General features: G+C 39.4%; 1 protein-coding gene and 1 non-coding gene across 4 annotated transcripts; one reads left to right on the top strand and one right to left on the bottom strand.

The window, feature by feature from the left end:
• Positions 1-19,474: 19,474 nt before the first annotated feature.
• Positions 19,475-22,217, bottom strand: LOC110872578. Of its 3 annotated transcripts, none has more exons than XM_035984811.1 (6): positions 21,986-22,217; positions 20,741-21,036; positions 20,560-20,666; positions 20,318-20,450; positions 20,030-20,224; positions 19,475-19,929 (listed from the first exon to the last, which is right to left on the bottom strand). In XM_035984811.1, the coding sequence occupies exons 2-6, from the start codon at positions 21,017-21,019 to the stop codon at positions 19,639-19,641; spliced, it is 1,005 nt and encodes a 334-aa protein (XP_035840704.1). In that variant the 5' UTR covers positions 21,020-21,036; positions 21,986-22,217; the 3' UTR covers positions 19,475-19,638. The 3 variants fall into 3 exon arrangements, with proteins under 3 accessions (XP_035840704.1, XP_021977086.1, XP_021977087.1); XM_022121394.2 differs by having other exon boundaries at positions 20,741-21,026; XM_022121395.2 differs by lacking the exon at positions 21,986-22,217 and adding an exon at positions 21,365-21,407 and having other exon boundaries at positions 20,741-21,026.
• Positions 22,218-38,850: 16,633 nt separating this feature from the next.
• On the top strand, positions 38,851-38,957 carry LOC118487929. The gene has a single exon (XR_004882862.1). It is a non-coding gene; the product is annotated as a small nucleolar RNA R71 (small nucleolar RNA).
• The last annotated feature ends 32,864 nt before the right edge of the window (positions 38,958-71,821 follow it).

The following is a 71,821-nucleotide window of genomic DNA, read 5'->3' as shown; positions in this document are numbered from 1 at the left end:
CTGGAGGCTCTTGTGATCTGTAAAGATTGTGCACTTTGTACCGTAAAGGTAGTGTCTCCAGATCTTTAAGGCAAAAACCACTGCGCCTAGCTCCAAATCATGCGTGGTATAGTTCTTTTCATGCACCTTCAGTTGGCGTGATGCGTAGGCGATAACCTTCTGACGTTGCATCAACACACAACCCAATCCTTGACGCGATGCGTCGCAGTATACCACGAAATCATCAGTGCCTTCCGGTAGAGCTAAGATCGGCGCGTTGCAAAGCTTATCCTTCAATGTCTGAAATGCCTCATCCTGTTTGATTCCCCAATCAAACTTCTTATCTTTCTGCGTGAGGAGTGTCAACGGTTGAGCGATCTTTGAAAAGTTCTCGATGAACCTTCGATAATAGCCAGCCAAACCCAAGAATTGCCGAATCTCGGTTGGCGTCTTTGGCGTTTCCCAGTCTTTGATCGCCTCGATTTTGGTGGGATCCACATGGATTCCATCTCCATTCACCACGTGCCCAAGGAATTGCACCTCACGTAGCCAAAACTCACACTTAGAGAACTTGGCGTACAATTGTTCCTTCTTTAGCAGCTCCAGAATGGCTCTAAGATGCTGCTCGTGCTCAGCCTTCGTCTTTGAATAAATCAAGATGTCGTCGATGAATACAATCACGAACTTATCCAAGTACGGCTTACAAACTCGGTTCATCAAATCCATGAACACTGCAGGTGCGTTTGTCAAACCAAACGGCATAACCAGAAACTCGTAGTGCCCATATCGAGTTCTGAAAGCTGTCTTCGGGATACTCTCCTCCTGTATCCGTAGCTGATGGTATCCAGATCGAAGATCGATCTTTGAATAGAAGCTTGAACCTTGAAGCTGGTCGAACAGATCATCGATTCTTGGCAGGGGATACCTATTCTTGATCGTCAGCTTGTTCAACTCTCTGTAGTCAATGCACATCCGAAAACTACCGTCCTTCTTCTTCACAAACAAAACTGGAGCTCCCCAAGGCGAGAAGCTTGGTCGGATAAAACCCTTGTCTAACAACTCTTGAAGTTGTGTCGACAGTTCTTGCATCTCAGACGGAGCAAGTCTGTAAGGTGCCTTAGCCACAGGCGCGGTGCCTGGAACTAAGTCGATGCGAAACTCCACTTGCCTTTGAGGTGGCAAGCCAGGCAAGTCTTTTGGAAAGACTTCTGGGTATTCCCTCACGACAGGGATGTCTTCGATCTTTGGCTCAGCAGCCTTCTTATCTACAATGTGTGCCAGAAAAGCAACACATCCTTTCTTCAAACACTTCCTTGCTTTCAGGCAGCTAATCATCCTTAACGGCGTCTCACGCTTCTCCCCATGAACAACAATGGTCTCACCATCATCGACCGGGACACGAATAATCTTCTCGTGACAAACTATCTCTGCCTTGTTACTCGATAACCAATCCATCCCTACTACCACGTCGAAGCTTCCCAACTGGACCGGTAGTAGATAGAGAGCAAACTCACGCTCTCCCAGCTCGATTACGCAACCTCGAATCACCTCGTTAGCTTCTACTAACTTCCCATTCGCTAATTCGATCGAGTATGGAATATCTAACTTACTAGCGGCTAAACCAAGCATGTTTCTAAATTCTAACGATACGAAGCTATAATCGGCACCAGTATCAAACAAAACGGATGCATAGCGTTGGTTTACAGGGAACGTACCAGTGACAACGTTGGGATCCTGGCGCGCTTCCCTGGCTTCCATGTTAAACACTCTTCCGCGTGCCTGGTTTAACTCTGGGCAATTCCTCTTGAAATGCCCTTGATCTCCACAATTAAAACATCCGGGCCTCTGCCCGTTCCCACCATTGTTTCCAGCTTGATGGTTTCCCTGGTTCCGATTCATGGCGCCCGCTTGGTTAGCATTGTTGGCACGATTTCCATCACCTCCCAGGTTTCCTTGTGGGCGGTTCCCATTACCACCACGGTTACTCCTATTCCCATTTCCTCCTTGGCCTCGCCGGCCAGCATTAGCCCAACAGAAATCCTTCGTATGACCAGTCTTCCCACATGATTCACAAACTCTCAGGCTGCAACGACCAGAGTGATGTTTTTGGCATGAGTTGCACTTGGGGTGTGCACCCATGTATCCCTTCCCTTTCTTTCTACCACCAGCTGAATCCTGAGCTGGCGCACTCGATTCTCCCTTTTTAACCACCATCCCGGTGCTCTGCTTGAAACTCGAAAACTTTCGCTTATTACCACCAGATGACTCCACATGAGTCTCTTTCTTCTTGGGCTCAACCCCATCAAACTTGTTCAACCGAATCGCCTCTTCGGTGAGAGCCACACTCAGATCAATGGCTTCTGTGATGGTTGCAGGTTTGGAAGAAGTCACCATGCTGATTATCTGAGGAGCCAATCCCCAGATGAAGCGTTCAATCCTTTTGAACTCAGGCGTAACCATGTAGGGTACCACGTGCGACAAATCGTGGAATCTCTGAACATATTCAGCTATCTTCGAACCTTCCATCTTTAGGTGCCAGAATTCGGTCTCTAACCTCTGAATTTCAGCACGAGAACAGTACTTCTTGCGCATGAGCTCTTTCAACTCTGTCCAGGTCAGTGCGTAAGCTGCGGCTTCGCCAAGGGTCTGGACCTGTAGATTCCACCAGGATAGGGCTCCATCCACAAATAGCCCTGAGATGTAAGTGACTTGCTGATCCACAGCGCACTTGCTCATGCGAAGTACGGACTCGGTCTTCTCTGCCCAGCGGACGAAAGCAACAGCACCACCTGTGCCGTCAAAGTTTATGGGCTTACAGTCCAAGAATTGTTTGTAGGTGCACCCATGAGGAGGATTTTGGTTGCCGTTGATGTTCGAGCTACTTCCGCTTGGTCCTCCTTGCGAGGCAGCATATTGAGCAATGGCGGCAGCAATGACTTGCTGTAATTCGTCCTGAGTAGTAGGCATCGGCTGAGGTTGTCGTCTAGGGGCCATCTTCTAAAGATGTGTACGTCGATTAGGCCATAATAAACATACGTATATAGTAATAGTAATAGTAATAGCATATAACATCTCATGTTATCAATATATCACACACAACATCCCATGTCCCAACATCCCATGTCACAAATATCATACACACAACATCCCATGTCCCAACATCCCATGTTGCAAATATCATACATACAACATCCCATGTCCCAACATCCCATGTTGCAAATATCATACATACAACATCCCATGTCCCAACATCCCATGTTGCAAATATCATACATACAACATCCCATGTCCCAACATCCCATGTTGCAAATATCATACAACATCCCATGTCCCAACATCCCATGTCACAAAACATAAATAAGCAATCAAGTGAATCAGATATGGTGAGAATACGGCGATTGTTATATATATCGAGACCATAATGTGGTACGGGTATCAGTACGTCACTGTATCATACAATCACAAATCAAATAGGGGCTACATCACCCCTGTCAAAAAACAATATCACATCAGTGTCACATACATCCAGTACATCAACAAATATCAACAAAAATCAGTATCGTCAGATGGTCTCCAAAAGGCTGTGCAGTCACAATCGCGGTCGTCTCACCATCGCCTACCACTATGGCACCAATGAGCCCTATGCGGATGGGGGTGGAGGAGGGGGAAAGTGAGTGTAGAGTAAGCGGCGTAAATGAAGCCAATCCTCCTCCATCGCCTGCTGAGTGCGAATAACAGAAGCGATCTGCTGCTCCATAGTCGTAAGTCGGGCAGCAAAGTCCGGGGGTAGTGATCGAAAAGGCTGAAAAGATGAAGATGTCTGACCAATATATGGACCTAGTGATAACTGAGCTCTCTCGAGCTCCTGGAGTCGCTGTGTATGGGAATCGTGCTGATGGACAAAGGACATCAAGACGTCCTCTATGGTATGTCCCATATGGAATGGATGATATGGATCAGTGGGTGGCATCGGTGAGGAAGATGACCAAAGCAGTGGCGTGCTGGTGGGATCGAATGGTGCTACAAGAACAGAAGATGGAACAGGTGTCATCTGAGGTATGAAGGGCATAGGCATCGGAATGTGCCCAAAGGGGTGGGCTGAAGAGCCCTCTCCAGGCCCTGCTGGAGGTACAAACGGTGGGATCTGAAATGAGAAATCAGTATGATGTGCCTCAGTGTGATGTGGTGGAAGCGGTGGAACATCCTCGTCAGCCGGTATCCAACCGTGCTGAGCCTCCTCATCAGGTGGATCCATATGCTCTGCAAAAAGAGCGTGCTCAGGCTCAATGGGTACAGGATCAAAAGGAGCAATGACAGGACCAACATGATCAATATGATGGTCAACAGGGACGTCAGCAATCAAAGGTGGGTCAACAAAAGGATCAACAGCATGATCAGCAGCTAACAAAGGGACATCATCAACAGGAAGATCACCAACAGGCGGGTCAGCCAAAGCGGGCTCAACAGGAACGTCAGCATGTACCAAGTCATGCTCATGCACAGGATCGAAAGCAGCTGCCTGCTCTGGGGCTACGGCAGGCTCCGGGTCGTCAAAAGCCATGTCAAAATCAAACTCTGGATCAAAGGGATCGATAGGATCGACGGGATCAACAGGGTCCTCCATATGATGGTCCATAGGAATATACTCAATGTCGCGGTCAGGATCAAATCCTGGAGGAAAAACGGGATCGGAATCCTCAATATCGTCGTGCTCAAATACAAGGCTCGGAATGGGGGCGGCAGAAGATGCCTGATCAGGGTCCAAGTCATGAACAAAATGTTGATCGCTCACCTCGTGAGACGGAGCAGAAGCCACAGACTCAAAGGAGTCTGGGACTGGTGAGTGGACGGGCGAGTCTCCAGCTGGGGCATCAGCAATCATCAAGAGACCGCCAGCGGGTAAAGGGGCTGCATCAGGATCCTCGTCCTCAAAAGGCTCGTCCTCGTAGAGATCAATGTCGCCGTCAGCCTCGGCGTCTAGTAATAGCTCGTGTGCTGGGTAAGAAGCAAGAGGAATCGGAGCTGGAATCACAACAAGGGGAAGATACTCAGCAGGATCGCCATCAATAGGCTCATAGGCACCCTCGGGTAAAGCGAAGGGCAAGGAGTCATCAGTATGCTCATCAGCGAAAGGTATGGGTGCCGGAATCTCTGCCAGACGGCGCTGAAAGTCATCATCGTCCGTGCTCGTGTAGTCTGAGGCATGCACCTCATGCTCCGATGACACAATGTCATCCAACACTATGGGTAGAGGTCCAGTGGTATCTGAGTCTCCGGTGCCTGATGTATCCATGTGTCTGTAACACAATCACAAGTATGCACAAATAATCAGTAAATCAGGTAATCACATAAGTTACCAAATAATAGTCACATAATTCTCCTAGTCCCACTAGCCTTCCAGCCTCCCAGACTGTCCTTCCTAGTCCCACTAGCCAACTTTCCCAGCCTCCCAGACTGACTCCCTAGTCCCACTAGCAAACCTTCCCAGCCTCCCAGACTGACTCCCTAGTCCCACTAGCAAACTCTCCCAGCCTCCCAGACTGACTCCCTAGTCCCACTAGCCAACTACCTCGATCCATTAGATCGAGCCTCGGCCTCCCAGACCGAGCCTCAGTCTCCCAGACCGAGCCTCAGCCTCCCAGACTGAGCCTAAAAATAATAAAATACGCTCAACATTTGTTTATAAAAACGTTTTGGATCTGGACTTAAGTGGTATGCAGTAAAAATATTTTCGTGAGAGCCCTAGTGATCATAGTCTAGACTCGAGAAGGAATCCTAGTTCGCTATGATCAGAGCTCTGATACCAAGCTGTCACACCCTGGCTTTGCGGAAGCATGGTTATTTTGGTGTGACTTCTTAATACCATAGCTTAATCATAACAAGCTATATGAATTAAAAATATGCACGATCATCCATTGATAATAAAAATATTAAACATTGTCTTAATGGGTTAAACACCCAACAACCACAACTTGTCTAAACATTACAAATGCAAACTTAACATAAACATGATTCAAGGACTGTGACTTGTCCAGGAAAGAGTCACAAGCCTCGAACCCTGGATGACCTCGGGCCTAATGCAGCGGAAAACAAGCCATACCACGCCAGATCGTTAATTTCCTGAAATACATGTAAGTTGAAAAATCAACAATAATGTTGAGCGAGTTCATGCGAAAGTACGTAAACAAACCTTTATCTTTAACAAAAACCTGGTATGTAGCAAATAAGGAAAAAGAGATCACCAATGGTTTGCAAGGCCATTGATATGTGTGAAGTGCAAGTAGGGATGACTCAAACCTAGCGGATTTATGCGTCGGGCACTAAGTCACCCCGAGGTCCGTTATGCTGGACCTGGGGCTGGGCTCGCTACACCCAGATAGATCTACCGCTCCTGTCCCTCGGTCCTACTACGAGGATTAATGGCCTCAAGTTGTGCCTACCCACTCACATGATCTGAGTAACAAACCTCCTTATGCTAACCATGCCATGTATCAAGTATTCATAATCATAGTAACATGTATTTCACCCCCGCAGTTTATAAAACTGAAAACAGTTAAGAGAAAAGGGGGACATGAACTCACAGTGAGTGCGTCACAATACCAAGTAATCCAAATATCCAACTGCTGCGCAACGACCTACATGTGCTAATTCTATTAGACGGATGGTCGTGCCTTAGCTTTATAGTTTACATTTTGGGAAACAGTTAGACAACCGTTTCTTGTATATACTTGGTAGATAATTTCCTTCCCAAGGATGGGGGATTTAATACATGCGTGTTTATAATATTAAGTCTCACTTAATATATTTTATTTCTCGTTCCAAAATATATTTATTTTTCTCAAAAATAATATATTTTCTCTTTACATAATACTTTCCAAAATAATACGTTGACAAGATACGCATTCGTGAATATTTCCGTATAAAGCGTAAGTTACGTTTTGGCGATTAAGTGGTAATAGTAATTACCATTGTAACTTATATGTTTGTCGTATAAGCGTTTGTATTATTTTGGGTTTGACAAAGTTAGTAAATATTATTTTTACTCTAAAAATAATATTTATACATTTTCACAAAATAATCATAAACAGTGTTGTGAAAAATGTATTTATCGAATAAATATTTATCACGTTTATTTTTGTGAAAACCCCACCTCCGAATATTTGTAAATAAAGTCATGGCGAAATATATTTGAAAATATTTCAAAATAGTTTAACACTTGTAAATAATTCTAAGTGTTAGATTTTTAGAAAATTTCGCCAGAGTTTCCCCTGTAACTGGAGGTGGCCACGCTTTTAAGCGTATCATTTTCTTTTACAAAATCATTCCAATATTTCTTTAAATCAACCAATCAATTTCCAACACATTAAACAAGTTTCAACACTTCAAACTTGTAGACTAGTATGTAAAATCACAATATTACATGAACTTGTAGTTTTTCTAAAACTATTGTGTAGATCTCGTTATATTTAGTGGATCTATATATATAATAGTTTAGTCTTGTAAAAACCCCGTTTTTAGAACAAATCATCCTTTACAACTTCCCGACAATTTTTATAAAAACTGTTATTTTGTCGGATCTTTCGTTTCACAAGTGTTCATACACTTGTAGTTTATAAAAATCACCTTTGTAAACATGTTATCCAACTTATATAAAAACATGATTTTCTCGACACTTGGTTCTACGAATGTACCACTTGTACATACGTAGATCGGCTCGTTTTAAATACTATTTTTCATGTCAAAACACTTTTACACAAGTTCATGTTTCCCGTGTGGTGGAGTTTCACCTTTTAACCCTTGTACAAAAGAAACAAGTGTATGTCAAGATTCGGGATCTTAACAAAGTCGGGTTAAACGATGATAAGAGCCACCACAATGTAGATCGGGCCTCAACAATCAACATATTCGAATACTACAACTTTTACACGCGTTATATGCTTTTAACCAACAATATTCGAGTTTTAGTAGACTTTTTAGATTCAAAAGATGGGTTACCGACTTTTAACCGTTAAAAATCCTTTTAACCACTTTAGATACGATCAAGAACAAGTTTTAAATGTTATACCTCTAGCTCGGGGCTAGGGAAGATCTTTGGCGAAAACGGCGTGGATAAAAGCAAATGAACGTGGTCCTTTAGCTTCCGCTTGCTTCAAGCTTCCTCGTACGTGATCCCCGACACTTGTGTGCACTTGGAATGGCTAGATCAAAAACCGACAATGAAGGTGTGGTGGGGGTGGGTTACGGCCGAGAAGAGGGGAGCAAGAGGGAGAGAGAGTTGGTTGGTGAAAAGTGTGAAGTCTTGTGTGGAGTGTGTGTGTGTTTATATAGAGAAATTTAGCTCCATCGTCCAACGGTTTCAAGTCGTCTAGATATCCACGAAAACCAGATAAAATAATAAAAAGTGTACCCTCTAGTTACAAAGGGACCAAACCGGCCCAAAGGGGGGTGGGGTCACCCGGTTGGATCTTGATCGTTCAGTTAGAGTTTAGTTTGGTTAAGTCGGTTAACTTTAGGGATTAACCCCGTTAGTTGTTTAATGCGTTATAAAGCGGGTGTTAGGGTAATCAGGGACCCTAACTGGCTCAGAAAAAGGCTAATAATATTTCTTGCAATATTTTTATGTTCCGGGTATAGTCCGGTTGTTCGGTTGGATAGTAATCCGTTAAAGTGCTTAAATAATCCTTTAAGCGTTGTAATTAATATTTTTAGCGACACAATTTATTCTGCAAAGTGTCAGGAATAATTCCTCATGTTTTGGCACTTTATTAGTTAGCTAGAAGCTAGTATGTTGATAAAAATGTCGTGTTTTGTGTTTAGAGTACGTTTTAGGCACATCCAATCTCTATATCTTATTCCTAGAGACGCAATTATACAACCCTTGTATCCTTACACACACTATGGGTGCAGTAAAATATTTCTGGCTCATACAGGCCTTTAGAGGCAGTGTCTGCCTGATGCTGGCTATATCAGCATGTCAAATAGGTTATCCGTCCAAATGCTACTGTGCTTTTGTGCATCATGTTTGTCACTAGAGTTCGGTAAGTAAATAATGTAGTGACGAAAAAAATCAAAGTATGATGCAGACATGTACATGTATCAACAATCAAGTAGCAGTTTATCAGAAATCTCAGTTAAGCACAGTAATTAGGCAACAATTAATAGTTAATTAAGTCGTACGGATACCTGGTTTGGTGAGGGTTGTCACAAACCGGTCTCACTAACTAGACTTATTAGTCCAGTTACTTTTTACCCTTATTATTTGCTATGGTTTACCTTATAAGGTAACCATTTAAAAACTCGTTATCTTTTAGTTAAAATTTTTCATGTATACTGACGCGTACGTCTTTCATATGTAAGGCCTCGCGGACCGTTACTTACTTCTTATAACCCTTAATCTTTATTGACTGAGTTGTAACTTGACCACTCAGTCTCGTTAGTCTTTTAACAGGTTTATCACGCGCTTGTCTTATATTAACAAGCGTTTTGTATTCGTCATGACATTTTCTTAACTTTGAATAGTTTTGCGGCTAGCCTAATTTGACACCGTCACTTCATACCCCGTCACACGGGTATACTAATTTGCCATCTCCGGCCTTATGTGTGTCTAAGATTTTCTAAACCATCTCATACTACTTATGTTTGTTAAAACATTGCTTTTGACTAAAAACTAAATTTTTTTAGTTTACATTTTCTCCTTGTCTTATATCTTTTTCTCATGTCTAGGAATTTCCGTTTTAAGTTTTATTCCTGACCGTTATTATTTTACACGAAGAATTGTAACCAGTTTCCCTTGCTTTACAATATTGACCCGTAGGTTTCTTCACTTAGCCTCATGGGCTATTTCTTTATAAGTTTCACCTTTTAAGGTGAGACCCAACAGTTCGTCTCTTCCTATTTATGACCCAACGGTCTCCTTGGTCTCGTAGACCTTATCACTACATTTTATCCCGTAGGTTATGATGATCCCATAGATCGTCTTTTATTCACGTCTACATTCATATGTCTATTTATACATATATATCTTTAAAGCATCCTTTGTTATGTTTGGAATCATTTAATTTTGCTTTTGAACTTTGGTTGACCTTGACCGTAGTCTAAGGTTTCATTTGTTTACTTTCGGGCTATCTTTCCGACTTTACGACTTCTAACGTCATTTACACGTCGGTTTGTCTTGCGTTTACCGTTACCCGGTTTATACTTATACTCCTTTACAACCCATTACCCGGGTCCTTCTATCTTATTGTTTTCAGCCTTCCGATTTCACCGGTTTGCGTTTTCCTATTATATTAAGCGTTATTCCTCAATTGACTCGTTTGACTCATTTTGGGTGAATTTTCATCACTTATGAATGTCAAACTTCATTTTCTATTTGACCCGTCCAACTTTGAAATGGTTGAACATAATTACCAAAATTTATGTTTGCGAAAATTCCTATCATCCTTTAGTCATGACTCGTATTCCGAGTCTTTTGACTTTCTATTTCGCGCTCCCGTCTCTCGGTTTGCGCATTCACCCACAATCCTACCCGTTCATCGGGTATTTTTACCGTAATCATTATCAAGTAACCATTCTCATATGGTTTTAGACATCATTTCAATTTATTTGGTCGTCTTAGCGAAATCCATCGCTTTTATTTAATTAGGTCCTTCATTCATTATTCAATTCGTTTGACTTGTCCACGTGAATTTCATCACTTATGTCGATAAAAAATTTTTTTATCCCCATGCCTTAGCATTCTCATTAGTTAGTTTGTATTTTCATTTTCTCCGATCTTTGTCCCTTCTCTCGGGCTCGTCATTTTAACGTAATACGCTTCCGTCGTCCGACTTGCGTTTACGTTTACTATCAAACATCTTATTTATCTAATTCATTTGGGTACTATTTAAGTTAGTCCCATTCACCCCGCCCTTACTACGTCAGACGTAAATGTGTCCGCTACAAGATGTTCATGGTACCATATGCCACTACTTACTTGGCCAGAGTAAGCGATTAACACATGACACGCATGACCTTTTTATAGTTTTCATATCACGTCCTATGTAAGTAACGCCTCTATTTAGTTTTCTTGGAAGTAATATCCTGGATAGGTATTCTATTCAGGTTTTCCAAGTTTCTAGCTTACATATGCAACAATCAGTTTCTACATGTTTGTTGCATATTGTTATTTGTGCGATTATATTTAAAAGCACGCACCTGGTAATGCTTGCCCCGACGGGCGTTTCTTACCTTTAAATTTGTTCGCGGTCGTTACGCGATTTAGTCCTTGGTGAGCATGATCCTCTTGTCATACTTCGGACCGTTCTTCTATCATATCCGTAATTTGTTAAGCTCTCGCTATCCTCATATGCGAGTGTCCTTCAACTAAAACATATACAACAGTTAATAATTTCAACATTAAAGGATGCTCGTATTATAATACAAGGCTTTTCTACTATACGCATCAACGCGTGTAATTTCGCTGACTATATCTACTCTATATCGATTTTATTGGTGTAACGTGTATTACACGATAACCATATGTGTTGTTCTCAACACTTTAATCATATTAAACCATTGGTATACATGTACTTACCGGATTTGCGATCAAGCCTCGAACCGAACACCAATCTTTATCAAGAGCGTAAGGTTTAAGTCCAAGCATAGCTTTCCCACCGTACTTGAATCTCTTAAACCAAGGCTCTGATACCAACTTGTAACACCCGTTCTTATAAATTAAGGTTTTACATATCATTTACGAAAACAATCATGTAATTAAGATTATATATGCATTGGAAATTACGGGTTTGTTAAAAACTTTTTACAATTTAAATGTATACAACATATCACGTGTACGTTAGTCGTTTAACATAATAACGATACATAGCGCGGAAGTTTATTTCGTATTCGTGTTCGGTTCTTGCTCGACGCTTGATCTCCATCCGTGCACTCTCGACATTCACCTATGATCAAAACCAACTTAGAAGTCAGTTTTGATAGTTAAATAACAAGTACAGCAAGTTAATCGGGTCAAATATTCGAAATAAACAAAAAAAATCAATATTTTCAGAAATTAGGTCGTCGCCACGCGCGACCATGGCCGTGGCGCTACGCCACGGTCTCTTTTGACAGATTGTTGCAGCTGGTTGCTGCATATTCTCAGCACGACCGGATTTTACGGAAACGGCCATAACTTCTTCGTTATAGATCCGTTTTACGCGATTCTTTTTCCTACGCGTCCGTAATTTAATTCTCCATTTAATGGAGTTAAAATTCAACATCCGACATAATAAAATTTTCAGACTTTTAAATCTTCGGTTTATTACCCCTTTTTGCCAATTTTGACCCGTTTGTGATTTCACCATCAAACGTGTTTATTTGACCCTTATATCACATATACTTCTTCAACTTAATGTTACCTATCATATTAGATTCTAATCGCCGGTTTATTACTCAAATTAAACCCATTTTTACTTGGATGCTTATTTTGGCCCGTTAAGGGTAATTAAGTACTTTCGAGCCTAAAAACGCTTTCGATTGCTTCTAACATTCCATCACCACATTTCTTATCCTAAAATCTCCCACCACAACTGTATTTAAGGTGATTTTAATGTGGTGATCAATATATACCAAATTTTTACCTCTTGGTTCATTAATTTACGGCAAAAACTAAAATAGTGCCTTTTGACTAACATATTACATCTTTCAACTTCTATACTTATTCTAAGTATTTATCTAATCATGAAATTCGCTTCCAAACAACCTTTAAGGGTTGTTTGTTCAACTTAGCCTACAAGGGCGTTTTGGTCGATTTTGGTCCTTTTACGACGAAGGACTCTCTCTCAAATTATTCGACCAAAATAGCATTCTTAACTACAACATAATTATGCGTACCTGGCCCGGATTAATAAGTAGACCTGATTTATACCTCGTTTTCATTATCACACCATCAATGGTTGTAATGTGTATTACACGATAACCATATGTGTTGTTCTCAACACTTTAATCATATTAAACCATTGGTATACATGTACTTACCGGATTTGCGATCAAGCCTCGAACCGAACACCAATCTTTATCAAGAGCGTAAGGTTTAAGTCCAAGCATAGCTTTCCCACCGTACTTGAATCTCTTAAACCAAGGCTCTGATACCAACTTGTAACACCCTTTCTTATAAATTAAGGTTTTACGTATCATTTACGAAAACAATCATGTAATTAAGATTATATATGCATTGGAAATTACGGGTTTGTTAAAAACTTTTTACAATTTAAATGGATACAACATATCACGTGTACGTTAGTCGTTTAACATAATAACGATACATAGCGCGAAAGCTTATTTCGTATTCGTGTTCAGTTCTTGCTCGACGCTTGATCTCCATCCGTGCACTCTCGACATTCACCTATGATCAAAACCAACTTTGAAGTCAGTTTTGATAGTTAAATAACAAGTACAGCAAGTTAATCGGGTCAAATATTCGAAATAAACAAGAAAAATCAATATTTTCAGAAATTAGGTCGTCGCCACGCGCGACCATGGTCGTGGCGCTACGCCACGGTCTCTTTTGACAGATTGTTGCAGCTGGTTGTTGCATATTCTCAGCACGACCGGATTTTACGGAAACGGCCATAACTTCTTCGTTATAGATCCGTTTTACGCGATTCTTTTTCCTACGCGTCCGTAATTTAATTCTCCATCTAATGGAGTTAAAATTCAACATCCGACATAATAAAATTTTCAGACTTTTAACTCTTCGGTTTATTACCCCTTTTTGCCAATTTTGACCCGTTTGTGATTTCACCATCAAACGTGTTTATTTGACCCTTATATCACATATACTTCTTTAACTTAATGTTACCTATCATATTAGATTCTAATCGCTGGTTTATTACTCAAATTAAACCCATTTTTACTTGGATGCTTATTTTGACCCGTTAAGGGTGATTAAGTACTTTCGAGCCTAAAAACGCTTTCGATTGCTTCTAACATTCCATCACCACATTTCTTATCCTAAAATCTCACACCACAACTGTATTTAAGGTGAGTTTAATGTGGTGATCAATATAAACCAAATTTTTACCTCTTGGTTTATTAATTTACGGCAAAAACTAAAATAGTGCCTTTTGACTAACATATTACATCTTTCAACTTCTATACTTATTCTAAGTATTTATCTAATCATGAAATTCGCTTCCAAACAACCTTTAAGGGTTGTTTGTTCAACTTAGCCTACAAGGGCGTTTTGGTCGATTTTGGTCCTATTACGACGAAGGACTCTCTCTCAAATTATTCGACCAAAATAGCATTCTTAACTACAACATAATTATGCGTACCTGGCCCGGATCAATAAGTAGACCCGATTTATACCTCGTTTTCATTATCACACCATCAATGGTGACGTAATTATCCAATTTGCTAATTGGTCCTGTTAACATAAGACTTGACAACCACATTAGTCGATATTGTCAAATGGTGTTATCACCACCATTCGACCCGTTTGGAGTATATGCCCACATTATCTATTTAATCAAAAACATCGCTTTTGATCTCCAATTCATACATCCAAACCATCCCGGATTTTATTACCATACCCCTTTTTTTCTTTTACACTCTTTTCTTACAAATTCAACCCATTTCGGCTTACGCCATGGGTATCCTTTTAACCTTGATTTACATTAGTCGAAATTTGACAAATTTCCATATTTCCAATATTATTGTTATCACGTTTACATTGTATCGAATGAACGGGTATTCTACATAAGTGTGTAAATTACACTTACCTTGCATCCGAGCTATGCTTTTCTTCTATGCTTGACTCGTTTAACCCGCTTTCACTCCAAGCTTCACCTAGCTTGTTTAAGCGCCAACTATTATCCATCATTTACAAGGAGGTTAAATTAGTCAATAACAATCACGACTATTCCACCTCACTTATTTTCTATGTCTAATTATCATTTATCACATCGTAGGTCAGTTTGACTTTTTCTAAAAGTCAAATGCCCGTTTGTATACTAATTGCATAATCGAGTTCATCAACTAGTTTTAGCGTTCTTTAATTACCCGGTAGGCGTTATCTTTAGACCACCGTTTTAACCAAAGTTCTAACCACGTTTATCACATTTAGAACTCTTTTTAATCACATTTTGCATAATAGCCAAAACATCACAATTAGGTGTTTTAACTACAAAAATTCTAGTTTCGAGCCTTCTTTGAGGCATTTCAACAAACACTTTAAGGGCAGAATTTCACATGTTTATTTATCAAGTCTCTAGCTTATCTCTTAGCCCTAATTTCACATAAACCAACCATCTTACAAAGTTGTTAACTTCTATAATTCTGAAGTCACTTCACAATTGTCAAATTACACTAGAATATCACCCAATTTCCTAGTGTTTATTAAAATCTACATAACCCACTAATCACCTACAATGGTGATCATGGATTTTACTAAAATCTCACATGATTTCAACTTGTATTTGTCTAGGGTTTGTCCCTAGACACTATAGTTGTTCCTAAATCATCATAAGACACACATGCAATTATAGTTTCAGATTTTCCCAATTACATGAGAAATTCAAGTTGAAGGTTTTCATGAAATTTTACATACCTTGTAATCCTCTTGTGATGAGGATCAATAATCTACACTTTAATTTCGATTTTGACTTGGATTGAGCCTTCAATTTGCAAGTTTAGTGAGTTTTTAGGGTTTGTGAGTGGGGAGTCGCCCCTGCTCTTCTTCTGTACGACCAACACCTTCAAAATGGTGCTTTGGTTTTAATTTTTATTAAAATTAATATTATAGTTTCAATTCTTACAACTTAGGCCCTTCCATTTTGTACAACTTATAATCTAGTTGCATTTTAACCCTATTCATGCTTTAACACAAGACAACCAACTAACTAGGTAATTTATTTCCTAGTCAGTTTAGTGGGTTCGGGAAATCATAACCCGTTCTACTTTAAGTCCCGTTAAATTGGGCCTTTTATCTATCCTATTGTTCTTGAAAACTCTGATTCACTTTAAATAAATATTAGGATTATTTAAATAAATTCCTAATACTTACCAGTTTACTTTTACCACTAACGGTACTTTCCCCGTCTTTAGTATTAACGGGATTTAATCACCAAACCCGTTTTCGGGGTGTTACACTAACAATAAGCAATATTTTGAATAATGTATTATGTGATCTTAAGTGGTTTCAAAATCGTAGAACGAATATATTGTATTCTTGTTTTAAATTTTTAGACCATTCTCCTTTATTCCGAGACTTACAAGGATTTGGAAAATGATAACCAAACAACATCTTAAAAATTATGAAAGTGGTAATGAACAATATAATAGCGAAGCGAGGGGCGTATAAAAAGCGCACATAGAATCAAAAAGTTTTTGTGCACAAGAGCGTTGTACACATATTATTTATATATTCAATCATATACAGTGCTTATTTATGTCTATATTTCAGCTAGCTAATCGGTTTTAAGCCTCATCACCCACTGCGCCTACTCGCCTAGCACTTTTTAAAACCTAGACCTCAATAATGTAATAAAAAACTTAGCACATACACTTTACAAAATTAACATAACTCAAGCCAAATCAAAACCTAAAATTAAAAACTAATACATATGATAATATCTTCAAACCGTCATAAATTCCAAACTAATTATACCTTCCGATTAAGTAGAAGAATCAAAGCCTGTGTAACAGTAACACGAAGCGAAGACGGAAGCAAACGAGTAGACGAGCTCTATCGTATGAAAACCGTATCCTATAGAGACTCATCCCATTCAAGAGGTTACACACTTCCAAAATGCACACAAACTCAAGTAAATTTCATACACCAAAGTTCAATTAACTCACTAAAACCTGCAATTTGTGACAATTTCAACCGCAGCCAGTTAAACAAACAGTAGGAAGAAGCAAATAATTGTTTTTGGATCAGTTATCATACCATACAAATTTAGTGCAGGGGAAGTTTGTAACCTGTAGCCAATCGATTATCTACAATTACTATGTAACACAGGCTATAACTTGCTACAATCAAACGAATCTCCTCTACAATTCTCCCTAATTTCACCAGCCCTACAAACCCTAACAATGGCGATTTCAAAATATGAAAGAGAACATAGTAAATTGACTTGGATTAAGAACATATGGAATCGACCTGGCTTCAGAGCACTTGGAATTGCACAAATTGTAATTGAATCAAGAGCAGATTGAGGTTGACGTCGCATGGAGCTTTCAAAATTGCAGAAGGTGTCGTGAATGAGTTGGATGATTGTACAATTACCAGGTTACCCTTTTCATTTAAATAAAAGAAAACAAAATTGATTGGCTGAGATTGATCTCAGTGTTCTCACAAAAGATAGGTGTTCTCATTTAAACTCTCCCCATAGCATATATTATGTTATGGGTGAGAGTTGACTATAAAGTCCATTTTTCCTACAAAGTGTACAAAGTCTTAAAACACCACAATTTCAGCCATTGAACACACTCAAAACCCACAAATAACAAGGTGAAGATTACTAAAACGTCATACGTGTGTGTTTTGTGTTGTGTTTTGAATGATAAGGCTTGATTATCGAATGACTAACATTAGTGTGTTTTATGTTGATTATCATGTTGTGTTTTATATTCATAGTTCTATGATGGTGTGTTTCAAGTTTCTATGGACTGTTAGGGTTTGGATATTGTGTTTTAATGATATTCACTCTATTATTTGTGGGTTTTGAGTGTGTTTTATGACTGAAATTGTGGTGTTTTATGACTTTGTACACTTTGTAGGAAAAATGGACTTTGTAGCCGAACCCTATATATATAAAAAATATATTGATAAATATATAGAAGAGATACATGTATACTATTAATTATTAAATTATAAATAACTCGAGCTCTTAGAAAACTACCCACAAACAAAGCTTAAGCTTTAGAAATAAAGTTTAAAATGGAACAAAGCTGGAGTTCTTGCAAGTTAGAACTTGAATGAGTTTGAGTTTGGCACGTTTACATCCTTAAATGGAGATACCAAATTTTCTAGAACTAATATACTTTTTTTTTTTTTGTATATTTTACGAAAGATGAAGTAAGGAAATTAATTAATTTTTAGTTTCAGTCCTATATTTATTTTTACCTTGTATGACTTTTTTTCATCAATAATAATTTAAATTAATGTAATACACGGCTAAATGTTACGTATAGATTAAGGTATGTATAATTATTCAAGTAGGCAAAAGATTAAATACAAATACTTTTATCATACAAAACGTACAAATATGGTGAAAAGGTAAAAAAAAAACGCGATGACATTTTCGTAATTATTTACTCGTAGAGGAATTATCGAAATTACCCTACAAATGAGCATGTAGGGTAATTTTGATCTTGTAGGGTAATTTTGATCTTGTATGGTAATTTTGTAAAATGTTCTTGTAGGGTAATTTTGATCTTGTAAAGTAATTTTGTAGAGTATCATAATTACTCTACAAATGATCTTGTATGGTAATTTTGATCTTGTAAGATAATTTTGATCTTGTAGAGTGTAATTTTGTAAAGTATCATAATTACTCTACAAGTGTATCTGCAAGTTTCAAAAATACCCTATAAGAACACTTTACAAAATTACCTTATAAGATCAAAATTACCCTACAAGATCATTTGTAGAGTAATTTTGATAATTACCCTACGAGCAAATAATTATGAAAATGGCACCGCGTTTTTTTTTCATGCCTTTTGTACGATAAGGCTATTTGTACTCTATTCAAGTATAGGTTTGTGTATGTATTATTTTTTGTATGTATTATTATTCACATATAGAAAGTAAATGTGTAAGTACAAACAAGTAAAAGTACATACGTAACCAAAATTCACGTATCTCGTGAGTATTTGTATAAAATTGTTCTCAAATTAGTATAAAGGTATAATACAATCAGAAAAAAATAGTCTTTCTATTTAAATATTAAAGTGTTTGGAATGATTAAAAGTATAAAGTTACACTTGAAGTTAAGAATAACAACGATCCCTTGCATTTGGGTTATATAAAGTTACATGGACTACTATCTTTAATAACACACTTTTCAATAGTATTATTTTTAATTTATACCAATATAAAAATAAAGTTTTCCACCAAAATTTTCTTCTATTTCATAGATAGTTGAAGTGGACGTCACATGCGATCTACATATGTTAATGTGCATTTGCATACATGTTTTATTTGGTGTGTGTGGATGTTCTTTTTAATTCTTATAATGTGACATTCATGTCTCTATTTGATTAAGGATCCAGATGTAGAATCCATACATCCTGCAGCTTGTGCAAATATACTCCACCATGTCACCACCACCGCCGCGGCCTATGTGTTTAGTTCTGTAACCGATGCCACAACCATTGTCAGGTCAGCTGTGTTGGGACCAAAAACTGTAAAGGAGCGGTCCTACTACAGGTGTCGTAGAAGTTAAATGTTAAAACAACTATACATAAGGCAACTACAAAACAAGAAGCAAAACTCGAGTAATTTACATAAATATGCACTTTGAAAATGAACAATGGCTGTGAGAATAATCAGGACTCATATCTCAACTACATACTTCAATCACCTTTTTCCAAATTTAATGCAAAAGCATTTACAAGTAAAAAAGATTCAAAGATACCGAAAAAATCATACTGTAACAGATGGTGTATACTACGGTGTTACAAGCCTGAAACAAGACTTTCTCGTGTAATGCTAGTGACACGAATGACGGCTTGAGCACTTAGCTTGGAAAGGTTCAATTCACAGAATTGCTCCCAAGAATGTACATGAGGTGGGTCAGAAGACGTGTCTTGTTCGGGTGCCAAAACAGAAGACTTCTCATACGCAGATTGTAGCTCCAACAGAAGAGCACGAGAAGCCTCTCGTGACTCGGGAAGCTGGTCATTCAGTTGAGATGAAGCTATTTGGATCAACTTGTCAATTCCGTAATCTTTGATTCCCTCAGCACCCTTTATGAAAAACAAAACAAAACAAACATAAACAGAAATGATATAACAGTTCAAGAAATCAACATGATACGAAACTCGAGCACTAACTTCAAGCACTTACCAGCCGTGGTACACTACGAGAAACACACATCGAAGCCTTTGCACGAATACGAGGATTGCGGTTCTTAAGATAAGGTTGCAACTTTGGTAACAGCAAAACAGGAGAGACCCAAATTGTCAAATCTATTAAAGCCTTTTCAGCAGCCTCACATACAAAGCGTTTATCTTGAGAGGACTTTAGAAGAAGTTGTACAAGCTAAAAGGCAAAGATAATTGGATAAATTGTAGCAAGAATATACCTTGATTTAACTACAACAAATGGCATAGTGCAAAGGAAGAAAGAAGTTACCAGAGGATCCAAGGAATCAATTACGTTATCCCGAAATGCTTTGAAAATGTCGGCACAAGTCATGATGGCGGTTTTACATACGGCACTTCGTGGATTCTTCAGGGCTTTAACAACAAGGGAGATCACATTGTCCCTGCTCAACGACATATTATGACTTATGACAACAAATACTGGTTACAAGAGTACAAATACGTACTTTCGTAGGACTATTACGCATCTAATATAAAAAGACTGAGGCTTACAGTATGTCTTGCAATGCTTCTTTGTGATATATTGAGAAACGCCGGACATTGTTAAGAGTCTCGCAAAGCAAAACCCAATCTTTAGACCCTAACCCATCTAGAAGCATCTGTAAGATATTGAAAAATATGGTAAATAATAATAGTTCCATGATGTAATAGAAAAAAAAAGAAACAAGTCTACCTTAAGGCTCATATCAACATCTTCTAGATCATTCAGTTTATCAGAATCAATGTATTCCACTTCAGTAACTACCGCCTCTGGGCCAGAATGGTCAACCTCTTTTCCGTTCATAGGTGGTGGTTCAACCACAGAAACAATGTTTTTCCTTTGTTTTCCTCTGACATTTTCACCGGTCTGTTCAATATATGGCTTTGTTAAGATGTCTTTACTTGAGGTCTCAGTTGTCCTCTCAGATTTAGGCAGTAGATTAAGATCTCTAAGAGCAGTTTCAGACATCATTGTAGTGCTGCAATTAATTGAAAAACTTAAAATTTGAACACTTAAAGCAGAATAACGTCTATTAATAACAAAGCATGTCCAATTACTCATTGCTGTTGAACCAACTACCTTATCCAATTACTCATTGCTGTTAAAATCCAATACATGTTCTTTCTCTGTTCTGATAATAGTTTGTGCAAAAGGAAATTGCACCGAGTCAACTAACTAACATCATCAATGAATGCAGTACAATATACAAACACATGAAAGATTAATAACTAGACAACAGGCGTGCAATTAAGCAGTCATGTAGGGGAAACAATGATCATTTTCGCCTATGTTTTCAAAAGCCCTTCGGGCACGCACCTTGTCTCTCAGCCGAGGTGGGCCGCAAGGAAAGCGCCTTTCTTCCACCCAGCGATCCGGTGAAATCAACAGATTAATTATGTAGCATATGAACATGCATTTCCAGAAACAAATTATCATAATAGCTTATAAGACAGACTCATGGATAACATTGACCACAACACGACAGAATCTACACGTTACCGAACTAAAGTAAACAGTAACTAAATAAAACAGTAAATAAACTCAATAATCCAGCACTTAATCAAAGAGCATCTCATCGCAAACCGAAAACTTAAGCATAGTAAACCTAACACACAGATCTGCACTAAAACCAACATAACACTCCTACTACACTCTACAAACTAAAATCTCCTACATAATGCTCAACTAAATTTGTCAACGGCATCTTCGTAATCACGATCATTTACATCACATTCACCAGAAACAGGAGATTCAAACCATCAGATCCAACGCTAAAACCCTAACTACATTCAGCAACTAATTCAGATCACTACAAGTACAGATTTACAAATCAAACTCAGTTATTACACAAAATCAGACATAAACAGTATACACAAATACACACACTAAAACACCGATAACTGAATCAACAAACTGTATCAACAAGTAACAGATTACCTTAATAGAAGAAAAACGGAAACGAAATGACGAGATTGAAGCAATGAGTGCAGTTAGAACAGTGAGTTTTGGAGTTTTAAAGGCGGCGTTATCACCGGCGACGGAGATAAGAGGGCGTACGGTGGTTGTTTTCCGACGTACGACGGCGATCACGGGAAAGTTATGAAGTCACTGCAAGAGGACTGTTAAAAGATGGCGATTAAATGAAAAGGGGGGAAGTTTCAAAATGGCCCTTGAGTTATTGATTGATGTGACGTTTCAACCCTAAAGTTAAAAGCGACGTGACATCATTAGTTGGTGATTGTTGGGATTTTGGGGGAAGGGGGTTTTAATGTAGAAAGTGGGGGAGATTTTGAGTTTGAAAATGGGTGATGGTATCTACACATCCCTTAAAATTTTTGTACATCCCCTCAATAGAAACCATATAGGCCAATACGCTTCCCATAGGGTTTGAAGCATTAAATGCGACACCAATAGGAAGCGTATTGGGCAATACGGTTCCTATTGGTACAATATTCTCTGACACGCACGCAGTTCAAAACTGTAAAGGTTTGAAAAGTGACCCAATAGGAAGCGTATTGCCCAATACGATTCCCATAAGTTTAATAGGAAGCGTATAGGGCAATACACTTCCCATAGGGCTTGGGTTGGTGAACGCATTAAATCAATAGGAAGCGTATTGCCCAATACGATTCCCATAAGTTTAATAGGAAGCGTATAGGGCAATACACTTCCCATAGGGCTTGAACTATGAATGGTGCAATACGATCCCCATGTCATGAACACCATAAATTGAACTATGAATGGTGTTATATATATATATTTTTTTTTTGTAAAAACACCATGAATTGAACTATGAATTTATTTAAAACACCATGTCATGAACATGCTCTGATTTTGTGAATGATGCAAAAAAAATTTAAAATGAAGTAGGAAATGGACGGTTATCAAGTCATTAAGTCAAGGATTTTCTCTCTCCAAATCCTTAAATCAAGGATTACCAAATTTGGATTGTTAATGCATTCACAATTATACCCTTAAGTCTTAATTTTAATTAGTGCCACATGTTCTCACCATATTCCTTCTTACACTTCTCACAAAAACCACCTTTTTTACAATAACCTCACCCTATATATATATATATATATATATATATATATATATATATATATATATATATATATAGGGGGCTGCTAGAATGAAAACCACCCCGAGTTGTAAGAACCGCGAGAACTACACCCCACGGAGCGCCGTTCGCCGCGATTTTTTTTACAAGTAGATGTGTGCATTATAAACACGGCCGTAAAAAATCACGGCGAACGGCGCTCCGTGGGGTGTAGTTTTTTACACCTCAAGTTTGGTGTTTTTTAATTTTTTTCTTTTTTATTTTTTTTCACCAAACTTGAGGTGTAAAAAACTACACCCCACGGAGCGCCGTTCGCCGTGATTTTTTTACGGCCGTGTTTATAATGCACACATCTACTTGTAAAAAAAAATCGCGGCGAACGGCGCTCCGTGGGGTGTAGTTCTCGCGGTTCTTACAACTCGAGATGGTTTTCATTCTAGCGGCTCCCTATATATATATATATATATATATATGGTTTTCTTGGACCCAAAGTATAGGAAGCGTATGGGGCAATATGGTTCCCCTAGACCCAAAGTATAGGAAGCGTATGGGGCAATATGGTTCCCCTAGAGCCAATGCATGGGAAGCGTATGGGGCAATATGGTTCCCCTGGTCCCCTAATCTGAATCCTTTTTATAAAAATGTGTCAAAAAAAGTTTATACATTATTGTAATACCCAAAACATATTTATGATAACCATGTGGGGTGGCGGACACTGTTCGACCGGTTATCGGACAGGATAGCCCGTAGGATCGTTTATTTCGAATAGGAGCCCCACCATCTTATCAGCCGTTGATGGTGGAGTTTCTCTCCACATTCCGCTATAGACCTCGACCGGATGACCGGCCGAACTCGGATTTTGATGATCCGATCTTGTCGGCCCCATCTTATGCGTCGTGGTAGTATATATGGAGGATCGTTTATCGGCCGGATAGCCTAGAGTGTTAGTCGGTACTTTGGTTGGTGATGAAACAATGGTTAACCGGGCAGGGTTAACACACTGGTCTCGTCAAGAAGGGTTAATCCCTTCCTCTCGAGGATCGCTGGCTGGATCACCGGTGGTTGATCTCCTGCACAAGGAAACAAGCCGTGACTCGTAACAAGGAGGATGGGGTGGGGGGTGCTCCTTGTTACCACTCTCCGGCGTGAGAATCAGTAGTTTGCTTGAGAAGCAAAGTAAGATAGTAGTAGTAGTGAGAGAGTTGTGAAGAGATACCTCAAACCTGGTTTGGGGTTGGTATTTATAGCCGAGGAGTGAAGGAGGAGGATGATGGACGGACTGACGACGTACTGCACCTTTGCAGGTGTGTCAGGCTTGTCGGTTGTGGATGTTACGCCACGTCAGTCCGTTGCTTACGTAGCTCTTACATGTAACTGCCATTGGTGCCACTTGCACTGTGGTGTCAGTCCCACTTGTTGAGTGCATAGGATGCGGTGCAAGCCGCATCGCTGCATGCGGTAACATCTGATGTTACCGCGTCTCCTGCTTGTGATCAAGAAATACGCGAGATGCGGTGCTAGCCGCATCGTCGTCCGTGGAGACCGTTTACCTGCATCCCTTGTCGTGACGAAAATGCCCATATGATGAGGTGCCAGCCGCATCGTTATGTTCATCTTCTTCTACGCCTAAGGTAAGGCTTCTCATACTCAGTTGGGTCGAGGATAGGTATCCGCATGGGTGCGGTTCATTACTGGCGGGGGTTTGTTTGATACGGGTGATGGTCGATTTGGATTGCTTAATTTGTTTGGATTGCTTAATTTTAAGTATTTGTAATATTTGTTTAATTTAGATATGTTTAATTTGTTTGGATTGCTTAATTTCACTACGTCTTTAAAATTTATAACAAAAAAACTAACATCATTTTATAACAAAAAAAACAACTTAATTAATGTTTTAAAAAATAAAGTTCAAAAAGATACTAATAACAATATGTTGTTCTTGCAAAAAAAAAAAAAAAAAAATTCCTCCAGGGAACGTATAGCCCTATGTGAATCCTCTTGTCTTTTGAAAAAAAAAATCATTAAGGGAGCGTATGGCCCTATACACCTCCTTTTAGTTGACCATCTTTTGAAAAATTTGGTACACATATAGGAAGTGTATTGCTTAATACGTTTGGACCCAGTGGAACCGTATTGCCCTATACGCTTCCTCTGGTACCCTAATCATTAGCTGGCATCTTCTGAGAAAGTTTGTACTTCAAGTACACATATAGGAAGTGTATTGCTCAATACGCTTGGACTCAGAGGAACCGTATTGCCCTATACACTTCCTATAGGGTTTAAGGGATGTGTAAATAACCAAGGGGGATGTGTGAATAACCAAAGCCTTGAAAATTTGGGTTTAGGGAAGGTGTTTATTTTATTTTGATGGATAATTTATTTTATCTTTTTGGGTTAAGGGAAAGTGTTTATTTTATTTGATGGATAATTTATTTTATTTTTATAATTTTTTTTATAATGTGATTTGGGTTTTGGGAAGGTGTTTATTTTATTTATATAACTAGGTTAGAACCCCGTGTATTACACGGGTTAAATAAATGTAATTTTATATACTAAATTAAAACAATTATTCTTTAAAAATCTCGTTTATTACACTGGTTGAACAAATGTAAATTTATATATTAAATAATAAAAAATTATATCTCTAAGAACCCCATGTATTGTACTGAATAAATGTAATTTTATATACCAAATAATAAAAACTCGTGTATTACGTGGTTTTTTTATAGATATACCAATTTATTATTTACTATACAATTCTTTTATTAGACCATGCGTAACGGGGCGATATTCACCCTTGGGCGTTTTGCGTCATGTGGCAGCCCAGTCAGCAATGAGGCATTATTGGGCGTTTTCTAAAATGGGTGTAGTGGGGATGGAGCATCATTGGGCAATATGTTTTGTAGTAAAATAAAATTACATTTCTTCCACCCGTGGAACAGGGTTTTTTTTTTTTAACTTATTTTGGTCAAGGGTATTTTTGTTTCTATTTGGCATATTTATCAGGTTTCAATTTATTTTTAAAGGTTTTTAGTATAGTTTGATGAAGTTTTAAAAACAATATAACTTGACGGTGTTTGATCTGCAATAGAATCGATAGTTTCTGTCAAACAGTTTTCTTTTAACTATGCCTCGTATTTATTTTATTGAAATGAAAAGGTTAAAAAACCACATGCCATAAAACACAACCGACACACACGTTAAATAAACAAATAAAATATATTAACAAATATTATCTATATCTATTTATTTAGGCGGGAGGTAAAAGATAAAAAGATAAAATTTAGGGACTAAAATAATATATTTTTTATTTAAATCTTATTAACAAATATTATCTATATCTATTTATTTAGGCGGGAAAAAATTATTGAGATCACCTTATAGAGTGCCATGTGTCCCCCATATGATTTACTTTATTATATGTATAGATTTTTTTTGAGATAGTGTGAGTTTTTATAATAATTTATATTTAAATATATAGAATATTAATTTATTGTCATTAAATCTTTATATAATTAAACATGAGCCTCAATTTTATCCTTAGTGGAAATCTTTATATAATCAAATATGAGCCTCAATTTTATCCTTAGTGGGGATTTTCTTCAATGGTGAATACACGAAAAAACATATCAAAATTAATATGAACAGTTAAACTAAGTGTAGTTGTTGGCGTCCATGTTTTTTTTTTTCTCAAGAATTAAACCCACACACTTATCCAGGATTTTCTTTGGGGTGGAAGCTTGTCCAACAACAAGATTAGTTGGGTTCGGTGGGATAAGGTGTCACACCCCAACCGATGGCGGAATCATCGAGATGTGGCATGATGCGAATAGGTTGCTTGAGAGAATCCATAATGACTAATTATGACAATATTTAATAAGGTTCAATATCCCATACTATCAAACAAACATTCTCACAAAATCGAAACAAAATTCAGTAGTTTCTCAAACAACAAAAACATAACATTCAAAACTTGCAATTTGATTTAGGCGTGTTTCTAGGAATCCTAAACCATTTCCAGCAGTAATCCATCAACCTGTCACATACGTTAAAATAAAAGTCAATATAATAATGTAAATGTGAGTACACAAGTTTGCATAAGTATAGTAATAAAGTGTTTTCGCATAACCAGCATGTAACACGTAAAGGGGCGAATCAAGTAAGCTATCGACAATGATACAAGCTAACCAACATGACTGCGAGGTAGAGTATGCGCGATACGTGTTCACCGTAGTGAGCATGTAAAGTAAGTAATCTTTAACAACCCCTGAATAAACAGGTGCTGAGTCCAAACTATAGTACTATCGTTGCTAAGGGTGATAGGACAAGTCATCATTGTGAAAACATAGCAAACTATAGTACTATCGTTGCTAAGCGTTTTTAAAAGAGTTTAAGCGTTGTGTGCGTTGTGTTTTGATAGAGAACGTATGTAACACCCAAAAGTGCGTTAAGCGAAAAAGGGTTCGAGTATACTCACAGTGCGTGCTTGACAGTTAAACACGGTCTGAATGGAGTGGAGAGAGCGCTAGATCAGCCTGTGTACGGGAACAGAAGTGCATAAGTCTTCCAAAGTGCTGAAACGGTTGAGTTGAAGTGTCGAGTGAGAGACAGAGTCTTCGTACGAAGGGCCGCTTTCGTATGAAGGCAGTGCCTTCGTGCATGTCGCTTGTTTCTGTGTCCAAAATAGAGTGTTCTTCGCGTCTTTCTTTGGGAAATCGAGTGTTCATCCCTCCAGCCTTAAGCTACCGATTAAACTTAGAGCCGGAGAGGTCTTTTGAGTGATTGAGTCACACGTGGGAACACAGGCTGGTTTGTACGAAGGGTGCCTTCGTACGAAGCCTCTGCCTTCGTATGAAGCCGAGCTTCGTACAAGCCAGTTCAGCTCGCACAAATAGCTGTTTTTGCGTTCGGAGCTGCGTTTTCGCCTGAATCAGATGTGTTTTCGAGTCCTTTTCATGAAGGTTTCGACACCACTTCGTCCCACTATCCACTGAACGAAATATATGTCGGTTTTGGTCCGTTTTAGTGTAAAAATCGAGTTTAAAACACTTTTTCTTTGAGTTAAACATTTGGTGAGTGCGAGATATTCAGATCTACATCTTGGGAAGCCATAGCTAAGCCCAATGCACTCGTTTAGATGTAAATCCGTGGTAAAATCAGAAGTTTTGATGAAAAAGATGAAGGTTTTCATAAAAATAGATAAGTTTAGATGAACAGATGAAGTTTAGATGAAAATAGAGAAGTTTGGATGAAATCGGAGATAAACTCGTGAAAAATCATGGTGGAAATCGTTGTGAAACATGTAAAAATAATGATTCTTACTTGGAAAAGAGAGAGATAGTAGGTTGGGAGCGTTTTTGTGCAAAATGGCAGCAAGTAGTGAAGAAAGGAGTGAGCTGTATTTATAGAGAGAGGGATTTGCGCAGGTTGCCTTCATACGAGGCCAGGTGCCTTCGTACGAAGCCGCCTGTTTAGTGCGAGTGGCTTTCGTTTCGCGTGTCGGATGCTCGTTTGGTGTGTTTGGTTGCGTTAGTTAGTTCGAGTACTTTAAGTATTTCAGCGAGGTATTAAGTGTGGTGTTGCGTTGCGTTTTAGTGTGATAAATCGAGTCGAACGAGTGAGCGTTTGAGCGTTTTTAAGCGGTGTGTTCCAACTCATATAATACATTTAACATTTTAACACACAAATAACACAAATAATATAATACATCCGAGTTTTGAGTTTGCGTTGCGATAAGCGTTTAAGTAATAAGCGTTTAATGATAAATAGACTATATAGAATGCGTTTAAAAATGTAGTTAACCCTTTGATAATCATCGAATCTCGGAATACAAGCGTTTATGAAAGAAACAATGGTAAAAATAGGAACAACCAAGAAGTCGGGTTGTTACATAAGGTTCTCGAGCCAAAAAGCAAGGGAGGTCTCGGTGTCAAATGCCTGAAAACGCTTAAGATGGCTATACTTGCTAAGTGGAAATGGATAGCTTTAAACGAGTGAAACAATCAATGGAGTCTGGTGGTCAAACATGTCCATAATGTTAACTTCTCTTCATTGGATGACATGTTTAAGAGCTTGCGTTCGGATCACTGGAGTCGCATCAACTCGTCGCTGTCCAGCTCCAGGCCGCCGGGTTCGAATTTCAATTCGGTATTTAGGGTTCGGGTGGGAGTGGGCTCAAGCATTGGGTTCTGGTCGCAGCCATGGATCGGACTAGTTCCCCTCCAACGTCTTTTCCCGAACCTATATGAAATTGAAAGTGTTAAACGATGTTCCATCGGGCAGCGCCTTTCAATCTCTTGCGGGTGTATTACAGGATTTCATTGGAGTTGGAAGTCAGCTCGTGAAGCGGCGACTCTGTCTCATGAGGTGTTTGAGATAGAAAACCTGCTAGCTACATACTCCTTTGGTGCTGGTTCGGATAAGTGGTTATGGAAGCGGGGAATTCACAACTTCTTCATGTAGAAAATGGTTCGGGGGTCATATGGCTCGGGATCCGGAAGTCATTGTTAGCTGGCTTCCTTAGTCTCCTCTTAAAGTGAGATGCTTCATTCGGAGGCTTTCCCAATATAGAATTCCGGTAGCTATGAAACTGGCAACAAGAGGAGTTCAACTGGAATCATTATTGTGTCCTATATACGGTGTAGAGCTGGAAGGAACTGATCATCTTTTCATCGAGTGTCCATATGCAAAGTCTGTATGGCAGATGGTTAGCAATTGGTCAGGTTTTAGCAAGAGGTCTGATGGTTCGGTTAGAGATATTCTAAGAGATGCAGAAAATGGCAATCTGCCTAAGAAGGATAAAAATGTGCTAATAGTTATAATGTATGCAGCTCTATGGTGTCTTTGGCGAAATAGGAATGATTAGGTATTCAAATCCAAGATGTGCAGAGTGGAAAGGCTGTTGGAAGATATCCAGGTTATGGCTTTTGAATGGCTAAAACATAGGGCAAAATCTCTATGCACAAATTGGTGCAAATAGTGTTTTAATCCCTTCCTGGGCTTGTATACAATAAATGTGGGTGAGGGTTAACTGGTGGGCTGGATGCTTTTTGTTTTATTTTCTTTCTTTGGTTTGGATTTTGGTGGCCATTGGCTTTGTTTGGGGGTTTTTGCTAGTTCCCCGCTAGCTTCTTTGATGTAATATATCATTGTTGCCGTTAAAAAAAAAAAAAAACATATCCAGGATTTTCAGGCTCACGCCCAAGCCCTTGGTGCTCTGTTTTGACACCCTCGTTTTGGTCTTTTGCCTAGGAAAATGGTGAAGGGTGTGACTCCACTATGTATAGTCTTAAAAAGATCAATTTCATGTCACGGTCTCATGATATATCTAAGATGCGAAACCACAATTGTCAAATGAAAGTTATGCGGAGAGTGATGGTGAACAAGCTCGCCGTAGACATCGTATTGTGCATCACATAATTGATTTATTTTTCATAATAAACTTGAATTCAACTTTTTTCTTAATAAACTTGAATTCAACTTTCTCCTTAATAAACACGTTCATTTTTTTTTTCTTGTAATAAACTAAACTTTATCAATATCTAATAATTAGAAGAAATAAATGGGCCATCTCCAAAAGGTGAAAACGACCTGAAAACCCATCACTGTTTTTCTTTTCTTTTTTTGCCATTCAATTGCCGAATATGCAAAAACCAAAAAATGGTAAAAGAAGAATTTATCAGACGTTGTGTATGCAGGAATTGTCATTTATTATAGAAAAACCATCAGTGTGAAGAATATTGTGTTCCCTTAAGGGTTACAAAATACAAACATTAAATGAATAGTTTGTTTATACGTTTTTTTTATTAAATACATAGCTAAAATTACAAAAATGACATAATATTGTCTATTCTTCAACGACTTTCTTCTTTTTAACGATATATTTCTTTTAATCTCTGTCGTTTATGAGACTTGAATTCAAAACCTCCCCTCTCAAACGCAGATGTTTAAAGACTTTGCCTTTGTCAATAGATCACCACCTCATTGGTCTTCAACGACTTTCTTATGGCAATTTTGAGTGGTTTTATTGATTGAAATTTTACATCAAATACACTTACCGAAAATTAAGTGGACACATATTGGGGGCCAAATACACAAAAGAACATTTCCTCCATATTAATTTACAAGATTTGCTCTCCTCGGAACTTTAATGTTACAATTTCCTTTAGTTTTGTATTTGCTCTCCCCATAACTTTAATGTTTCAATTTCCTTTTTTTTTTTTTTTTTTGAACGGCAAACGCTTTATATATATATATAAAGAGCCAGCAAGAAGCTGAAAATACAAACGACACAAACGCAAAAAACAAAACAGAAACCCCAAAACAAAGCGGATTACAACATATCTAAGATGTCAAAAGCTACCCAGTTCTCCCACTTCGGCTTCTTGAGCTTCGACCTATTGCAAATCCATAAATAAGCGTCCTCTTTAATTTGATCCACCTATTTAGCGATAGGGATAAAATTATCCTCAAAGACTTTAGCATTCCTAGCGAGCCAAATCCTCCACGCGAGAATAACGGTGTAAACCGTTTTCTTCCAAAGAGCAGCACTCGGCCTGTCTTTGATGTAACCAATCAAATCCGAAAGGTTGGTAATGTTCAACGGAAAAGAGATTCGCAACCAGGACAAAATATTCCACCATATCGACTTGGCCCAAAGACAATTAACGAAGATGTGGGACGGGTCTTCGTCATATATACCGCACCGAGGACATCGGGTATCGGGTAGCTGCACACCCCTATGATTCAGACCCATTTTCGAGGCAATTTTTCCTAACAAAGCTCTCCAAAGTAAATAATTAGTCTTCGGAGGAGCCCATGGATTCCAGTCAAAAGACACAGGCTCGGGAGAATCATCTCGGCTGGCCTCCTCAATCTCAGCGCGGACCTGTTTCACAGAGAAGGAACCATTTGGATCACTACTCCACTTCCAGGTTTCCCCATCTTTGATCAGCCTCTCTTTAATGTTTATCCCAATTTTAGCAAGATCAGACTCCACCGCGACTATATCCTTCCACACACCCGGAATCGTCTTTTTTTGAGGAATAAAATCTTGAGAATAGTTTACTCCATTACTGCCGTGAATAGCCCGTAAGACATTCACCCACAACTGATTCGGATTTTCTTTGAACCGCCACTACCACTTTGTAAGCATCGCTTTATTAAACCCATGTATTCCCCCTAAGCCCATGCCACCTGCTTTTTTTGGATTTAATCAAAAATTCCCAGCGGAGCCATCTCATCTTGTGACCCGAGGCCGATTTCCCCCAAATAAAGTCTCTTCTAAGCTTTTCAAGTTTAAGTAAGACACATTTTGGAGCAGCGAACAACGAGAGGTAATAGGACGGGAGGCTTCCCAAAACCGACTTGTCTAGGGTCATCCGCCCCGCAAAAGAAAGATGATTCGCTTTCCATTTCGAGAGTTTAGCTTTAAATTTATCAATAATCGGCTTCCAATATCTTGCTATTTTCATATTGACTCCAACCGGGATCCCCAAGTGCATAAAAGGAAGAGAGCCAACTTCGCATTTTACCAAACCCGCAACCTGATTGACCTCGTTTTCTGGAACCCCGATCCCGAAAATCTTGCTTTTATGACGATTCACTTTAAGCCCGGAGACAAGATTGAGCCACCTTAACATACGATTCAAGGTAGTAATATTATGCTCGGACCATGAACCAATGAAGATCACATCGTCTGCATAGCACAGATGAGATATAGTCGGCCCACCATTTGGAAGTTGACACCCTTGGAAAATACCCAAATCACAAGCCTTATTCATAAAGAGGCTTATAATTTCCATGGCTATGACAAAAAGGAAAGGTGATAGGGGATCACCTTGCCTTAGCCCTCTTTTGAATTTGAACTCCTTAGTCGGCGACCCGTTTACTAGGATAGATCCCCACGCGGAATTAAGGCAACCTTTAATCCAAGAGACCCATAATGGCGGAAATCCCATTTTTTCCATCATACGGAACAAGAATCTCCAATTAATTGAGTCATACGCCTTTTGGAAGCCTACTTTAAAGATAAGTAGTTTCGTTTTGGATTTCTTTGCCCAAGCTACAACTTCGTTAAGAACGAGCGGACTGTCCAAGATATAACGACCTCCCACAAAGGCCGATTGGGAAGGGGAGGATAAATCGTTGATCACAAGCTTTATCCTGTTCGCCAAGACTTTAGCTAAAATTTTGTACAACGAGCCGACTAAAGAAATCGGCCGAAAGTTGGCCAGCTCATGCGGATCAGACAATTTTGGGATTAATGCAATAAAAGATGAATTGCACCCTTGGCTTATAGTACCGTTCTTGTGGAAATCCTGCATAAAAGCCATAATATGAGGTTTAAGAATATCCCAGAATACTTTGAAAAATTTTAATGAAAAGCCGTCAGGGCCAGGGGCTTTCCCGCCATCACAATTCTTAACAGCCAAAAGCACTTCCTCCTCAGAAAATCTATCGCAAAGAACAACTTTATTCTGCTCCGATATAGAGGGCATGTCTTGGAAATCGAAGTCGGGTCTACGCCTTATCGGTTCGGAGAATTGCTTTTTAAACCACTTCCTAATTTCTTCTTTTAGAGCCACAGGGTCCTTAATAAGCTGACCGCCAAAAGTTAAACCATTGATTCTATTTCTAGACGTGTTTATCGCAATAATTTTGTGGAAGAATGCAGTATTTTCATCTCCGTATTTCGCCCAGTTTGCCCTGGCTTTTTCCTGAATATCTATAGCAAAATTAGATTTCAGCCTGTCCACTTTAACCCGGAGCTCGGCTCTTAAACTTTTTTCATCAGCCGATAGCGTACTGACAGTGGCTTTGTTTTCGATAAGTTCAATAGAATCCTCCAAAGATTTCAGCTCTTTATTATTGGTTAACAAGACCTCCTTCCTCCATTTCTTTAATTCAGCCTTTATGTTTTTCAGAATAGTTGATAAGACAACATCTTTACCCAGGGACACCCCCGAATCACTTCCAAGACCGCAGAATTAACAATAGAGACAACAATATCCAAAAGTTTTTGCTCACCGAACAAAGAATTAAAAAATCTGAAAGGGATAGGCCCAAAATCAACTACCGCACAAGATAAAGAGATCGGACAATGGTCCGAGAAACCTCTTTTATGCACTTCCGCACTAGCATTAGGCCACGAACTCATGAACACATCGGAAGGTGTTGGGTCGTTTCCTTTAGTTTTTATTGGTGCATATTATTCCATTTTACTCTCTCATTGTTCACTAACAAATCCCACTACTTTTCTTTCTTCTTCTTTTCAATAATTGTGGTTTATATTTACAATGACAAAACAAGCATCTCTTTTTCCCTCTCTAACCATCAGAAGGTGTTGGGTCGTTCACATCAACATTAAGCAAGGTTTGAGGTCAGATTGGTTGAACTTTCGGTGTGCTTGTTGGCAGCGACAGAAGTGGTGGCTGTAGCAGGGGTATGAAGCTACACTAAGTTTAAAAAATTAAGTTTTCAAGATATTAGAAAAGTTCTATAAAAATAAATAAAAGGAAATATAAAGTTTATGAGGTTTCAAAACTGTTCCAAAAAAAATCCACAAGGACCATAAAACCCACAACTTTTAAAAACAAACAAACCCGACCCCGCCAACCCATCCCTTCCGGCCAAATCAGAAATACTAATTAAATTGATTCAAACATGTTTTTGTTCCACAAAACACTTATCTCCAACCTAACCTAGCCTTATAATTTTGCGTTTAACGTTTTGTCACACCCTGAATTTCCAACCCAATCCCGGTGGGCCCGGGTGGGGAGTATCGTGACGTAAGATTGGTATCATCATAGACACAAACACAGATATCACGATGGAAGTCTTGGACTTAAAATATTATTACAAATTCAAGTGTCCAAATCTTCAAAATATTATACAGACGGTTTGTAATAAAGATCCACAGGCGGATCATAAAATATACAAAAGTGAGATCAACAGACTACTAGGCTTTATGCAAAGGGGTTGCAAATTCCTCTTCTAGCATTATCGAGCAACTTCCGGCCTATTTACGTATCCTTGCACCTGTAACTTAGTCTTTTGAAAATACGTCAGTTTACACTAGTAAATACAATCAACCGACTCATTTTGAAAACATTTTCAAAATCATTTTATGTGCACAAGGCACATGATTCTATAAATAACTTGGGACAATTCAAAATGATCTTGTATACAGTTTTACATGCCTATCAATACATATGGGGCCTAGTATTAAACATCGAGACATGATTAACCGACACGCCACTTAAACCCACAAGGGGTATCCCCACGTAGTGGGTAAGAAAAACATTTTAAAATAGCATTAGCATCTGTCAGGTGTATGCCTACACCCCGTGCTCGGTCGTGGCCATTAGCAACTTAAATGAGTCAAGGATATCTAGGACACGGTCGCGTTAATCCCCAATGTTTAAGTTATCAGACAAAACAGATTGAAACGGGTCATGGAGATTTTGTAGTCACAATCCGACATATGATCCCATACCCGACCAAGCGTTAATAATTTACTGTATCCCAAGCCCGTATAGGGAAAATAGGTTAAGAGTATTTACCTGAGCTAAAACTCGTCTTAATATGCAAGGATTATAAATAGCTCAGCCGTTAATCAAATAACTATGGTAGGTAGCAATTTACCGGAAGGCCCTAGTATGGAATGATGGTATAAATAACCAATTAGAATGTCCCCTCAAGTAATAGACTTGGACCAGTTAACTTAAAATATCAAAAACGGTACGATACGCTTGATTATGCGATGACCAGAATAGAATGTGGTTTAAACCAAACAAGTATTAAGACTTGTAATATATGGGTAAACAATATACATTCTGGAATTTGAAATAAAAATGATAAGGTTTGACCCATTTCGGTAAACTTATGTAAACTAGTTACATAAGCTTAACCGTACGCGTATGAGCGATATCGGGTAACCGGATGAGTCATGAACAAGTTTTATATGCGAATATACTTTAAAGAAGTTGTAACATCAGTAGGTTAGTGGTGTGCATCAGGTGTGGTATATTTTATTGATATTTAAGCCCATTTTACACATTAGTCAAGTTTTAAATTTATAAAACACGATATTCTACTAACACTAAACACACACTTGGGCAAGTGCACCCATCGTGAGCGTAGTATAGCGTTGGTAAGATACCGAGTTCGTCCAAGGACACAAGAGCTTTTAGTACCGGTTTATCCTCAACGTTTAATCAATCTAAAATTTTTTGAGAAACGATTTTAAACATGAAAAATAAAAACTAAAATTGCAGAAATAAAAATAAAATAAAAACAGATAGACAAGATGAATCACTTGGATCCGACTCGCCTTTTATGTATCCTTTGATGATTTCCGCACTTTTTCACTTTTTAAGAGATTATCTTAGTTATAGTAGTAGGCCCCTCTTTGAAGGTGACGTTACCCTCAACCCAGTGGTTTGAGTCAGCAAGGATACAATCCCAAAGGGTCGGAATATTGGAAGATAATTAATTAAGTTATTAATGCGAAAAGTGGTAGGCCCCTCTTTTGAAGGTGACGTTACCCTCGGCTAAGTGGTTTGAGTCAGCAGGGATACAATCCCAAGTAGCCGATTTAATGTATTAATAGTAGTTTACATATGAGGGGATCAAACCATTCGCACCCCCACCATCCAATACCAGTGGGTATTGAAGGAGGTCCTAGTAAGCTTGACCCAGGTCCTTGCAGGATTTATACACTGAACAAGGCAAGAACCTTACCAAACCATTCCCTTAACCCCCGACCAGGTAGCCAACATATCTCTATATAGACCGTAGATATATGAATGGTGTAAATCTTTTACTTTATATAGACAATAAAGTAATGCCAAGACATTACGGACAAATGATAAAGAAGTTTCACCTTCAACATAAGAAACTAGTTATTAAATTCATTAATACAAAACCAAGTAAAAAGTGCGAAAAGATTAAAAATCAAAAGTAATACATTAAAAACTTGTCTTCACCAAGTGATGTAAGAGACTTAGCCAAACATGGCCTTTGATTGACAAGAACTCTTACTATCAATCTTGGATCCCGAGACTACTACACACTCTCTAAAGTGGATGATGGTGGTGGATGTGGGTGTTGTGGTGGTGGTGGAGTGGTGGCAAAATGGAAGAGAGGTGGTTTGCCAAGAGATGCCTTTGAAGTGAACCAAGAACCCCTATTTATAGCCTGCACAGAAGCCCGGCCACGGCCCCGTGTCCAGCGGACACGCCCCCGTGGCCATCCTTTTCTCTTCCTTCATTAATTGCATTTGTCAGCATAGGACTCAATACGGCCCGTGTCCAGCAGGCTCGGCCCAGGGTGCAGAAGCGTATCTGTACTACCAAGATTTTGTAAGATTCTGTGAAAGAGTTGACCATGCCCCTTGCTGAGCTGGGAACGCCCCCGTGGTGGTCGTAGAAGTTTCCACAGCTTTGTCCTTTCTACAGACATCTTACCACGTCCCCGTGTCCAGTGGGCACGGGCCGTGGTCAGCCTCCTGTTTCTTGTTTTTGCTCTTGGGGATACTGCCGAGGGGTCAGGCATGTCACGTTTATTCCTTTTCTTTGTATTTATGTTGGTTTTTTCTGTTTATTTGTTCCCTTTGCTCGTTTAAGCTCATTTAGTCCTGTAAATTCAATAGGAAGACAAAAGCACACTTTTTCCAACATTAGTACTAAATAAGGGTTAGTTTTATGCCTCATTTGATGTAATTTATATGTTGCATTTTACACACATCAAATACCCCCACACTTGAATCTTTGCTCGTCGGTCTTTTGGCGAAGTAACCGACCGGGGTAGGGCACCGAGGGGTTCTTAGTTGGTTCGGGATTTGGCGGAGGCGTTGCTTCCTTATGGGTTGGAGGTGAGGTCATGCTTTGAATGGGTAGACTTTTTCCGGATGGGGGTAGTGGGGCCTCCTCGGGACCTACGGTCCGGTTCCTTAGAGTTATGAGATGTACTTGCGCCTTTGGGTTGGTTTCGGTATTGCTAGGTACTGCGCCTTGTGGTCTCTCGGAGAAATTTTGGGCTAGTTGATTTAATTGTTTTTCAATGTTTTGTATACTAGCTTGTTGATTTCTAAAGTTTGATTCCATTTGTAGGAATCGATCCGAGTTCTTTTTTTTCGGTTTCGGAGATGAGGCGTGAAACAATGTCTTCAAGCCTCTCTCGTCCCCCTTGTTGTTGAGAGAAATTTTGTGACTCATTTCTTGGTTGTTGTTGAAAGTTTGTTCGTTGGTTTTGGTTTTGTTGGTTACTACCATTGTCGGGTTCCCTCCAACCAAGGTTAGGGTGGTTACGCCATCCTTGGTTATAAGGGCCCGTTGGAGGACCCGACGGCCTAGGCCTATTATCAATGTAGTTTACCATTTCTGTTTGATTATCCATTTCTTTCATACAACTCTAATTTTCATGTGGCCCACCACACCCTTCACAAGCCATAACTGAGGCCGTTTTTGCCATTCCTAACTTTTTGATTTTTGAAGATAAGGCCTCGATTTGGGCTTGTAAAGAGGTGCTTTCATCCACCTTGTGGGCACCCGGGGCAATAGATTTTGTGCCTCGGGGTGTGTACCATTGAAAATTGTTTTGAGCAATTTCCTCAATTTGATTATAAATTTCATTTGGGCAACGGTTACCTAGAAGTCCTCCAGAGCTAGAGTCGAGTGTTTGTCTTGTATGTGGCAACAACCCATTATAGAAAGTGGATACTTGTTGCCACACTGCGAGACCATGATGAGGACATTTCCTCAATAGTTCCTTGAATCTTTCCCAAGTTTCATATAAGGATTCCCCGTCCTCTTGTGAGTATGTATTGATTTTAGTCATTAATTTAGCAGTTTTAGAGGGCGGGAAATACTTATATAGAAACTTTTGGGCAAGTTCATCCCAAGTGTTTACCGAACCACTTGGGAGGGTGTTAAGCAAATCCTTGGCTCGGTCTTTTAGTGAGAATGGGAACATTCGAAGGCGGATGGCGTCATTTGATGCTCCGTTGATCCGGAAAGTATCACATATTTCCAAAAAGTTGGTAATATGTAGATGTGGATCTTCATCAGCTAGGCCATTGAATCAAATGCGGCCGAAGTTCGAAGTTGTTAGCATCGACATTCGGTGCATTGATAGCGGCTCCGAGATTACCTACCGTGGGCCGTAGGTAATCCAGGAGGGTACGCTGATCCGCCATTGGAAGTTGGTCCTCGGATGCTTTCTCTTGGCTTTTAGATTTTAGTCTCTTTCATAGAAAGGGTTTGGGTTTGTCTAGAGGTTCTTTTATGTCTTTATTGGAACTGGAGCTCATGCACTGCGTAGAAAGTTCACGTGCTGCGCCTGGGTTCCAAGTCCTGCGATAGAACAAAAAGAACGTTGGTCAGAAGTCTCACCACGGCCCCGTGGTCGCTGACCACGGCCCGTGTCCGTTGACCATGGCCCGTGGTCGTTGTTGCAGTGATTGTTTTCTAGATCCCAGTTACTAGGGAGTTTAACATGGCCCCGTGGTGCACCGCCACGGCCCCGTGGTCACTCTTCTGTAACTCAGAAAATAAAAAATGCCAGTAAGGTTGCTGGGCACGGCCCGTGTTGAAGTCTGCAGAAGCTGAAAATTTTAAGAAAAATCCTAAAAAAATAGAAAAATAAGAAAATTGATTAGGTCGTTGATTCCTAACTTTCTTAAAATCCTTGTGTCCTCGGCAACGACGCCAAAAACTTGGTGTGCGTCAGGTGTGATATATTTTTATTGATATTTTAAGCCCATTTTACATATTAGTCAAGTTTTAAATTTATAAAACACGATATTCTACTAACACTAAACACACACTTGGGCAAGTCATCGTGGGCGTAGTATAGCGTTGGTAAGATACCGAGGTTGCCCAAGGACACAAGAGCTTTTAGTACCGGTTTATCCTCAACGTCTAATCAATCTAATTTTTTTTGAGAAAAGATTTTAAACATGAAAAATAAAAACTAAAAATGCAGAAATAAAAATAAAATAAAAACAGATAGACAAGATGAATCACTTGGATCCGACTCGCCTTTAATGTATCCTTTGATGATTTCCGCACTTTTGCACTTTTTAAGAGATTATCTTAGTTACAGTAGTAGGCCCCTCTTTTGAAGGTGACGTTACCCTCAACCCAGTGGTTTGAGTTAGCAAGGATACAATCTCAAAGGGTCAGAATATTGGAAGATAATTATTTAAGTTATTAATGCGAGAATTGGTAGGCCCCTCTTTTGAAGGTGACGTTACCCTCGGCTAAGTGGTTTGAGTCAGCAGGGATACAATCCCAAGTAGCCGGTTTAATGTATTAATAGTAGTTTACATATGAGGGGATCAAGCCATTCGCACCCCCGCCATCCAATACCAGTGGGTATTGAAGGAGGTCCTAGTAAGCTTGACCCAGGTCCTTGCAGGATCTATACACTGAACAAGGCAAGAACCTTACCAAATCATTCCCTTAACCCCCGACCAGGTAGCCAACATATCTCTATATAGACCGTAGAGATATGAATGGTGTAAATCTTTTACTTTATATAGATAGTAAAGTAATGCCAAGACACCACAGACAAATGATAAAGAAGTTTCACCTTCAACATAAGAAACTAGTTATTAAAGTCATTAATACAAAACCAAGTAAAAAGTGCGCAAAGATTAAAAATCAAAAGTAATACATTAAAGACTTGTCTTCACCAAGTGATGTAAGAGACTTAGCCAAACATGGCCTTTGATTGACAAGAACTCTTACTATCAATCTTGGATCCCGAGACTACTACAAACTCTCTAAGGTGGATGATGGATGATGGTGGTGGATGTGGGTGTTGTAGTGGTGGTGGAGTGGTGGCAAAGTGGGAGAGAGGTGGTTTACCAAGGGATGCCTTTGAAGTGAACCAAGCACCCGTATTTATAGCCTGCACAGAAGCCCAGCCACGGCCCCGTGTCCAGTGGACATGCCCCCGTGGCCATCCTTTTCTCTTCCTTCATTAATTGCATTTGTCAGCATAGGGCTCAACACGGCCCGTGTCCAGCAGGCACGACCCCATGTGCAGAAGCGTATCTGTACTACCAAGATTTTCAAGATTCTGCGAATCTTAGCATTGACCACATCCCGTGCTGAGCTGGGCACGCCCCCGTGGTGGGCGTAGAAGCTTCCACAACTTTGTCCTTTCTGCAGACATCTGACCACGCCCCTGTGTCCAGTGGGCAAGGGCCATGGTCAGCCTTCTGTTTCTTGTTTTTGTTCTTGGGGATGCTGCCGAGGGGTCGGGCATGTCACGTTTATTCCTTTTCTTTGTATTTATGTTGGTTTTTGCTGTTTATTTGTTCCTTTTGTTCGTTTAAGCTCATTTGGTCCTGTAAATTCAAAAGGAAGACAAAAGCACACTTTTTCCAACATTAATACTAAAAAAGGGTTAGTTTTAAGCCTCATTTGATGTAATTTATATGTTGCATTTTACACACATCAGTTAGCAACTTATTTGCCCATGAAGGTTTTAAAATCAAAATGTGCCTCATAAGGGCATTTTAGTCATTATGCGACGTAATATAAGAATTTGCGTATAAACTAATATTATGAAAATGATCATTCTATAAAAGTACTTTATTTATAATATTATATCAGTAAGTAATCAAACATGTATGGGTTTTATGGTTTAAGACCAAACTATGCACTGTAGGGGCATTTTGGTCATTACATACATAGTTTGAAAACTTATTTGAAAATCTGAGTTATGATCATGTACCTAGTATGTAAACATTTTAAATATGTTATAATATCAGTAGGTATCAATTTTTTATTGATAGTTATGGTTTAAAACCATACTATGCGCTAAAAGGGCGTTTCGGTCATTTAATAACGTAATTTACGATCTTTAATCAAAACTCAGCTTATGATCAGTTTCATAACATCAAAATATGTTAATTATATTAACATATCAGTAGGTAAATCATTTGCAAGTTTGTTGTTGATTAAAACCTTGTTTATTGCAAAAAGGGCATTTTAGTCAAAGTTGGCAAAATATAGAAACTTGCATATAAACTCAAAATCTGATAATGATCATGTAATATAACCTCAGAGGGTTATGCTACATTAAATTACGATCATAACGCAACCTTAATTCAGTAGCTAACTAAGCTAAATCGGGTCAGATTCGAAAGTCAAAGTAGAAGTCAAACTTCTCGACTTTCGGTTGCGAACCGACCTTAAAACTGGAATTAACGAGCCGAACATGTTCATACATGTTCTAATCATTATTACCAACTTGTTTAACGTGATTTTCAGGAGGTGCCCTTTTGAGGGATTAACACTTACCTAATTACGATCACGTAGCCATGTTCGACTCGAACAATGGCTAGACCATAATGGTCTAAACCGAAAGTCAAAGCAATTATCGAAATTGCTTGACTTTTTGCTTAAAAAGCCTATAAAACAAAAATGCAGAAGAAATGAGCACTTACAAGTGATCCTTAGATGAAATATAACTGATTTGGAAGCTCCTATAAGTTCAGGAACCTCCAGAGGAGATGAGAGAATGATTTAAAGAAGGTGCACTTGAAAATGTTGCAACTAAGGTGCTATTTATAGTGTTGGAGCTTGAAAGAGGTGGTTCCAGGTGTTAGCAGGAGCTAGAGGGTGAGGACAAATGTCCTAGAACGTGGCATGGCAGTCTTGGAGTCCCTGGTTTCGAGTTAATGGTTTTATGGAATTTTGTTTGGCCTCCAAGGCAATATTTGTCTCTGGAAACTGTTTACGGACCGTAGGGGGTTTCCCTTGCGGTCCGTAGAGGATCTGCACGCACAATAATTCCAGCTCTTTTGCGGACTATATAAACATAATGTCTACAGTCCGTACACGATGCTCAGGGACCAGAATTTTCAACATTTGTCACATTTAGTCCCTCCCCCTTCAAACTTTTATATATTGTCATAATTGGTCCCTCCCGTCCAAAAATTGGCTCATTTGAGAGTATGGACACGACCATATAGCATCAAGCTTACGGCCCGTAAAGGGTCACTCAGAGGCATAGTTTCAGCATATTGGCACCTTTAGTCCCTCCAAATTCATACTTTCTACAATTGGCAAAATTAGTCCCTCCCGGCCAGCGTTAGGCACATTTGGGAATAGGGATACGTGTCAGTACATTACTGGACACGAATTTACGAGGTTTTACATCCCCACCTCCTTAAAAGAAATCTCGACCTCGAGATTTATTCAAAAAGATGTGGGTACTTTTGTCGCATATTGGACTTAACCTCCCATGTATATTCGGGGCCTCTACGGGCATCCTATTTAACCTTTACAATATGTATATACTTCCATCAGAGCTTCTTAACTTGTCAATCCTCGATCAAAACTGGTTTCTCAACAAAACCTCAGGTTTTCATCAATCTGCACATCTTGATATGACATTGCTAGCGGCTCATCGGCTAGACATTTCTTTAAGTTACAAATGTGGAACACATTGTGAATTCCACTAAGCTCCTCCGGCAGGTTTAGCTTATAAGCTATAGTCCTGACACATTCGATTATTTTGAATGGTCCAATATATCTCAGGCTCAACTTGCCCTTCTTACCGAAGCGCATCATAACTTTCCAGGGTGATACCTTCAGTAAAACTTTGTCCCCTACTTGGAACTTAAGAGGTTTACGCCTCTTGTCAACGTAGCTCTTCTGCCTATCCCTGGCAGCTTTGAGACGATCACAGATTTGTATTATCTTATCAGTGGTCTCCAGGACAATCTCTGGTCCTGATGTAAGACCCTTACATTTATACTAAATAATTCATATAAGATATTGGGCATTTATATATCAAAATGTGTAGGATCTGAGTTTGACTTAATTGTGTTGTTTTAATAAGATGTAATGAAAGTAGATAAAACAGGGAACAATATGCAGCAGAATGATGTAAAACTTTATAACACAATTAAGGAAAGATTAGATTTCATCATACAATGCTTTCATTAGTCATAAGATTGAATACACAATGATTGGCTTATGCATGCATGAACACTAACTCCCCCTCAGCCTGAGCTCACTATGGTTGTTTGTAAAAGATGAACGTGTGTGAAAAAGAGCTACATAGAATAGTACAGGCACTATCTATTTATAGTACAAATCCTAACCACTGAGCATCTTTGCTGACGTCACTTAGACAGTGACAGCTAACAGTTATAACAACTTCTAAACACTGATGCAAAACAAACACTGTTACATTGAAATACTGATGAACAAACAATGATGCTTCTATCTGTTGTTGATGGTTAAACACTGATGATGCTGAGTAGTGCTTTCCTCTAAGGTTGATCAGGCCTTTGATTCAGCCATTTGTCTCTAACATCACTTTGACAATCGGCAGTTGATAGGTCTTAAAAGTCTTTGTATCAGCAGTGCTTAGGTAGAACAGTCTTTAAGCAAAACAGTCTTTAAGATCATCAGTTGTTAGAAGACACTGCCATTAGAGGGAATTAAGTTCAAACACTGCTTATTGAGGATCAACTGTTGAGAACCAGTTTTGGCTTTTGTATCATCTGTTCTTCAAGGAAGGATTACATGGGCCAACGATCTCCCCCTAGAACAGATGATGCCAAAACACTTCCTTATGTTTGATCTTTATTCTCTCATCAACCTTTCCCTGGCTTACCCTATAAACTGGAGCTCAAAATTCAAGGAGTCAGTGTCATCTTCACCCCTTTGAAGTTGAAGGTTCAAAAGATCTTTGAGGTCAGCTGCACCCAGACCTAGTGCATCCTCCCTTGATATATGTTCAACTCTACCATTAGACTTGAGCAGAGTCAATACATGGGTCTTTTTGTCAGACTTCCACTTTAGTATTTTTGGGTCTAATGGGTTTCTTGGGAGAAGTTTTATTTTTGATGAGTTAAGGGATTGAGGTCTGCTTGCCAACTGTTGAATAGTTGCAACAACTTGAGCTTGAAATTGCACGGAATCATTATCCATTCCAAAATCTATTTGATTTCTGACAGCCTCTTTTCTAATTTCTTCTTCTCTCTTTTCATCTTCCTCATCAATCAGTTGTTGCCTTTTTCATTGATTCGAGGCACTGATGGATACATCTGCTGATGAGAACAACTTTTTAGAGGGAAGGGTCTGCTGAGGTCTAACAGTGGTTTCATGATTGTATACTGGCTTCTGAGGCACTGTTGAATCTGTCTTTCTTAGTTCTTCTAACCTTTTGTAAGTTAGATCAACATTCTGCTTAGACCATCTTGCAAAGGCCTTAGCAGTCCCATAATTAGCTGCTACAAGTTCTGTTCTCTTTCTCTTATACCTTAATGCTTCATCTGCATCAACCTTCTTATATTGTTTCTAGTTGGAAGCAGATTTTCGCATTTTAGGATCATTTTTCATCTTTTCAATTCGATCAACTTCCTCCTTAAGAGCTTCAAGAGGCCAGTCTTTGAAATCAGACCTGTAGGCTTTGTAGGGCTTTGTTTCGATGATGATGTTCAAGAAATCATCCCTTAGTGTCTTTTGAAGCTCAACATTTGGTGGCAGATTTGACATCTTCTTACTAAGGTCTCTAGCAAAGTCTTCCAGTTTCCTGACTTTACTTTGCCCATGTTGCATTCGACCTTATAAGTTGCTGTCACCTAACCCTTTACTCTCTTCTTTAGCCATGTATTCAACCTGTTTGACTTTCAACTTTAGATACTCATCAATGTTATTTGGAGTTCTGAATCCATGAAGAGATGGGAAGGTTCTTTTGGATGGATCATCCTCTGTATAAAATTGGATCATTTCCTTTTGAACTATAAGCAGTTCCAGAGGGTATTGAACTGCCAATGGAATGTCTCTTGGTAGGTAACCAGTGGGTGGATGATCAAGTGGGTTGGATGTTGGTGATGAAGTTGGAATGAATGGTGTAGGTGAAGTTTGAATGAATAGTGTAGATGATAAAGGGGTAGGTGCAGGGATTTCTTTTTCATCCTTTTCTTCTTCATGCACCATGAATTTTCTTTTTCTTGTGTAAACAGATTTTGGAGGAGGAGGAGTTTTTGAAGGAGAATGTGCTATAGGTGTAAGGGTTGATTGTGATGGAAATTGAAATTTTATGGAATCAGTGGATTGACTAACAACTGTTGAGACAACTGGTGTCTCAACTGCTGTTGTGTTAACGTTTGTTGAAGCATTTTTTGCATCAACATTTGTTGCAGTGGAGGTTGGTAGTGGTGATGAGGGTTTTGTTTTCAACTTTTTGAGAGGTGGTTCTTGTGGTGAGGGTTTTGGTTTGGTTGTGTCAGTGTTTGGCCTTTTAGGTTTAGCAGTGGTTTGTTTTTGTGATGGTGAAGGTGGTTTAGGGAATATGGCAATGGGAGGTTTGTTGTGTTTGTGTGATTTTCTTCTGGTTGAGGTGCCAAGGTTCTTTGTTTTTATTTCCCATTCTCTTCTTTCCTTTTGCTCCTTTTTCCAAACCCTTTCCTTTGTTTCTTTTGTATTTTGTATAGTCTTCTTTATTGTAACTTCATCATCTGCCTGAATGCTTAGGGTTTCATCAACTCCCTTTTTCCTTTCAGTGACAGATGTTTCAGCAGATGTTACTGAAGACTTCTTTGCAGGCTCTGGCTTTTGTTTTGGCATGTTTCATGGTGTAGGCTTGCCAAAAATTTTCATTGAATCATTTTTCTCTCCCTTTTTGGCATCATCATCATCTTTTTCGAAGATAGGTGCAGGGGTAGTGCCAGTCATCTTTGCAAGGGCTTCTTTGATGCCCCTGATGTCAGCCTGAGTATCTTTATATCTTGCTTCAACCATAACCCTTATTAGTTCTATTTGTGTGTTATGTTTAGCAGCAGCCAGTTCCCTTTGGGCAGCAAGAATGGGTTGAACAGAATTGCAGAGCTCTTGGGATGACTGTTGAGGAGTTGATTGACTTTTAGAAGCTTCCACCAGTGTTTTTATTGAATCACTCATTGTAGTAACAGTGGTTTCAATTATGGATATCCTCTCCGTCAAGTCCTGATATTTTAAACCATCACCAAACTTAATGGGATCATTTGATTTCCCACCAGTGGTGGTTGTATCTGATTTTGAAATAGGAGGAGTCTCCAAGTTTTCATCAACAGATGCCCCTTTTACTTGGTTTTGGGGACTTCTCTCTGCTACAGTCGTTTCCTTAGTAATCACACTAGTGGTTAATTTTAACTCACCAGTGGATACCTTGGTAGCCACAACAGTGATTGCCTTCAAGTGAGTCTTACTTATGAAACTACTGTCCAGATGTAGATCAGTGGATCCAACATCTGTAGTAGCTGCTCCACTTAAACTACCAACAAGAATTTCTTGAAATTCTAGTGGTGTAACCTCCTCAGCTGTTTGTGGGTTAGCCAATTGAATTGGTTCAGACACATCCAATGTAGAGGTTGTACTCTCAGTAATGTGTTGGTGAGAGGGGCTATTTTGTGTCTGAATTTCAATGGCCTCAGACAGAGGTATTATGGTAGGTGGAACGGGAGAAGTAGGAAGTGGTGTTGAAAGAGAATTTGCCCCGGGAGGAGGGCTGTTAAGCATACTCTCAAGTGAGGGTAATACTTCATATTGTGGGGTCCCTGTGCTTACAATATGTTCCTTTTGTGAGGAATCATGATGAGTTGTGGTTTCAGGTTGAGATCTCTCCAACTGTTATGAGGAAGTAGCAATAGTGGTTTCTTGTGACATTTGTGTTGTCACAGGGTTAACCTCTCGGATCTCATCTTCCAGAGGACCCTTATTTGAGGATTTGGTGGGCTTTGTGGTTTTCTTTTTGGTCTTTTTGGGTTTTGTTGGTGGGGGTTGCACAGCAGTGGTTGTATTGCTGTGTTCACCATGAGCAGTGGGCTCAGCAACAGAGGTTTGAGGAGCAGATGTGGACTCATTTAAAATTTGCTCAGACCCCTTTGCTTGTGTTTTAGAAACTTTTGACTCTTTTCCATAAGGCGAGTAAATGTTTCAGAAGTAAGACTGTTTATGTTGAAAGGGGTTCCTTGTTCAAAAGCTTTTGTAGGAATTTTCTGTTTTAAATAATAGCTTATGAACCTTGGGAACAAAAGGAAAGCTATGGGTTTCTTTTCTTTAACATTTTTCACATTATTGACCAAATCAGTAAACAATGCTTGGGAGTAGTTAAAATCAGTTTTTGACATGATAGCATACCCCAAGTATTGAATGTTTAAAGGAATTTCATTGAAAGCAGTTGTTTTGTTTGAAACACAAGTGAGCAGGGTATGGAACAAGAATTTCATACGTGGTGGAAAATTTACTTTTTGCATTGTTGCTTTTGTCAATTGTCCATCATACCCTCGTTCGATCAAATCCAACTGATACTCACTTTTAGGAAAAGAAGTTTTACCTGCTAGATCATTCATCTGAAAAACCTCTGAAATGAATTGTGGGGTTATTGGTACCAAAACATCTTCTACTTTTGAAGTGATTGCCCAAGGCTTTTTATCTTGTTCTTGAACTTCAGCATTAGCCCATATATCACGTAGGGTGTCTTGATAGATGGGTGCATCACATGCAAGCAAAGTTTTGTACTTTGATAAGGATAAGGTATCAATTATGGAGTGAAACTTTGTGTTTTTATACGTCTTTTCGAATGTGCAGAGGTAATTGTGGGGGTGTTTGATGATGAGAGCCATGGTCGGAATGAGAAATCGCGAATGGTTGAAAGAGAGATGAAGAAGAAAATGGTAACCAGTTTGGATAATTTTTGAATTCGATACGGCAGTGAAAGCTCTGTTTGGGGTTTTATTAAAGGGAAAAAGTGAATGCTGACGTGGCAGCGGTTTCAAAGATCGGACGGTTAACATCTGTGTAGGATCGAGAAACGATCTAAACGAGTCTATCAGAAGAGTCCTAATCCATATCAAAGGCGGAAACAATGATACAGACTTGAATACAACTTGATTTCCTATTTAAATGTCTTGTATATTGATATAACACTGTTACAGATCGAATGACACGTCAGCAGTAGTTCGGTACCGGAATCAGAAAAAACGTTACAAATGAATCAACACATCAGCTATATATAGGAGTGGGTATTTCGCACGAAATGAGCAACTGCTATTTCATACGAAATAGATATGTTCATTTCGTACGAAATAGCTTCTGCTATTTCGTGCGAAATGGCTTCACACTAATATATCTCGTTTTTCATGCCCTGAACAATTTAAACTAATACAAGACTCGATACAAGACGAAGTTGACAGACATATGCACCTACAGACTCCCCCTTGGATGTTGACGAAGTCTTCAGTGTCGAATCTTCACAGTCTTCAGTCTTTATCAGTCTTCGTACTTTTCCAACTCATCTAACAGTGTAAGCATCCACAAACTCTATATCTTCTTCTTTCTTCTACTAACCTCCTCCTTGGATGTTTATCTAACAACCTTCACATTTTCTTGATCAGATCTCTTGATTCCTTAAGTTCATCAGCATCAGCAGTTAGCGTGAACTTCAGAAATCGAAACTGTCTTTTGCATCTTCAGACTCCCCTATACTAGCAGTCTCCCCCTTGAGTTGTGCTGGGATCGTAATCTTACTTTCACATGTTCACAGGTTCAGGATCGATTCCTGGCTCTATACTGTATCTACTCAGGATTCGATATCTGGCTTTCCTGCACATCCTCTTCCCAAAACATAAGCTTCACAATAGATAAGATATAACAAATTTAGAATCCTTGCTAACCACTTGTAATCAAAACCTTTCAATTTGGTTTCAATTTAAAGAACCATAAAATCTTTTTAAAATCAAATTTCATTTCATTTCAATCAAACTTTCCCAAACAATCTGTTCATCATGTTCAACATTTGGAATTTTGAAAATCCACTTTTCATCATCAGTTGTTGAAAATCTTTTTGAGTTTTTCAAAAATTTATGCTAAAACACACTGAAAATCTTTTTTTTTTTTTTTTTAAGATTTTGATATAATGAAATGTAATAAAGAAATATTTACAGACAATATTTTTGTGAATTTGTGTAAGAGGATCATATCAGTATTTGAGACAAATCATTAACACCGTTAAGCTTTAAACATTTTATGTTTTAAACAATTCACGTAGACTGTCAGTATACTGATGCACTTAAATTTTCACACAAAGTTCAATTGTTTCGAGATACGAGATTAGTGTTTTAAGCACTTAAACTTATTCGTGTGTCCTACCTCAGAATATACTCTCGTATCCAGACTTCTATATGCAGTCTTACAGGTGAATGTACACTAATGATATCTGTAACCGGGTAAATGCGAGACCATGAGAGCTCAGGTTAGAACTTCCGTTCAGACAAAGAGATGATGGCTCGTCTTTAGGTGTGTCCCGTTTGGGGATCTTTTCTTCAACAGCACATGATTAGCATTTTTCAACGTTTCTTCATTTTTTATGCTGAGGGTGGGCTTTAAAATTAAAGCAATTGCAAAGCATTATACGATGACTAGGCTATTGCTCCCGCAAAATCAGAAGTCCTGGTATAATACCCCAGATATCATCACGCACAAAGACCTAGTATGTCAGAAATAGAGAATCTTTCAAACAAGATTTCGGGGGTTACACATATATCCGAGAGATGTTCCCCACGAGATAAGCAAGTTTGATATTTTAGGTTTATATCTCGAAAACAATCTACTGAATGTATAAAAACCTACAAACACATCATTAGTGAGATCGTTTATCACATCTGACTTTCCAATTCTTTAGCGTGTTGTAATAGTCCACTGATGTACTATCATTTCCTCTTTTTTTTGAGCTTTTCAAATTTTCTAATGTTTTTGGATTTTCTGAAATTTTCTTACTCCCCATAAAATTCAAAATCATTTAAAGAAAATTTTGAAAAACAAACTAATGTCCTTGATTAGCTGTTGTGAATTGCTTCAATTCGCCATCCATTTGGCATAAACAATCAGAACTCCCCCTTACAACAAACTATTTTCCCATTATGATTTCAAAACACTTAAGTTTGTTTTAATCAAAATGGTTTTTCCGGAAAATTAGTTTTGTTGATTTTCTCAAACCACTTGCAGGTTAGGGGTTCATTTCATCACTTTGTTTCTCTTTTAACCACATAAAAAAATTAACATTTTTAAATTTAATCAATGCCATTTGAAGGAATGATAAATCAAGTACAACTTAATGTCCTTGATTAACCACTTGTAGATCGAAATATCATAAATGTGAATTTCTCAAGAAAGATGCCGATTCCTACTCCCCAATTACCAACCTGGGAGTTCCGGCAAGTCAGGAATTTAAGTAGAAAATGTTGTCACCCAAGCCTGACCAGTCTTGGGTGATTGTTCATCTCTATCCCACCATCTTTTTGATTTATAAAATTCTTTTGCGCCTTTTACCTTCCCATCAACCATCTTCCCAAAGATATGTTTGACTTTCCCATTGAAAGCCTTTTCAGCATCAAATTCTTCTTTACCAGCGAAGAATTGATCTAAAATCTCAATCTTTCCAACTTTCAACTTCAAATTTTCCTTTGACAAAGGTGGAAAGTTTTCATTGTTCAATTCTGGAACAGAATTCTCAACAGATAGCTCCTCTGATTTTATGGAATTCATCGCTAGAACTTTCGTCTGAACTTTTGACAACCCATTTTTGTTTATTTAAATCGACTTTTCTTTTGTAAAACCTTTTCGAAATTTCATCAGTTTTGAAATTCGAATTTTCAAACACCTTAGTTTTTTCAGTTGGTTGTTTCTTTTCATCAACACGTTTTTCTCTCAATTTTGAGCTAAAAAAAACTCCCTGTTTTGCCTGAATGGACTTGGGACAATTCCAAGCAATGTGTCCAATTTCTTGACATTTGAAACAGGTTCTTTTGTCAACTCTTGGTACAAATTTGTTCAACAAATTCTTTTTCTTCTTAGCAAGAAACTCTTGGTTTGATTGTTTCCAGAATGGTTTCTTCTGTTCTTCTTCACAACTTGTACCTGAAACAAATTTAGTTTTTGATTTATAACTTTTCTCATTTTTATAATTTTCTGGAGGAATGAAACCTAAACCCTTCTTTTTGAAATTACTATTATGATTTGGTTTATTTTGAAACCTATAACCAGAATTGTAACCCATTTTCTTGTTCACTCTTTGTTGAATCCTTGAAGTGTATTTTCTAGGTTTTCCAGAAAGATTTATATCTTTTATTTCAGAAATATTAATTTTGGTCAATTTGAAAACCTGTTTGATCTGTTCAGTTTTAACACTTCTTATCGGAAATTCTTCATCAGAAAATAATTTGTCAGAATCATTTAAAGTATATGCAACTTTAAACATTTCATCATTCAAATTATTTTTCGATAACAAGAATTCTTTATTGTAAACCCGTTTGACTGGTGAACTCGGACTCTTGTCTGACGAACTTGAACCTTCAGATTTAGACTCCGATTTTGACTCTTCATCCATATCCAACACCTGATCAACCACTTTCTTTAATAATTTAGACTCATGATTAGTGTCAGACGCTGTGAGTGTGACATCAAAGTTTATCTGGTAACCCATCAATGGTTTCAGATTTTAACTTGATGTTGACTGCCCTTTTTAACCATTCCTCATTAGGCTTTCTGGGAGAATAACTTTCATATATCGGGGGCGGACACTTGTTATACTTGACATTTTGTTTCTTACCAATATTTGTTTCTTTCGTCTTTTTATCTTGAAAAGCTTCAAGACCTGCAAGAGTAGGATAAACTCTGTCAATCAAATAGTCACAAGTTGTATAGCTCAACAATAATCATTTAATTCTTTCACTTTCAATCTTTTCGAGTTCCAAATCATGCTTCAACTTAGCACAATCTTCAATATACTCATTAATAACCTTCTGCTTCGTCATTAATGTTGAACTCATCATTGTCATAGCAGCATCAACTTCCAAATTTGTCTTGTTCAAACCATCAACTGTTCTGTTCAGTACATCATACGATTCCTTTACATACTTCACATCAAACAATAATTTTTCTTTCAAATCTTCGAGTTCACAAATCTTCTTGTCTTTCTCTTCACAATGTTCGCAAGACTCCAAACGTTTTAGACATGGTTTCGTAACTTCAACAATTTTTTCAATTTCGATGAATTTTTCAACCTCGACGATTTTCTCAACTTCGACGATTTTTTCAACTATTTTCTCAACCTCAACTATTTTTTCGACTTCAACAATTTTCTCCACCACTTTCTCCACTACCTTTTCAACCACATCCGATTCTTCATCAAATTCTATTTCTTCTTCCCATCCTTCAACTTCGACTTTTTCCGTTGAATTTTCTTCAACTTCTGTTTTCTCAGCTTCCCTTTTTGCTTTTTCTTCAGCAATCTTTCTTGCTTCCAAATCTTCTTGTTCTCTCTTCAGTCGAGCAACCCTTTTTTCTTTCAACATCCCGATTTTTTCTGCAAAAAAAACAAATTAAAACTATAAGTATCCAGACCTTTTCTAGCTTTATTAATATATTCTTCTTCGTCATCGGTATCTGCATCACATCCTAATTCACTAAAAATCGGTATTCTTTTCGAATTAGATTTGACTGAATCTTTTTCCAAGATTTGAGCAACAAAAGCTGATTTCTTTAAAAATTCTTTATCTGGAACGTAGTTGTCCCAGCTAAAACCCTCTGCTACTTTTTCATCATCCTGATTGATAAGAAAAGCTTTTTTCTTTCCATCTTCAATAGCACGTGATGACGATGGTTGTTGTTGAGCAAGCTGATGAAAAATTGATTTTTGATAATAATTGTTGTTTCCAGATGGGTCTTGTCTTTCAGTTGCTTCTTTTTTTTTGCATTCTCGTTTAAAATTCCCTTTTCTTTGCAACGAAAACAAGTGACCTTTGATTTGTCAAACCCTATCGGAGATGCACCCATTTCACAAAAATCATCTCTACCGGTGATTTGTTGGAATTTTTCTACTCTTCTTACAGCACTGGCTAAACACTACTTGATGTCCATTAACTCAAGTTCTACGGCATCATCTAATCATAATCCTCTTTGGTGAGCATCGGATTTCCAATTCTTCCAGCAACCAAACTTTCATATGATTCTAACATAGTGACAAGTGATGCCATGTGTTGCTTAGCCATTTCTGGGATTTTGATCATTTTGAATGTTCAATGTAATATTTCATTGCAAATTTTTTGAATTCTGTCGTTGAAGACTTGGTGTTGTGAAATTCGGATCAAAACTTGAATATGATGATGAAAATCCACCACTCTGAGTAACAGTACTACCATTTGATCCAGACGAACTATCAGCACTGAAAGCAGTCTTAATCTTCGGACTTGGAGTAGTCTCAAATTTGTTTCCTCTGTAGTATAGACTAACATCTTGTTGAGCATTTGGATTTTTCAGAATAGCAGTTTTCTGAATATCCAATTCATGTTCTTCAATCTTCTGGATGAACTTTGCCAAATTCATACTTTTAGACTTTCTCATGTGTTTCAAAATCAACAAATAGGTTCCCCATTTATGCTGTGGTAGCGCATCGGCTAGTTTATCACCCCACTCATCGTCATCTTTCTTTATTTCCAATCTTCCCATTTCCAAAACAAGATGACAATATCTATCGATGGTCGTTTTTGTTGATTCACCTTCGAAAGCTACAAACATATCAAATGACTTCTTATGTAAAGCTTGTTTGTTCTTTATCATATCAGCACTTCCCTTAAACTTGTTAATCAACGCCAACCAAATTGATCTAGCAGTATTATTATGTTGAAGCAACACAAAAATATCTGCTTTTACGGATTGTTGGAGAAGACTAATCATCATTTTTTCACTGGTGTATTTTAATTTCTCACCATCTGAATAATCACTGAAAGCTTTCTCAATCCAACGTTCATTTTTTGGTTTAACATAATCTACATCTAGTGAACACCCTGCGTCAAACTTATAAGCTTGCACCCAGTTTTCAAACCGACTTTGCCATCCTTTAAAATCTTCAATGTACATTAGCTTTGGTGGTTTTTGGTAAGTTCTTGTCTCATTCTCACTGTAAATAGTTTCCGCAGCTGTAATTGGAGCAACTGGTGTAGCAAATGCATTGTAAAACTCTTCTTGCATTTTTCGGTAATCAACTTTCACAAATTCTCAAAATCACAGTTTTCAAGCGAAATGCAGATTCCCACGAAATCAAATCTCAAACGAAATGACTTTTGGTGCGGAATAGCCCTTTGGTGCGAAATGGAACTTTTGGAACGAAATGTCCTTCAAGCGAAATAATCCTTGACACGAAATAAACCTTTTTCATGCGAAGTAATTTTCAAACGAAATAGTGTGATTTCGTGTGAAATGAATATCTGTTCACGCGAAATGACGTATTTCGTGCGAAATAAAGATTTCAAGGTGTATTTCGTACGAAATGAATAACCTGATTCAAACGAAATAGGCTATTTCGCGCGAAATGCTGCTGATGTCATCTTTTCGATCAGTTTTTAATAAAATTGATCAAGTTTTTGGTCGATTTTAGGTCCAATTTTTTCAAGGATTCGTTAAAACAGTGTTTCGCTTATAATGTGTGAAATTCAAGCCATTTTGACCGTTAAATCTTGTTAATTTTGAAAAAGAAGGTGTAGAATTCAGAAATGATGGTGAAATCGAGCTGATTTGGCAAGAACTCTTCCTCCTGAGCTCTGATACCACTTATAGGATTGAGAAACGATCTAAACGAGTCTATCAGAAGACTCCTAATCCATATCAAAGGCGGAAACAATGATACAGACTTGAATACAGCTTGATTTCCTATTTAAATGTGTTGTATATTGATATAACACTGTTACAGATCGAATGACGCGTCGGCAGCAGTTCGGTACCAGAATCAGAAAAACGTTACAAATGAATCAGCACATCAGCTATATATAGGAGTGGGTATTTCGCACGAAATGAGCAACTGCTATTTCGTGCGAAATGGATTCACACCAATATATCTCGTTTTTCGTGCCATGAACAATCTAAACGAATACAAGACTCGATACAAGACGAAGTTGACAGATATATGCACCTACAATCTGCCCACGTGGCAACCTCTGATGGACAAACTGGATAACAGTTGTTTGGGAACCACTGACGGGCAACAACAGTGGTTGGGAACAGTGCATGAAATATCAGTGGCTGATTTTTATCTATCAGTGGATAGACATCAGTGGTTGAAACACCGAGGTTTAATCAACAGTGGACAACAAGGAAATGAAGAAACAGAGGTTGTCTTTCAAGAGTGGGAGAATTTTCAACAATCAGAGGTTTGAAACAAACAGTGGATATGGACAGACTTTTAAGGATTTATGAAATTTTCATTTTAATATTTTTAAGGATGGACTTTTTATTTTCTGAAAACATTTTAATGCTTTTTATTCAAGGATAAGAAGGTTTTAGCCTTCTAATCCAAGTTAAGCATGCCAATCCTAGAGATCAAACTTTCAAAAGTGGATGTGTCTAATGCTTTTGTTAGCACATCTGCCAGCCGATCTTTAGTTGGAACATGATGAGAGAAATCAAACCTTTTTCATAGCAATCCCTCACAAAATGATGTCTGATATCAATGTGTTTGGTGGTTGAATAGGAAACTGGATTTTTGATGATATTTTCAGCTGCTTGACTATCCAACATGAGAGGTGTCTTTAGAGTAGTTATACCAAAATCTAGTAACTGATTTTGAAGCCACAATAGTTGGGTTGTACAGCTTGCAGCAGCAATGTATTCTGTTTCAACAATGGATGTGGAAACAGCTGCTTGCTTTTTGCTTTGCCAAGACACTAAGAAATTGCCTAGGAATTGACACCCTCCTGATGTAGACTTCCTGGTGGTGTTGCATCCAGCAAAATCACTATCTGAGAAACCTGAACGCTTAACATTCCCATTAGTAGGGTACCAGATACCAAGTGTGGGAGCACCTTTTATGTATCTGAATATCCTTTTCACAGCAATGAGTTTAGACTTCCTAGGTGCTGACTGGGATCTAGCACAAATACATGTTGCAAACATGATGTCTAACCTTGATGCAGTTAGATACAATAAAGACCCAATCATGCTTCTATATAAGGTCTGATCAACCAAGTCATCTTTTTCATTAGATATGACAAGCATTGTGGTTGCCATGGGTTTACTTTGGTTTACAGCCATTCATCTCAAATTTGTTTAAAAGATCTTTTACATATTTGCTTTGATGAATGAAAGTACCATTTTGTAATTGCTTAACTTGGAGACCAAGAAAGCATTGTAGTTCACCCATTGCACTCATTTCAAACTCCGCTGTCATGTCTGAACTCTTCATACATTGCATTACATGTGCTTCCAAAAATGATGTCATCCACATAAATTTGGACAATCATTAAATCTTTTCCTCTCCATTCTAAAAATAGTGTTTTATCAGTTTTACCTCTTGTAAATCCAATAGAGATGAGAAAAGTGGAAAGAGTTTCATACCAAGCCCTTGGTGCTTGTTTCAAGCCATACAAAGCTTTATTTAGCTTGTAGACATGATCTGGATCAAAAGGATCTTCAAAACCAGGAGGTTGACATACATATACCTCTTCATGTATCTTGCTATAAAGGAATGCACACTTGATATCCATTTGATACACCTTGATGTTGTGGTTGACAGCAAAGGCTAAAAACAATCTGATGGCTTCAAGTCTTGCTACAGGAGCAAATGTCTCATCATAATCAATGCCTTCTTCTTTTCTATAACCTTGAACCACAAGCCTAGCTTTGTTCTTGACAACAATGCCCCTTTCATCTGTCTTGTTCTTGAAGACCCACTTTATGCCAATTGGACTAACTTCCTCTGGCAGTGGTACAAGTTCCCATACTTGTTGTCTTTTGAACTATTGGAGCTCTTCTTGCATAGCTTCTACCCAACTATTGTCTTTTAGTGCCTCTTGGTACTTGACTGGTTGATGAAGTGATAGAAAGCCAACAAAAAGACAAATGTTTTGGGATTGACTTCTTGTGAGAACCCCTTCATTGATGTTGCCAGTCACTTGATCAGGTCGATGAGATTTAAGGAAGATTAGATCCCCCATGTATGGAACAATGGCCTTGAGAGGTGAAGGCTGCAGATGTGAATCATCTGAACTAACATCTGTTGGAGACTTTGATGATCCAACATCTGTTTGAAATGGAGGTGGAGGAATGGGTGTGACACAATGTTGATTTTTATCCAATGTTGATGGATTTTTTTCAACAATTGTTAGAGATGATGGGATGGCAGAGGTTAGAGGGCTACTTTGGTCAACAACTGTTGATGCAGCAGTGGATGAGTTTTGACAACTGTTTTGAACATCTGCTGCTCTGGTGGAGGATGTGATTTTGTATTGTGGGATCACAACATCATATCCACAGTCTTGTGATGGAGATTGTGGAGTACCTGTAGGGTTATTGTTGACAGACACATCTTCAAATGTAAATTTATCAAGGTCAAACAGTTTAGCAGGATTTGCTGGGATTTTTAATAATGAAAGTTCATTGAACTTCACATTCAAAGTCTCTTCCACACACATAGTCCTTGTGTCAAACACTTTATAGGCCTTGGAAGTGGTTGAGTATCCCATATGATAACCACAATCTACTTTGGCTGCAAATTTTGAAATTGAATCTTTTAAGTTTAGGATGAAACATGGGCAACCAAAGATTTTGAAATATGAGATCAGTGGTTTGATTTTGAACAGAGTTTCATAGGCAGTCTTTTGATGCCTGGGGTTGATCAAAACTCTGTTCTGCACATAACAAGCAGTGTTTACAGCCTCTGCGCAAAAAGTTAAGGGTAAACGTGAGTCTGCAAGCATTGTTCTGGCAACTTCAATCAAAGTTCTGTTTTTTCCTTTCAACCACCCCATTTTGTTCTGGTGTTATTGGGATGCTGTACTGCCTTAAAATCCCTTTTGACACACAGAAATTATTCAACTCCTTGTTTCTAAACTCTATTCCATTGTCACTTCTAAAGATTTTTACGGGCAAGTCAAATTGCTTTTCAACCTGTTTGACAAAGTCTTGCAAAATATATGTAGTCTCATCTTTAGAATGTAAAAAGTAAGTCCATGTAAACCTAGAAAAATCGTCTACAATGACCAAACAATATCTTTTCTTTTTAAAGCTCATGATTTTTACTTGGCCAAACAAGTCCATGTCCAGCATTTGCAAACACTTGATTGTTTTGGACTCTTTAATGGACTTGTAAGAGCTTTTATGTTGTTTATCTTTTAAACAGGAAAAACAACGCTCAGAACAAGTAAAAAGTTTTTGTGTGAGACCTCTTACAAGGCCTTGTTTTGAGAGTGTAATGATAGTCTTGAGATTTATGTGCCCAAGTCTTCTGTGCCATAATTCCGTCTATTTGTTAGAGGCAGTTGAGAACAGACAAGCATCAGTCATTGGTTTATCTTTTGACATATCACCAACATACACATTGCTACTCCTTTGAGAAACAAGCTGTGTTTTACCCCCAGCTATGACTTCTTCATTCTTTTACACCATTTCTGGCCCAACAATCTTACAGTTATCCTTAGTGAAGAATGACCCATAGCCTTTGTCACTCATTTGTGAAATAGTAAGGAGGTTAAACTTCAGGTTGTCAATAAGATTGACATTTTCAAACTTGAGCTTCCCAGTCTGCTCACTTCCTCACGATTAAAGAAACCGAAAAGTTTTCAAAACCTGTAGCCATCTACTTGAAGAAAGTAGTTGCTAGGCACGGAGTGCCAACTTCTATTATCTCTGATCGAGACCCATGTTTTACATCCGAATTATGGCAGGCTATGGACAAATCTTTTGGCTCACAGTTAGACATGAGCACCGCCTATCACCCGCAGGTGGATAGTCAGACTGAATCAACCATCCAAACACTTGAAGACATGCTGAGAGCATGTGTTATTGACTTTGGAAACGGGTTGGAACGACACTTACCTCTGGTAGAATTTTCCTATAACAACAGCTACCACACCAGCATTCAGGCAACACTATTTGAGGCATTGTACGGACGTAAATGCCGGTCACCTTTGTGTTGGGTGGAAGTTGGCAAAAGCCAAATTACCGGCCCGGAACTCGTACTTGACACTACGGATAAGATTGCCCAGATTAGACAACGCATGGCGGCGACTCGAGACCGTCAGAAAATCTACGCAGGCAAGCGTAGGAAACCTCTAGAATTCCATGTCGGGGACCGGGTTCTACTAAAAGTTTCACCTTGGAAAGGTGTGGTACATTTTGGCAAAAGGGGCAAGCTTAATCCGTGATACGTTGGACCTTTTGAAATTACTGAGAGGATTGGTAAGGTAGCGTATAGACTGAACCTACCTGAAGAGTTGAGTGCGGTACACAACTTTTTTCACATATCGAACTGAAGAAGTGTCTGTCAGATGAAATACTTATCGTTCCTTTTAAGGAACTCACTATCGACGATCAGTTACGCTTCGTAGAAGAACCGGTTGAGATCATGGATCGAGAGACAAAAACCCTCAAGCGTAGCAAGATACCTATCGTTCGTGTTCGTTGGAACTCGCGTCGTGGCCCAGAGTTTACCTGGGAACGAGAAGACCAGATAGTGCATAGGTATCCCAAGTTGTTTGCAAACAATACCTCCAGCACTGAGGACATCTGAATTTCGGGATGAAATTCCAAACTAACATGGGGATGATGTGACACCATGTGAAAATGTTTCAACACACTAGCTTGTTAGTGACTGCGCTCTGAGTTTCGGGATGAAATTTCTTGAAACTTGGGGATAATGTCACACTTCGGGTTTCCCGCACCTTTTATTAACGAAGTTAAATTTGCTACTTATAAATATGTTTGGCTTGATGTATACGTATAAGAATGATTTGTGAATATTGTGATTTATATGGTATTGTTACTATTATTATTACCATTTTAAACCTGGTCGCACAATACTTCTAACCGCACACTCCTCCTGATCCCGTACACCACACTCGACCACACACCTACTCTTGTTGGACCGATAGACTGCATCCTTATAACCAGGCCCAAGCCACAACCCATTTCCTCCCTAAAAGGGTCGCACACTTATAGTGAGTGCACACTTATTAGTGTGCGGTACCTATGAGTATAAAAAGGAATGATGGCAGCCGACATTCCAAATGTTTTGGGCAGAAATCATTTTATCACCCATCAATCCCAAAACATTCATGTCTCCCCCCTCTCTCTCTCTAACTTTCTCACACTAAAAACCCTAAAAATAACCCACCAAGCTCTCTCTTTTCCTTGGATTAAAGAGCGACGGCAGCATCTTGAGCATCCTTGATTAATGTAACGTATGTGACAACTCGTATTTCGAACCTATCTTTGTGATTCATGTAACGTATGTGAACGTTATGTGATTATGTGAACGTTGATAATTAATTGAATGATATGTTATATGTTTATGTGTATTAAAGGTATGTATATTGAACGAGCCCAAGCGCACAAATCGAACCGCTCGCACAAGCCCATTCGCGCCATATTCTTTGTATTCGGATCAAGGGAAGCCCATGATGGGTTCGGCTCACTCTCTTTTGCACGCATAACACTTAGGAGAAAGGGTATACTCCTCATATCTTGTAAAGCACAACACACACACAAAACCCTAGTTCTCTACTCGCTCTCTTTCCCTCTCTCGAAGCCGACAACAATCTTCATAGCCGAAGCCATCTCATGAAGCTTTCTTGATCGAATCACCTTTGTGTTACCTTCTAATCGGTTAGTGTTTGTGTTTATCGATGGTATATTGATGATGTTATGATCTATGTATTTTATATGATGATTTAGTGATATCTTGTGATTTAACATGATATAAACGGATTGGATCCTAGTATTCATGAAATCGGGTCACATGTGTGTAATTGAAAAAGTTCATATTAATCGGATGTGCATGTTATTGATCTAGAACCGAATAGGTGTTAACCGGCTGTTATGTCTTTGTGCTTCGGGTGGTTTGCTTGATGATGTTACGGTTGAATAATGATCATGTTCGAATGATTGTTGAATAGTCGTGACTAGAATATGTTTAAGTGTTGTAGTTTTTGTTCATGCTTTATTCATATCTAGGGTTCATGAGAATCGACTAGAATATGCTTAATTTGATCGATTGTATGATAAATGGATAGTTCGAAACTGTTGTTTGATAGATGGTAATTTTGGAAACTGTTGAATGATTGTAACCGACTAGCATAATATCCGGATAGTAAAACGGATCGCACAAGTTTCCACCCGGTCGCACAAGATCAGGTCACACAAGACCAGACCTGATCGCACAAGACCAATCGCACAACACGATCGCACAACAGGGATACAAGTAGATAAGCACCATGTACAAACAGCAGCTGCATGATCGCACAAGACCTTGTGGATCGCACAAGACAGTGCCGATCGCACAAGGCTTGGGCCACACACGAGCATTGGACTGTTGGGCCTTAAAGCCCAATATCCACTTGCACAACCCAACTGGATCGCACAAGTCGTCCGGGTCGCACAAGTCGTCCGGGTAGCACAAGTCGTTCGGGTCGCACAAGATCACTATTTAGGCCGAGCATACTGTTGGACTTCTTAATTGTTTGGGCCGTTTACATTCTGGACTGCTTATATTTTATTGGGCCGGGTATTGTTGGGCTTCTATGGGTGAATCGCACTAGGCTGTTAGACTTGTGCGAGCCCAATCTTTCGAAACGCACAAGTATGAGCATGTTATATACTTGACTGTTAATGTGTTACCATGTTAAATACGTGTTTGTAACCTATGTGTAATCATACGTGCACTTCTTGAACCTAGACCTGACTTGTATGGTAACCATGTTAGGACGTGGTTGACCCCCTTAGCTCAAGTAACCTTTCTGTGTACCTGCCGAGCAAACCAAGGTGAGTTCACACTCTTACCAAGGCATGGGATTCCCGGGGTTGGGAATGGGGTTAAATGATTACTTGTACTTTCATCGTTACAGGAATACATACTACTGACCTCGTTAGGGGAAGGTCACTTATAGATACAGCTAGACTAGTAACACATGGAAAGCCCCCACTAATCTTCGCACACATGCCTGGAATGGCCGCGATACGAATACTAATCTTCGCAAACATGCCTGGAGGGCCGCGATACAAATACAACTAGTCTAGAATACATGGGAAACCCCCACTAATCTTCGCAAACATGCCTGGAAGGCCGCGATACAAATAAATACGATACATGGTTTACAAAAGGAACATGTGAATTACGAAATGTATACTATAACTAAGCAATCAACTGTGAACTCGCTCAACCTTGTTGTTGACTCGTTGTTACATGCCTTGCAGGTCAATAGGTACACATGGAGCTTGCACTGGGAGGCGCGGTCGTTGTGGACATGGATCGTGGATGCCATGTTAAACATTTATGACATTTCAAACTTATTACTTATGTTGGGTTTTACATTTATGCTTCCGCTAAACATTGAAAATATACTTTTGTTTTAGAACATCTTTCATATTGTTTGGTTGAATTACATTTTTCATTATTCAATATGACTGGTGGCTTGATCCTGGTCATGTCACGCCTCCAGGAGGTGATACTCCGCGTGTGGATTTTGGGGGTGTGACAGATTGGTATCAGAGCCATTGGTTATAGCGAACTTGGTTTTAATAAAAGGAAAAAGTTTTTATTAAAACCAGACTATAACCGGAACAGTGCTCAACGATCCACAACGACGCTTCGCTCCACGTGCAAGACTCAGCATTCTAGGTGATATGATTTATGTTTTCTTGCCTACTTGTTAGTTACATAGAACTTACTCATGGTATGCTTAGATAAACGTAGCGACTATTGTTTGAAATGCATGCGTGCTTACTCTCTTCTGTCATCGCACTTTCGTGAACCTCTCTCACTCATGTTTCCCTGTTGTTATCAAGATCATGAGTGGACGCGTTAACATGACTCAAGCCCAGTTGACGGCTTTGATTAACGAATAAGTTGCTGCGGCACTTGTAGCCGCACAAGCTGGAGGTCAAAACGCTCAGCCACCTGTTTGCACTTTCAAGACTTTCATGGACTGTCGTCCTAGCACTTTCAGTGGCACTGAAGGAGCAGTTGGACTCCTCCATTGGTTTGAAAAGCTCAAGTCCGTGTTTGAGATGTGTGAATGCCCTGTGGCTCGTAGGGTAAAGTACGCCACTGGTACTCTCGAAGGCATTGCGCTGACCTGGTGGAATGCGCAAGTTCAGATTTTAGGGTTGGCAGCTGCTAACGCCACCCCTTGGAACGATTTCAAGGAACTAATCAAGCGGGAATACTGCACACGTGATGACATCCACAAGTTAGAAGTGGAGTTCTTTAATCTGAAAATGACGGGGTCAGAGATTGAGGCATATACGAAAAGGTCAAACGAGCTGGCCATCTTGTGTCTAACTATGGTGGACCCTCCTATCAAGCGTATTGAGTTGTATCTCAAAGGGCTAGCACCAGAAATTCAAAGTCATGTGACATCGGCCAACCTTGCTAATATCCAGGATATTACACGTCTTGCTCATCGCCTCACAGATCAGGCAGTGGAACAGAACAGGCTGCCCAAACGTATCGGTGCTACTAATGATACTACTTCCGCTACTCCCAGTGACAACAAGCGGAAATGGGATGGGGATTCCAGCAAGAGTTCAGCTACAGCTCAGTCCCAGGCTCAGCAGCGAAAGACTGATAACTACTAGAGCCCTGGTCAGCAATCTTCTGGTAGTCAAAGGCAGGGTGGATATCGAGGGAACCTCCCAAGGTGCAATACATGCAACAGGCACCACAATGGCCAGTGTAACAAGGGTCGTTGCCAGAGGTGTCTCAAGATGGGTCATGAAGCTAAAGATTACAGGAGCTCACGACCTGCGAATCAGAACCAGCAACAACAACCACCAGCTCCACGAAACCAGCAGCAACAACAGCTGCGAGGCAACAGGGGATGCTATCAGTGTGGCGCTGAAGGCCACTTCAAGCGAGACTGCCCCCAGTTAAACCAGAAACCGAACAACAACAGTAATAATCAGGGCAATGGGAACAACAATGGGGGAAACAATGATAACAACGGCGCTAAGGGTCGAGCATTTGTGCTGGGTCAGGGTGATGCAAGGAATGATCCTAACATGGTGATGGGTAAGTTCCTTCTCGACGACTTTTATGTTACTGTATTATTTGATTCGGGTGCAGATACCAGTTATATGTCCCTAAAAGTTAGTCAAATGCTCAAGCGCACCCCAACACTTTTGAACACCAAACATGTTGTAGAATTAGCTAACGGTAAGAGTCTAGAGGCCACACACATAGTTTAGGGTTGTAATCTTATCCTCGCTGGTCAGACTTTCTCTATCGACCTCATTCCCATAGTTCTGGGTAGTTTCGACATTGTCATTGGAATGGATTGGTTATCTCAACAACAAGCAGAGATCCTATGCAAGGAGAAGATTGTTCGTATTCCCCGTTCTGGCAAGGAAGCTCTCGAAGTTCAAGGCGACAAGAGTGGTGCCGTGGTTGGCATCATCTCCTTCCTGAAGGCCCAAAAGTGTTTACGAAAGGGGCACACTACCATTTTGGCACTTGTTACCGACGCATCGACGAAGGAGAAGAGATTAGAGGATATCCCAGTTGTACGCGATTTTCCTCAGGTGTTTCCTGAAGACTTACCTGGACTACCGCCTCATCGCCAGGTCGAATTCCAGATCGAGCTAGCTCCTGGAGCAGCACCCATAGCTCGAGCACCTTATCGCTTAGCTCCATCAGAACTATCCAAACAACTGCAAGAACTCTTGGATAAGGGTTTCATTCGTCCTAGCTCTTCGCCTTGGGGAGCTCCAGTATTATTTATGAAAAAGAAAGACGGTACCTTCAGGATGTGCATCGACTACCGTGAGCTCAACAAGGGGACCGTGAAGAATCTCTATCCTCTTCCGCGCATCGACGAGCTGTTCGACCAATTGCAAGGGTCGAGCTATTATTCGAAGATAGATATGAGGTCAGGCTACCATCAACTGAGAGTCCGGGATGAGGACGTCTCCAAAACAGCATTCAGAACTCGCTACGGCCATTACGAGTTTCTAGTTATGCCATTCGGGTTGACAAACGCGCCTGCGGTCTTTATGGATCTTATGAACAGAGTGTGCAAGCCTTAACTAGACAAGTTTGTGATTGTATTCATCAACGACATCCTGATCTATTCTAAGAGTCAGGAGGAACACGAGCAGCATTTACGACTCATTTTGGAACTTCTTCGTACAGAGCAACTATATGCCAAGTTTTCAAAATGCGACTTCTGGCTTCGTGAAGTCCATTTCCTAGGCCACATGGTAAACAAGGATGGGATTCATGTTGATCCATCCAAGGTAGACTCGATTAAGAACTGGCCTGCACCTCGTACACCAACGGAAATCCGCCAATTCCTGGGTTTGGCAGGGTACTATAGAAGGTTTATCAAAGACTTCTCAAAGATTGCGCAGCCGCTTACACTACTGACATAGAAGGGTGTCACCTACCATTGGGGTAGTACTCAGGAAACCGCTTTTCAGCACCTAAAAGAAAGGCTCTGCAACGCACCTATCCTTTCATTGCCAGAGGGCGCGGACGATTTTGTGGTTGCGACGCATCCATTCAAGGTCTTGGATGTGTGTTAATGCAACGTGACAAGGTCATTGCTTATGCATCGCGCCAACTTAAGGTCCACGAAAGGAATTACACTACACACGATCTAGAGCTGGGAGCTGTAGTTTTCGCGCTTAAGATATTGAGACATTACCTGTATGGTACCAAGTGCACCATCTACACCGATCACAGGAGTCTCGAGCATATCTTCAAGCAGAAGGAATTGAACATGCAGCAACGTCGATGGGTCGAACTACTGAATGACTACGAGTGTGCCATCAAGTACCATCCAGGCAAGGCCAATGTCTTGGCTGACGCCCTTAGTCGAAAGGACACTGTACCTAGACGCGTACGAGCATTGCAGCTCACTATCCAATCTCATCTTCCTGCACAGATACGAGATGCTCAGGTAGAAGCATTGAAACCAGAAAACGTCAGGGCTGAAGCCCTACGCGGCTCAAGGTAACGGTCAGAACAAAAGGAAGACGGCGCCTACTACGTAACAGGACGCATCTGGGTCCCACTTTATGGCAACTTACACGAGCTTGTAATGGATGAAGCACATAAGTCTCGCTACTCGGTACATCCAGGTTCGGATAAAATGTACCACGATCTCAGAACTACATATTGGTGGCCTAGCATGAAAGCCTACATAGCAACTTACGTTAGCAAGTGTTTGACTTGTGCGAGAGTCAAGACGGAATACCAGAAACCATCAGGCCTACTCCAGCAACCAAAGATACCATAATGGAAATGGGAGGAAATTTCCATGGATTTTGTCCCTGGCCTGCCTAAATCTCAACGTGGGAATGATACTATTTGGGTGATCGTGGATCGACTCACTAAGTCTGCACACTTCTTGGCAATCAAGGAAACAGACAAGTTCTCTACTTTAGCAGACGTTTACCTAATAGAAGTGGTTTCGAGGCACGGGGTGCCAACCTCTATTATTTCCGATCGTGATGCACGTTTTACTTCAGAACTATGGCAAGCAATGCACAAATCCTTTGGCTCATGTTTGGACATGAGCACAGCTTACCATCCTCAGACGGATGGGCAGTCTGAGCACACTATTCAAACCCCCGAAGACATACTTAGGGCATGTGTGATTGACTTTGGCAACAGCTGGGAAAAGCATCTGCCATTAGTAGAATTTTCATATAACAACAGTTACCACACCAGCATTCAAGCCACTCCATTTTAGGCATTGTACGGGCGTAAATGCCGATCACCTCTTTGTTGGGCAGAGGTGGGTGATAGTCAGATTACTGGTCCAGAACTTGTGGTAGACGCAACGGAAAGAATTGCTCAGATTCGGCAACGAATGGCGGCGGCTCGTGACCGTCAGAAAAGCTACGCTGACAAGCGCAGAAAACCACTCGAGTTCCAGGTTGGGGACCGAGTGCTACTCAAAGTCTCACCTTGTTAAGGTGTAGTTCGTTTTGGCAAACGAGGAATGCTCAATCCGCAGTATGTCGGACCGTTCGAAATCATAGAAAGAATAGGCAAAGTGGCCTACAAACTGAACTTACCAGCAGAAGTAGGTGGAGTTCACAACGTTTTTCACGTGTCAAATCTGAAGAAGTGTCTGTCAGATGAGACCCTCATAGTTCCTCTCAAGGAACTCACTATCGACGAACAGTTGCGATTCGTCGAGGAACCAGTTGAAGTCACGGACCGGGATGTTAAGGTCCTCAAGCACACCAGAATACCTCTCGTTCGAGTTCGTTGGAACTCCCGTCGCGGTCCCGAGTTCACCTGGGAACGCGAAGACCAAATAAAGCAAAAGTATCCCCAATTGTTCGCAAACAGTATAACCACTACTGAGGCTGAAGCTACTACGGAATTTCGGGACGAAATTCCAAACCAACGGGGGAAGGATGTGACACCCCAGGAAAACCAGGAAAACCATGCAACTTAACTAGCTTCCACAGTGAGTACGTACCAAATTTCGGGACGAAATTTTTTTCAACTTGGGGATAATGTGACAACTTGTATTTCGAACCTATCTTTGTGATTAATGTAACGTATGTGAACGTTATGTGATTATGTGAACGTTGATAATTAATTGAATGATATGTTATGTGTTTATGTGTATTGAATGTATGTATATTGAACGAGCCCAAGCGCACAAATCGAACCGCTCGCACAAGCCCATTCGGGCCATATTCTTTGTATTCGGATCAAGGGCAGCCCATGATAGGTTCGGCCCACTCTCTTTTGCACACATAACACTTAGGAGAAAGGGTATACTCCTCATATCTTATAAAACACAACACACACACAAAACCCTAGTTCTCTACTCGCTCTCTTTCCCTCTCTCGAAGCCGACAACAATCTTCATAGCCGAAGCCATCTCGTGAAGCTTTCTTGATCGAATCACGTTTGTGTTACCTTCTAATCGGTTAGTGTTTGTGTTTATCGATGGTATATTGATGATTTATGATCTATGTATTTTATATGATGATTTAGTGATATCTTGTGATTTAACATGATATAAACGGATTGGATCCTAGTATTCATGAAATCGGGTCACATGTGTGTAATTGAAAAAGTTCATATTAATCGGATGTGCATGTTATTGATCTAGAACCGAATAGGTCTTAACCGGCTGCTATGTCTTTGTGCTTCGGGTGGTTTGCTTGATGATGTTATGGTTGAATAATGATCATGTTCGAATGATTGTTGAATAGTCGTGACTAGAATATGTTTAAGTGTTGTAGTTTTTGTTCATGCTTTATTCATATCTAGGGTTCATGAGAATCGACTAGAATATGCTTAATTTGATCGACTGTATGATAAATGGATAGTTCGAAACTGTTGTTTGATAGATGGTAATTTTGGAAACTGTTGAATGATTGTAACCGACTAGCATAATATCCGGATAGTAAAACGGATCGCACAAGTTTCCACCCGGTCGCACAAGATCAGGTCACACAAGACCAGACCTGATCGCACAAGACTAATCACACAACACGATCGCACAACAGGGATACAAGTAGATAAGCACCATGTACAAACAGCAGCTGCATGATCGCACAAGACCTTGTGGATCGCACAAGACAGTGCCAATCGCACAAGGCTTGGGCCACACACGAGCATTGGACTATTGGGCCTTAAAGCCCAATATCCACTTGCACAACCCAACTGGATCGCACAAGTCGTCCGGGTCGCACAATTCGTCCGGGTCGCACAAGTCGTCCGGGTCGCACAAATCGTCCGGGTCGCACAAGATCACTATTTAGGCCGAGCATACTGTTGGACTTCTTAATTGTTTGGGTCGTTTACATTCTGGACTGCTTATATTTTATTGGGCCGGGTATTGTTGGGCTTCTATGGGTGAATCGCACAAGGCTGTTAGACTTGTGCGAGCCCAATCTTTCGAAACGCACAAGTATGAGCATGTTATATACTTGACTGTTAATGTGTTGCCATGTTAAATACGTGTTTGTAACCTATGTGTAATCATACGTGCACTTCTTGAACCTAGACCTGACTTGTATGGTAACCATGTTAGGACGTGGTTGACCCCTTAGCTCAAGTAACCTTTCTGTGTACCTGCCGAGCAAACCAAGGTGAGTTCACACTCTTACCAAGGCATGGGATTCCCGGGGTTGGGAATGGGGTTAAATGATTACTTGTACTTTCATCGTTACAGGAATACATACTACTGACCTCGTTAGGGGAAGGTCACTTATAGATACAGCTAGACTAGTAACACATGGGAAGCCCCCACTAATCTTCACACACATGCCTGGAATGGCAGCGATACGAATACTAATCTTCGCAAACATGCCTGGAGGGCCGCGATACAAATACAACTAGTCTAGAATACACGGGAAACCCCCACTAATCTTCGCAAACATGCCTGGAAGGCCACGATACAAATAAATACGATACATGGTTTACAAAAGGAACATGTGAATTACGAAACGTATACTATAACTAAGCAATCAACTGTGAACTCGCTCAACCTTGTTGTTGACTCGTTGTTACATGCCTTGCAGGTCAATAGGTACACATGGAGCTTGCACTGGGAGGCGCGGTCGTTGTGGACATGGATCGTGGATGCCATGTTAAACATTTATGACATTTCAAACTTATTACTTATGTTGGGTTTTACATTTATGCTTCCGCTAAACATTGAAAATATACTTTTGTTTTAGAACACCTTTCATATTGTTTGGTTGAATTACATTTTTCATTATTCAATATGATTGGTGGCTTGATCCTGGTCATGTCATGCCTCCAGGCGGTGAAACTCCGCGTGTGGATTTTGGGGGTGTGACATTAGTAAAAATAATTAGGACGTTGATTTTAAACTTTCTTAAAATCCTTGTGTCCCCTGCAACGGCGCCAAAAACTTGGTGTGCGTTCGGTGCGATATGTTTTTATTAATATTTTGAGCCCATTTTACGCATTAGTCAAGTTTTAAATTTATAAAACACGATATTATACTAACACTAAACACACACTTGGGCAAGTGCACCCATCGTGAGCGTAGTATAGCGTTGGTAAGATACCGAGGTCGTCCAAGGACACAAGAGCTTTTAGTACTGGTTTATCCTCAACGTCTAATAAATCTAAATTTTTGAGAAAAGTTTGAAACATGAAAATAAAAACTAAAAATGAAAAGAAAAATAAAATAAAAACAGATAGACAAGATAGAATCACTTGGATCCGACTCGTCTTTAATGTATCCTTTGATGATTTTCGCACTTTCGGACTTTTTAAGAGATTATCTTAGTTATAGTAGTAGGCCCCTCTTTTGAAGGTGATTTTACCTTCAACCCAGTGGTTTGAGTCGGCAGCGATACAAAACCAAAGGGTCAGAATATTGAAAGACAATTAAGTTAGTTATTAATGCTAAAAGTGGTAGGCCCCTCTACTAAAGATGATGTTACTCTCGGCTAAGTGGTTTGAGTCAGCAAGGATACAATCCTAAGAAGCCGGTTTAAGGTATTAATAGTAGTTTATATATGAGGGGTTCAAGTTATTCGCACCCCCGCCATCCAATACCAGTGGGTATTGAAGCACGTCCTAGTAAGCTTGAACTAGGTCCTTGTAGGATCTATACACTGAACAAGGCAAGAACCTTACCAAACCATTCACGTAACCCCCGACCAGGTAGTCAACATGCCTTTATATAGACCGTAAAGACA

This window comes from Helianthus annuus, chromosome 15 (genome assembly GCF_002127325.2).
Source record: "Helianthus annuus cultivar XRQ/B chromosome 15, HanXRQr2.0-SUNRISE, whole genome shotgun sequence".
NCBI classification, from domain to species: domain Eukaryota; kingdom Viridiplantae; phylum Streptophyta; class Magnoliopsida; order Asterales; family Asteraceae; genus Helianthus; species Helianthus annuus.
This window is presented reverse-complemented; position numbering and strand designations above follow the sequence as displayed.

Bases quoted from the DNA above. Each gene is read 5' to 3' on its own strand.
- LOC110872578 (XM_035984811.1), bottom strand. From the start codon at position 21,019: ATGATGTCTGAAACTGCTCTTAGAGATCTTAATCTACTGCCTAAATCT. The intron at 20,667-20,740 runs GTAGACTTGTTT...AATATCTTACAG, and splicing joins ATGTTGATATGAGCCTTAAG to ATGCTTCTAGATGGGTTAGG. The intron at 20,451-20,559 runs GTAAGCCTCAGT...GTCGTTGAGCAG, and splicing joins GAAGCATTGCAAGACATACT to GGACAATGTGATCTCCCTTG.